This window comes from Salvelinus sp. IW2-2015, linkage group LG1, assembly GCF_002910315.2.
Source record: "Salvelinus sp. IW2-2015 linkage group LG1, ASM291031v2, whole genome shotgun sequence".
Classification (NCBI taxonomy): Eukaryota; Metazoa; Chordata; class Actinopteri; order Salmoniformes; family Salmonidae; genus Salvelinus; species Salvelinus sp. IW2-2015.
The window spans coordinates 24,584,839-24,642,391 of NC_036838.1; the positions used below are offsets into that span (position 1 = coordinate 24,584,839).

General features: G+C 44.3%; 1 protein-coding gene across 1 annotated transcript; it reads right to left on the reverse strand.

The window, feature by feature from the left end:
- Positions 1 to 37,925: 37,925 nt before the first annotated feature.
- On the reverse strand, positions 37,926 to 42,161 carry elf3 (E74-like factor 3 (ets domain transcription factor, epithelial-specific)). Its single transcript, XM_023986945.2, has 9 exons — positions 41,975 to 42,161; positions 41,414 to 41,589; positions 39,966 to 40,196; positions 39,698 to 39,784; positions 39,480 to 39,593; positions 39,214 to 39,300; positions 38,976 to 39,089; positions 38,295 to 38,496; positions 37,926 to 38,105 (listed from the first exon to the last, which is right to left on the reverse strand). The coding sequence occupies exons 2-9, from the start codon at positions 41,580 to 41,582 to the stop codon at positions 37,991 to 37,993; spliced, it is 1,119 nt and encodes a 372-aa protein (XP_023842713.1). The 5' UTR covers positions 41,583 to 41,589; positions 41,975 to 42,161; the 3' UTR covers positions 37,926 to 37,990.
- Between the last annotated feature and the right edge of the window lie 15,392 nt (positions 42,162 to 57,553).

A 57,553-nucleotide genomic window follows, 5' to 3' on the forward strand; every position in this document is an offset into this window, starting at 1 on the left:
CTATCCTATAACATTGAACATTACATCTTGGCCATGTTCTATTATAATCTCCACCCGGCACAGCCAGAAGAGGACTGGTCACCCCTCATAGCCTGGTTCCTCTCTAGGTTTCTTCCTAGGTTCTGGCCTTTCTAGGGAGTTTTTCCTAGCCACCGTGCTTCTACACCTGCATTGCTTGCTGTTTGGGGTTTAGGCTGGGTTTCTGTACAGCACTTTGAGATATCAGCTGATGTAAGAAGGGCTTTATAAATACATTTGATTTGAAATTTGATTTGAATTTCATGCACAGATTTAACCACAAAGACCAGGGAGGTTTTTCAATGCCTCTGTAACGGTCCTGACCTGTTTTATGTTGTTTTTGTATGTGTTTAGGTCAGGGCATGTGTTTTGGGTGGGCAGTCTATGTTATCTGTTTCTATGTTGGTTGTGGTTGCCTGTATGGCTCTTAATTAGAGGCAGGTGTTTTGCGTTCTCCTCTAATTAAGAGTCATATTTAGGTAGGGTGTTCTCACTGTTTGTTTGTGGGTGATTGTCTCCTGTGTCGTTGAATGTATGTACCATACGGGACTGTTTGGCTGTTCGTTTATTTTGATGTCGTCTGTTTCCTGTCCGTGAGTTTACGTTTAGTTATGTAAGTTTATGTTCAGGTTTCGTCAACGTCGTTTTCTTGTTTTGTATATTTGAAAGTGTTTTGTTTCGTGTTGCCATCGTCGTTTCAAATAAAAGATGGCTTACTTCCCGAATGCTGCATTTTGGTCAGATGATCCTTCTCTCCTCTCCTCATCTGAGGAAGAGGAGGACAACAGCCCTTACAGAATCACCCACCACGCTAACACAAGCGGCAAGGGAATGCTCCAACAAGAGCAACTTAAGGAACTTCTTGGTTTAATACCTCTTGGGAGGAGATCCTGACGGATAGAGGACCCTGGTTCTCAGCCAGCGTCGTACAGTATCGCCTCGGTCACACAAGCGGATTGGACAGAGCAGCGATAGGCTGGACACAGGCGTCTGGTAATGAGGAGGTCAGCCTGCGGCACGCGGGTTGGAGCCCGTGAGTCAGGGACCCGCCTCGCAAAGAAGGGCACCGATTGGTAGATGTGTAAAAATAATTAAAAAACAGACGCTGAATATCCCTTTTAGCATGGTGAAGTTATTAATTACACTTTGGATGGCGTATCAATACACCCAGTCACTGCAAAGATAGAGGCGTCCTTCCTAACTCAGTTTCCGGGGAGGAAGAAAACTACTCAGAGATTTCACCATGAGGCCAATGGTGATTTTTAAACAGTTACAGTTAATGGTTGTGATATGAGAAAACATAGGATGGATCAACATCATTGTAGTTACTCCACAATACTAACCTAAATGACAGAGTGAAAAGAAGGAAGCCTGTACAGAAGAAGAATATTCCAAAACATGCATCCTGTTTGCAACAAGGCGCTTAAGTAATACTGCAAAGAATGTGACAAAGTAATGGCATTTTTGTCCTGAATACAAAGTGTTATGTTTGMGGCAAATCCAACACAACACATCACTGAGTATCACTCTTCATATTTTCAAGCATGGTGGTGGCTGCATCATGTTATGGCTGTACTTGTCATCGGCAAGGACTAGGGAGTTTTTGGGGTGATAAAAAGAAACAGAATACAACTAAGCATAGAACTAAGCAAATCTTAGAGGAAAACCTGGTTCAGTCTGCTTCCCAACAGACATTGGGAGACAAATTCACCTTTCAGCAGGACAATAACCTAAAACACAAGGCTACATTTACACTGGAGTTGCTTACCAAGACAACATTGAATGTTCCCGAGTGGCCTAGTTACAGTTGTTCTAGCAATGATCAACAACCAACTTGACAGAGCTTGAAGAGACTTACCCAAAAAGACTCACAGCTGTAATCGCTGCCAAAAGTGATTCTAACATGTATTGACTCAGGGGCTTGAATACTTATCTAATCAATAGACTTTTGTATATATAGTGTATGTGGACACCCCTTCAAATTAGTGGATTCGGCTATTTCAGCCTCACAACAGGTGTACAAAATCGAGCACACAGCCATGCAATCTCCATAGACAAACATTGGCAGTAGAATGGCATTACTGAAGAGCTCAGTGACTTTCAACATGGCACTGTCATAGGATGCCACCTTGTTATTGTGAAGTGGAAACGTCTAGGAGCATTAACAGCTCAGCCGCGAAATGGTAGGCCACACAAGCTCACAGAATGGGACTGCTGAGTGCTGATGCGTGTAAAAAAGTGTCTGACCTCGGTTGAAACACTCACTACCAAGTTCCAAACTACCTCAGGAATCAACTTCAGCACAATAACTGTTCGTCGGGAGCTTCATGACATGGGTTTCCATGGCCGAGCAGCCACACAGAAGCCTAAGATCACAATGTGCAATGCCAAGCATCAGCTGCAGTGGTGTAAAGTTCGCCGCCATTGGACTCTGGAGCAGTGGAGTGATGAATCACGCTTCACCATCTGGCAGTCCGTTGGACGAATCTGGGTTTGGCGGATGCCAGGAGAACGCTACCTGCCGCAATGCATAGTGCCAACTGTAAAGTTTGGTGGAGTAGGAATAATGGTCTGGAGCTGTTTTTCATGGTTCCAGCTAAGCCCCTTAGTTCCAGTGAAGGGAAATCTTAACATGTGAGACAATTCTGTGCTTTCAACTTGTTTGGGGAAGGCCCTTTCCTATTTCAGCATTACAATGCCCCCATGCACAAAGTGAGGTCCGTACAAAAATGGTTTGTCGATTGGTGTAGAAGAGCTTGACTGGCCTGCACAGAGCCCTGCCATCAACCCCATTGAACACCTTTGGGATGAATGCCGACTGCGAGCCAGGCCTAATTGCCCAACATCAGTGCCCGACCTCACTAATTCTCGTGGCTGAATGTAAGCAAGTCTCCGCAGTAATATTCCAACATCTAGTGGAAAGCCTTCCCAGAAGAGTAGAGGCTGTTATAGCAGCAAAGGGGGGACCAACTCCATGATTTTGTAATGAGATATTTGACGAGCAGGTGTCCACATATATTAGATTATAGTTTTTTATTTATTTTTACAAATTGTAGAGTATTGTCTTCCACTTTGACATTACAGAGTACTTTGTGTAGATCGTTGACAAAAAAATGACAACGAAATCTTCAAATAGCATTTTAATGTTTTTTTATTATTGTAAAACAGTAAATAAACTTCAACTTTCAATTTCTTTCCTGTGGACCTCACTAAAACTCAAACCCTGGTTAGGGCCCTGTTGTCACGTTCTGACCATAGTTCTTGTGTGTTTTGCTTGTTTTAGTGTTGGTCAGGACGTGAGCTGGGTGGGCATTCTATGTTGTGTGTCTNGTTGTCACGTTCTGACCATAGTTCTTGTGTGTTTTGCTTGTTTTAGTGTTGGTCAGGACGTGAGCTGGGTGGGCATTCTATGTTGTGTGTCTAGTTTGTCTGTTTCTATGTTTGGCCTAATATGGTTCTCAATCAGAGGCAGGTGTTTTGTGTTGTCTCTGATTGGGAATCATATATAGGTGGCTTGTTTTGTGTTGGGGTTTGTGGGTGGTTGTTTCTTGTCTTTGTGTTTTCMCTSCACCAGATAGGGCTGTATCGGTTTGTCGTAAGTGTTTATCGTTTAATTAAACATGTTGAGCACTGGCTACGCTGCGTGTTGGTCCAATCCCTGCTACACCTCCTCTTCTTGTGAAGAGGAGGAAGGCTGCCGTTACACCTGTTTCTGACATATTGCTTACCCTTTGACTGGGCATGTAGGAGGATACATACTTGAAAGATCTTCAATATGATTGGCCTTATGGTAAAATTGTGTGTGTGACTTCTGGTAAAAGAGGTCCTATCAGGCGATTATCTACACACCATAAAAATACCTTCTGAGATATTGCTTTCATTCCTATGGCTGAATAATTAGGCATATCGTCCCGCCATGCCTTGGCCCTGAAAAAGCATCACATGCAGAACTACCTTTTACAACATGTGCCTGTTAAAATAGAAAATGTATTTGCTATCCAAATACTCACTGAAAAATGGCTGTTCTTTAGAGGACACAAGCAGATGTTGTCTGAATTATTTGAATGTTAATGCAAATAGGAGGTTATTGAAACACACACACACACACACACACTCTCTCTCTCTCTGTAAATGAATAATCACAGACACATAAAAAAAGGTACTGTCATGTCACTCAGAGTGAAATGTGTGTGTGCTTGTGTGCACGTACGTATGTGTGTACTGTGCATGTGAGTGAGGCATGTTTGTGAGCCAGTAAACTGCAGACAGCTTGGGCTTTTTTTCACGTTTGGTTTATTACAACGATGGTGTCAGCGTGTTGCTCTCTACAGAGATGAAGTAAAAGAAGCCACACCTCTGGAACCTTAATGTTCCTCGCTGGCTGCCATTTGGAGAAACTATCCAGGTCAACTACTCTGTGTGAGCTACCGACAGGTTGTGTTGTAGAACCAGGTGAGAAATGAGCCCTCGCAGAATGTACACAGGATTTGGGGACAAACATTGTCTAAAGGTTTTCTAAACCATTCAGCATGCCAATGTCAATCACTGTGTAAATGTTGAGGAAATAGCTTTGCGACAGGTATAGATAGAATGTCAGCCAAGGACTCTACTTAAATTTTAGAATCACCTTTTTGATGTATTGCCTATAAATCATTCAAAATAAAAAAGACAAAGACCAAAAGAGGATGTTATGAGTCATATGATAAACCTAAAATATTTTGTAGACTTTTATCACAGGAATAAGTTGATTAACTTACTTATTTGACATCTGAACAAAATCTACTTTGTCAGTGAAAGGCAAATCATAATGGCCAACTCAGGCCTTTTTATTGGCCATCCACTTCCACAATACTGCCATCATCAGGCCTTTTTATTGGCTATCCACTTCCACAATACTGCCAATCATCAGGCCTTTTTATTGGCCATCCACTTCCACAATACTGCCATTATCAGGCCTTTTTATTGGCCATCCACTTCCACAACATTGCCATCATCAGGCCTTTTTATTGGCCARCCACTTCCACAATACTGCCATTATCAGGCCTTTTTTTTGCCATCCACTTGAACAATACTGCCATTAGCAGGCCTTTTTATTGGCCATCCACTTAAACAGTACTGCCATTATACAGTGATCTTAGTTCAAAGGGAGATTATCATCATAATGTGCTCCTCTGTGTCTCTGCATGATAAAATAATCATATTTACAAGTCCTGGTATTTTCTTAAATCACCAGCAATGGGCTTCTTGACAGGGCTTTATTTAATCAAACCAGAAATGTGGTGAAATGGCACTGCAGAAAATGTCCTTCAAACATGTGCCCTGAAAATGCATGTTTTTTCAATGTATTTAATCATTGAATGTTTACTAGTTTACCCACAGACCTTTAGGAGTGCCTGTGACAGGTGGCACAAAATCTGTTTTGTGTGTGTTTGTGACTTACTACCCCTTCTCTTTCCTATGTACTTCTCTAGCAAATAGAGACAGATATTTGTTAAGCTAAACCTTGCCTGAAGCCTGAAAAAGTCAGGCTCAACCGCTGCAAGGTAAAATCACATTAGTGAAAATACCAACCATCTAATCACTGGTCTTTCAGATGGGCTCTTATTGTTTTCACACTAACTCCCTTTCAGACAATTTTTGTGAACTCAGTGCGGTTCACTTAATTTTTTTGTGCAGTGTGAACTCTCCAAAGGAACTCAGACCTCTCAAAACAGTCCCCGAAACATACCGAACTTACACCATCTTCAGAGGTCGCTTGAGTTCCGTTCGCTTTAATTGCACGATCCGGTTCAATTTTTTAGGGAAATGTGAACACAAAGCTCCCCAGGTTCGCTAGTCATAATTTTTTGTACAGGCCTATTGATTAGCGATTGTCAAGGATGCAGCGAAATTCCAAAATATGTGTGAAGTTCTTAGTTCAGATTATTTGTTTGCAATAACTGGCGCCGAAGAACATGGCTGACGTTTTACATTCTCCCAACCAATTGTGGTATTTTGTTCATTTTTTTGCGTTTTGTGTAACTTATTTTTTAAATTATTGTGTACATAATGTTGCTGCTACCATCGCTTATGAATGAAAATAACTTCTGGACATCAGAACAGTGATTACTCACCGTGGACTGGAAGAAACTTATTCCTTTAACGAGTCCGACAAGAAGGATATCCTGCTTTCACTGGAACAGGCCCAGGCAAGCGGGTAAACTCTCAATGCCATCTGTTCTTCTTGCTAACGTGCAATCATTGGAAAATAAAATTGATGACCTACGATTAAGATTATCCTACCAACGGGACATTAAAAACTGTAACATCTTATGTTTCACCGAGACGTGGCTGAACGACGAGACGGACAATATAGAGCTAGCAGGATTTTCCATGCACCGGCAGAACAGAGATGCTACCTCTGGTAAGACGAGGGGTGGGGATGATTGTCTATTTGTCAATAACAGCTGGTGCYTGATATCTAATATTAAAGAAGTCTCGAGGTATTTCACACCTGAGGTAGAGTACCTTATGATAAACTGTAGGCCACACTATCTACCAATATAGTTCTCATCTATATTATTCGCAGCCATTTATTTACCACCACAGAACGAAGCTGGCACTAAGACCGCTCTCAACCAACTCTATAAGATCATAAGCAAAGAAGAAAATACTCACCCAGAAGCGGCGCTCCTAGTGGCCGGGGACTTTAATGCAGGCAAACTTAAATCAGTTTTACCAAATTTTTACCATTATGTGCAACCAGAGGAAAAAAATCCTAGACCACCTTTACTCCACACACAGAGTGTAAGGAAGTCTGTGTGTAGCTGGTGTATAGGAGTCAGGCGCAGGACAGCAGATATGAGTAAATAAACGTATTTTACTCAACATATAATAAATGCAATACAAAAACAGAGCCCACGATAACAGACCTTCCTACATAGAAACAATCACTCACAAACAAACATGGGGGAACAGAGGGTTAAATAATGAATAGGTAATTGGGGGATTGAAACCAGGTGTGTAAGACAAAGACAAAACAAATGGAAAATGAAAAGTGGATCAGCGATGGCTAGAAGGCCAGTGACGTCGACCGCCGAACGCCGCCCGAACAAGGAAAGGGACCGACTTCGGCGGAAGTCGTGACACAGAGATGCATACAAAGCTCTCCCCCGCCCTCCATTTGGTAAATCTGACCATACTTCTATCCTCCTGATTCCTGCTTACAAGCAAAAACTAAAGCAGGAAGTACCAGTGACTCGCTCAATACGGAAGTGGTCAGATGACGCGGATGCTACGCTACAGGACTGTTTTGCTAGCACAGACTGGAATATGTTCCGGGATTCATCTAATGGCATTGAGGAGTACACCATCATCGGCTTCATCAATAAGTGCATCGACGACGTCGACCCCACAGTGACTGTACGTACATATCCCAACCAGAAGCCATGGATTACAGGCAAGATCCGCATTGAGCTAAAAGGCTAGAGCTGACGCTTTCAAGGAGCGGGAGACTAATCCGGACGCTTATAAGAAATCCCGCTATGTCCTCAGACAAACCATCAAACAAGCAAAACGTCAATACAGGATTAAGATTGAATCCGGCTCTGACGCTCGTCAGATGTGGCAGGGCTTGAAAATTATTACGGACTACAAAGGGAACCCCAGACGCGAGCTGCCCAGTGATGCGAACCTACCAGATGAGCTAAATGCCTTTTATGCTCGTTTCAAGGCAAGCAACACTGAAGCATGCACGAGAGCACCAGCTGTTCTGGATGACTGTGTGATAACGTTCTCAGTAGCCGATGTGAACAAAACCTTTAAACATGTCAACATTCACAAAGCTGCTGGGCCAGATGGATTACAAGGACGTGTACTCAAGGCATGCACGGACCAACTGTCAAGTGTCTTCACTGACATTTTCAACCTCTCCCTGACCGAGTCTGTTATACCTACATATTTCAAGCAGACCACCATAGTCCCTGTGCCCATGGAAGCGAAGGTAACCTGCCTAAACGATTACTGCCCCGTGGCACTCACATCGGTAGACATGAAGTGCTTTGAAAGGCTGGTCATGGCTCACATCAACAGCATGCTCCCGGACACCCTAGACCCACTCCAATTCGCATACTGCCCCAACAGATCCACAGATGACGCAATCTCAATCGCACTCCACACTGCCCTTTCTCACCTGGACAAAAAAAACCTATGTGAGAATGCTGTTCATTGACTACAGCTCAGCGTTAAACACCATAGTGCCCACGAAGCTCATCGCTAAGCTAAGGACTCTGGGACTCAACACCTCTTTCTACAACTGGATCCTGGACTTCCTGATGGGCCGCCCCCAGGTGGTAAGAGTAGGCAACAACACGTCTGCGACGCGGATCCTTAACACTGGGGCCCCTCAGGGGTGTGTACTTAGTCCCCTCCTGTATTCCCTGTTCACCCACGACTGCGTGACCAAACACGACTCCAACACCATCGTTATTTGCTGACGACACAACAGTGGTAGGCCTGATCACTGACAGCAATGAGACAGCCTATAGGGAGGAGGTCAGAGAACTGGCAGTGTGGTGCCAGGACAACAACCTCTCCCTCAATGTGAGCAAGACAAAGGAGCTGATTGTGGACTACAGGAAAAGGCGGGCCGAACAGGCCCCCATTAACATCGACGGGGCTGTAGTGGAGCTGGTCGAGAGTTTCAAGTTCCTTGGTGTCCGCATCACCAATGAACTATCATGGTCCAAACATACCAAGACAGTCATGAAGAGGGCACGACAAAACCTTTTCTCCCTCAGGAGACTAAAAAGATTTGTCARGGGTCCCCAGATCCTCAAAAGGTTCTACAGCTGATGTAGAGCATCCTGACCGGTCAGGTCAGAGCATCCTGACCGGTTGCATCACCGCCTGGTATGGCAACTGCTCGGCATCTGACCGCAAGGCACTACAAAGGGTAGTGCGATCGGCCCAGTATGTAGTGGGGCCAAGCTTCCTGCCATCCAGGACCTATATAATAGCCGGTGTCAGAGGAAAGCCCATAAAATTGTCAGAGACTCCAGTCACCAAAGTTATAGACTGTTTTCTCTGCTACCGCACGGCAACCAGTTCCGGAGCGCCAAGTCTAGGACCAAAACAGGCTCCTTAACAGATTCTACCCCCGAGCCATAAGACTGCTGAACAATTTATATAATCGCCTCCGGACAATTTACATTTCACGGTAAAGTTCTATTCGGTGCATGTGACAGATAAAGTTTGATTTGATTTTGATCTATAGGCTAAGAGAGCTTCACAACACAGGGCACAAAATCAATTCTCGCTCTTAAAGGGGCAGTAGCCTACATTGGGTTTACAATTTTCAATTGCAGTACTTCATCTGCAGTTATTCTTCTGCTATTTATTCTGTTACCAATAATATTGACATGTTAATAGTATTTTCTGATAACAATTATTATGTCTCATCTTTTAACTAAATGCAGTCTATTAGTTTCCAAAATGTAAGTAGGTATACAGTATCTAGCTGTCCGATAACACATTCTGATGTAGTGGCTTGTCGTGCACTTTGTAAAAACTCAGAGTGCATTGACTGAATGTTGGAAAAAGATCTTGGTTTCTTTCTGTACATAGCAATATGAATGTAAAGAGTACTCGGACAACAAAATAGGTCAAGTGAACTGGCAAAAGAGTTGAGCCCTGATTCAAAGGCAAGGGCAGTGTGAATACAAAGAGAACAGAGCAATTTTGGACTGAGATCAGTTATTTTAAAGAGGACTTTATGAAAACACCCTTAGATAATGCTTCTGTTGAACTTAAACTGTAATCCGCCATCCTCCCCCTCTTCCAGTGAACTCTTATCTCACCATGGAGTCTAGATTATTGTGCATTTACAATCTTGTTTGTTCATACCTGAGAGGTGTGGGTTGTGAGTTATGACATGTACTGCCTGTAACACTTTATTTCGTTTGCTGTTGTACCATGGGGTCAGTCACAAGTGTACAATGTACAGGAAGTACAAATTCTCACCATGAAACACTACAGTGAAGTGTTTCAGTAAGAAGTTATCTAACTTACCAAAAAATAGGTCTGATATTTGATGGTTAGTGATCAATATTGTTATGTTTCTTGTCATTAGTTTATGTTTCTAAGGAATGTTTCTTGTCAGCTAGTTGATCTTGAATTTAGTTAAACAAACAAAAAGGTTTTGAAACGTACACCCACGTTAGAATTGAGCAGCTGGGGGAAAAAAGCATTGTACAGAGTCACTCGTCACGCCCTGACCTTAGAGAGCTTTTTATGTCTCTATTTTGGTTTGGTCAGGGTGTGATTTGGGTGGGCATTCTATGTTCTTTTTTCTACCTTTTGTATTTCTTTGTTTTGGCCGGGTATGGTTCTCAATCAGGGACAGCTGACTATCGTTGTCTCTGATTGGGAACCATACTTAGGTAGCTTTTCCCCACTGATGCTTTGTGGGTAGTTATTTTCTGTTTAGTGTTTTCTGCACCTGACAGGACTGTTTTGGGTTTCGTTTATTCTCTTTGTTATTTTGTTCTAGTGTTCAGTTCAATAAAAGTCATGAACACTTACCACGCTGCGCTTTGGTACGATCCTTCTTCAGATGACGACACTCGTGACAGAACTACCCACCACCAACGGACCAAGCAGCGTGGCATGGAGGAGCAGAGGGTTCAGGACTCCTGGACATGGGAGGAGATATTGGACGGAAAGGGACCCTGGAGACAGGCTGGGGAATATTGCCACCCGAAAAAGGAGCTGGAGGCAGCTAAAGCTGAGAGGCGGCGATATGAGGCAAGGCAGCGCAGCTGGGGGCACACGGGGAGATTGGCGGAGTCAGGCGATAGATCTGAGCCAACTCCCCATGCTTACCGGAAGCAGCGTGGTACTGGTCAGGCACCGTGTTATGCGGTAAAGCGCACGGTGTCTCCAGTGCGCTCTCATAGCCCGGATTGCTATATGCCAGCCCCCTGTAAGTGCCATGAGAGAGTGGGCATCCAGTCAGGGCGGATTGTGGCAGCTCAGTGCGCTTGGTCTCCGGTGCGCCGTTTCGGCCCAGGGTATCCTGCGCCGGCTCTGCGTACTGTGTCTCCGGGGCACTGGGACTGCTCAGTTCGTCCTATGCCTGCGCTCCGCCTGTGCCGGGCTAAAGTGGGCATTGAGCCAAGTGGAGAGGTGCGAGTGGTAAGCACCAGATCTCCAGTGCTCCCCCACAGCCCGGTTCGACCTGTGCCTGCACTCTGGAGGGGCCGGGCTAAAGTGGGCATTCAGACTGGAGGAGTGGTGCCAAGGCTGCGCACAAGAGCTCCAGTGCTCCCTCACAGCCCGGTTCATCCGGTGCCTCCTCTACGCACCAGGCCTRCTGTAGGTCTCCCCAGCCTGGTGGGCCCTGTGGCAGCGACGCCCTCCAGTCCGGAGCCTCCAGTGTCGCCCTTCAGTCCGGAGCCTCCAGGGTCGCCCTCCAGTCCGGAGCCTCTAGCGACGCCCTCCAGTCCGGAGCCTTCCGAGTCGCCCTCCAGTCCGGAGCGTTCCGAGTTGCCCTCCAGTCCGTAGACTCCAGAGTCGCCCTCCAGTCCGGAGCCTCCAGCTACGCCCTCCAGTCCGGAGCCTCCAACGAGGATGRCCAGTCCGGGGCCCGCTACAAGGGTGCCCAGTCTGGGGTCCACAACGAGGGCGCCCAGTCCGGCGCCCGCTACGAGGGTCCCCAGTCCGGGTTCGGCGGCGAGGGTCCCCGCTCTAGAGGCGCCACCTAAGTGGGCCAAGCCAGAGGTGGAGCGGGGTCTACGTCCCTCACCAGAGCCGCCACCGCGGAGAAATGCCCACCCAGACCCTCCCCTATAGGTTCAGGTTTTGCGGCCGGAGTCCGCACCTTTGGAGGGGGTACTGTCACGCCCTGACCTTAGAGAGCTTTTTATGTCTCTATTTTGGTTTGGTCAGGGTGTGATTTGGGTGGGCATTCTATGTTTTGTATTTCTTTGTTTTGGCCGGGTATGGTTCTCAATCAGGAACAGCTGACTATCGTTGTCTCTGATTGGGAACCATACTTAGGTAGCTTTTCCCCACCGATGCTTTGTGGGTAGTTATTTTCTGTTTAGTGTTTTCTGCACCTGACAGAACTGTTTTGGGTTTCGTTTATTCTCTTTGTTATTTTGTTCTAGTGTTCAGTTCAATAAAAGTCATGAACACTTGAACACACCGATCCTTCTTCAGACGACGACACCCGTTACACACTCAAGTCACTCGATTCTAAAAGTGACTTAATTATTGTTGAGTTTGTGGACAAGTCAACATAAGTGTCTAATCGTGAGGCCATTTGCTGTTACACTGTAGGTTTGATAAAGGGTAAAAGTAAAGTTAATGTTCATCCCAGGCAAAGTACTGAGTCACAATGCAAGGTCTGATTTTGCATATCCACAAGGGAAGGGATTTTCCCTGACCTACCCCATATTCCCAGGAAACTGAGAAACAAACAGAGGCAGTGTTTTCACCACACAAAAATGTCTATTGATCTGCCTGTTCTGGTTAAACTTGGCTAAAGTACACATAACCCATACTTACGCCACTATCACTTTTGAACCCACCTGTCCAAACAACAATGGATTTATACATGGAAAACAATGTGACTATGTTGTCACCAGCATTTCCAAACACCTCTCGTACATTAGATTCATCAACGCCTCGTGTTAGAGACCCATTCGCCATGTCATGTATTCAGACACACACCAAGAGTATCGGTTTCTGTCTCCTTTCAGAATACAGGTTCGGACAATGAGAGGCTACATGTCTATTTCAAACAATCTCTGAAACGGTTTCAACACCAGTTTCAATACAGACCACAATATTTCGTCATGACACCTGGTGCCATACAGTAGAGACATCCATTAGTTATGATGTTCAAAAACGCATCTTCTGTTGAGTACAGGGTTGCGATGAAAACCCAATGTTTTTGGAGGAAATGGTGCATGTGGTGACTTTGTTGCTCTGTATTGTTGTTGCAAAACAGTCAATGGATAGATTACGTAAGACACAGATATTCATAGTGGATGACATTCAGAATTACTGTTATGATTACTTACTGTTTAAATACAGGCTTCTCATTTTGTCCGAAAAGTTAAGTGTTGAAAGAATTACCGTGGGCACCCCCATTAGTGTAACTTTTTATTTTCTGTTTGACTATTGTCCTGTTGTGTCGGTCATTTCAGTGTAAATGCCCCAAATAGTTTTTGGCCTGCCTGTCAAATGACGGGAGTCAGATCAACAGTGTTCCCACTGGGCAAAAAAACTGGTTGAATCAACATTGTTTCCCTGTCATTTCAACAAAAATAATTCAATGTGATGACGTTGAATCATAGTGGAAAACTGATGGATTTGCGAGAAGTAGTCAACGTAAGGGAATTTCGTTTTTTTTGTTCACTCAACTTTTAACCTAAATCCAATGGCATGGTAGTTTTTGGGGGATTCACTTTGAATTCACTTTAGTTGACATCTCAACCAAATGTAAATCAAAACTAGACATTAAAATGATGTCTGTGCCCAGTTCGTTGTGTGTTACTGTAAATGCTATTCTAACACCTCATTATTCAATACACTACGGTGTACCGATGCCCTATCAACTTAACTATAAAAAGAAACACCCTGTCATAAAATAACAAAGACGAACATATCAAATCAAGGAATAATATATTGTTTGTCTCTGTTTTCTCTTTCTCAGGTCTCTCTCACTGTTACCAGAGTTCACCACCCAGTCCTCTAGAGTAACCCATTCTATCCACACCTCGCAGGGTTTCACAGAAATATTCCAACCTCAAAATTCTGTCACTTTTGTAATCTCACCCTGTTCTGAGGCCGGTGGGAACCGAGGGATATTTTTATTTTTATTTAATTTAACCTTTATTTAACTAGGCAAGCCAGTTAAGAACAAATTCTTATTTACAATGACGGCCTACCAAAAGGCAAAAGGCCTCCTGCGGGGACACAGGCTGGGATTCAAAATAAAATATAATTATAGGACAAAACACACATCACGACAAGAGAGACAACACAACACTACATAAAGACAACAACATAGCAAGGCAGCAACACATGACAACACAGCATGGTAGCAACACAACATGACAACACCTTGGTAGCAACACAACATGGTAGCAGCACAAAACATGGTACAAACATGAAAGAGGAACCCTTTTCCTAGAACTCTGCTCTAATCCTGACAGACGGGTAGAATAGGCTGACAACAATGAGGGGGACAACAATAGCGTTACGACAGCGATTGTTGTGGCTGTTTCGACAGAAGAAGAGGGGTGGTCTTGGTTTACAGTGTCGGGATTCTGTTACGCAAAACCAGACAGAGGGATAACAAAGGGTAATTGAGGTAGTGTGTTTGTTTTTGTGGGTGTGGAGTGCATGTGGGTCTGAGCATCCGTGTGTGAGCATCCTGGAGGCCGGGTTCAGAGTTTAGGGTTGTTTCTGTATCTGGAGTGCCATTTCAAATCCCTTTATGCACTGTGGTATAGATGTTAGAGTGGGAGGAGGGTCTTACTCACATCCGTAGCCAATGTGAGTAAGACCTTTCAACAGATTCAAATTCAGAACAACACAGTTCTTGACGGATTACCAGGACACGTACTCAGAGCATGCGCTGACCAGCTGGCAAGRGTATTCACTGACATTTTCAACCTCTCCCTGACCGAGTCTGTAATACCTACATGCTTCAAGCAGCCCACCATAGTCTATGTGCCCAAGACCGCCAAGGTAACCTTCCTAAATGACTACCGCCCTGTAGCGCTCACAACTGTAGCCATGAAATGCTTTGAAAGGCTGATCTTGGCTCACGTCAACACCATCATCCCAGAAACTCTGGGCTTTCTAAGAAGCTATTTATGTTWATTTTTTTACCATTTTAATTGACAACAATCACAGTAAAGGCATCCGCATGCTTCCCATCTGAAACAGTTCAAAACAGTTAGTGTATATATTATGAAATTTAGTTTTAACGTATTTGTTCGTTTTGGTGTTTGGCATTTTTTCCCCCAGCTGTTTATGTACACACATTTTCTTCTTGAGGCAAGCTGAAGTTCGGTATTCAAACTCTACGCCCCTTCGTCGGTGATTGTTCAACAGTACGAATTCTTCAATTAAGTGTTTGTTGTCATTCAATGACAGATGACTAGTTTTCATGCACATTTTTCCACTTGAGAAATACTCCACCAAGCGTACTTAATTCTGACTATTTTGAGGAAGTGTACTGGCTACGGCTTTCCAAGAGGGACAAACTTTTTCAAGTGAAGATATTTTAAAGGAGTATGCTAGCACACTCGTTCGGTTCACCTAGCCGAGTTCAGCTAGGCGCCAGCCCAACCGATGTATGCGGACGGCTTTAGGTACTTAACTGTTAATTAATTGAGATAAAAACAGCTGCCTTTGACCTTTAATGCTGCCTCAATCATGATTTATTTTTGTGGGTTAGGACAGCAATTAACAACACAAAGATCAGAGGTGGAAGGAAATTCAGTGTTCCATATCATCAATTGTTGGAACATGTTCATCTGAACACAACTCACGATTCCACCCGAAATCAGCGTGTAACATACAAGTGAACACCACTCATGATTGTCCTAAAACAACAACAACCATAGCCGGTCCTGGACGTTCTGCCACCCTAGGCAAGAACAAAATCTGCTGCCCCCACAGTAGGTTTGGCCRCGGGCCAATTTTTTTCTCAGCTAAAAGTCGGAGGAATAGAACATAATAACAGCCCAGTTAATAGGCCTATGCTGCAAATTAAACACAATTTTTAACACATCAGGTTAGTAGGCTATATAATCAGTTCAATGTCAATAACACAGCCTAATATTTTCAATCTATTACATTGATAAAATCACCAATGCCCTGGACGTTCTGCCACCCTAGGCGAGACAAAAAMAATTACATCTTAGACATCCTCATGAATCTAAGCATGGCCCTTTCAAAAGTTACCTTTCCAACCAGACAGAGGCTTTACTGACACAGGAAACTGTAAGCTTCAACTGCTGGCTACTTGTCCGTTGTATAACCCAACAACAGAAGTGCTTCCCAACAACAGAAGTGCTTCCCTAAAAGCTGCCTGGATTGAAACAAACATATTCTCTCTTCAGAAAGAGAAAAGCTCAATTAATAGGGACAGAATAGCAATGGACACATTTTTTATCCCCTAGAATATTATAGGCTGCAGCTCAGCTTCAGTTTGTCATTGAGAGGAATCAATATATGCCCATATGCATTGGAGTCACGTCTTTCGCGGGCATTTCGAGTGGCAGTACCCCCAGTACCCCCGTGACAGTACCCCCCCCCCCAAAGGTGCGGACTCCGGCCGCAAAACCTGAACCTATAGGGGAGGGTCTGGGTGGGCATTTCACCGCAGTGGCGGCTCTGGTGCGGGACGTAGACCCCACTCCACCATAGTCTTGGCCCACTTAGGACCCACCAGGCTGGGGAGACCTACAGGAGGCCTGGTGCGTGGAGGAGGCACCGGATGGACCGGGTTGTGGGGGAGCACTGGAGCTCTGGTGCGCAGCCTTGGCACCACTCCTCCAGGCTGGATGACCACTTTAGCCCGGACCATCTAGTGCAGGCACAGGTTGAACCGGGCTGTGCAGGTTGAACCGMGCTGTGGGGGAGCACTGGAGATCTGGTGCATACCACTCGCACCTCTCCCCTAGGCTCAATGCCCACATTCGCCCGGTACGGGCGGAGCGCAGGCATAGGACACACTGCACCCTCCCAGCCCCCCGGAGACACAGCACGCAGAGCCGGCGCAGGATACCCTGGGCCGAAACGGCGTAACGGAGACCAAACACGCTGGGCCGGCACAATACGCCCTGGCTGGATGCCCACACTCGCATGGCACTTGCGGGGGGCTGGCCTATAGCGCTCCGGGCTATGAGCGCGTACTGGCGACACCATGCGCTTGACCGGTGCCTGACCATAACACGGTGCCTGACCAGTACTGCGCTTCTTCCGGTAAGCACGAGGAGTGGGCCCAGGTCTCCAACCTGACTCCGCCACACTCCCTGTGTCCCCCCCCCAAACATTTTTTTGTGTCTGCCTCTCGTGCCTGTCGCGCTTCCGTGCTAACTCCTCATACCGCCACCGCTCAGCTTTCGCTGCCTCCATATCTTCCTTGGGGCGGCGATATTCCCCGGCCTGTGCCCAGGGTCCCTTGCCGTCCAAAATCTCCTCCCATGTCCATGAGTCCAGAGATCGCTGCCTTTCTATACCACGCTGCTTGGTCCTTTCTTGGTGGGTGATTCTGTAACGGATTTCGTCTGGTGAAGGAGAAGAGGACTAAGGTGCAGCGTGGTAAGTGTTCATTTTAATAAACAAAATAAACTGAACACTGAATTGACAAAAATAATAAAGAGCGAAAACGAAACAGTTCTGTAAGGAATACGCACAAAACAGAAAACAACATAGAATGCCCACCCCAACTCACGCCCTGACCAAACCAAAATAAAGACAAAAAAAAGGAACTAAGGTCAGAACGTGACATCGAGCTTGTTTCTACCACAAAGCATCACCGAGTTAAGCATTATTACAGAACACTTAATATAATCTGGATATGTTTTATGTATTTATTTCAAAATATAAAGCAAACAATAGATATCCTTTTTGCCCTTTTCTTTAACAAAAGGTATTATTAAGTTTCAGATAAGACCCAAATGCAGACTGTGTTGAAGTAACAATGTTTATTACAGCAACAGGGGCAGGCAAACGACAGGTCAAGGCAGACAGGGGTCGATAATCCAGAGTAGTGGCAAAGGCACAGGACGGCAGACAGGGTCAGGGGCAGGCAGAGATCAAAACCAGAAGAGCGAGAAAAAGAGAGACTGGGGAAAAGCACGAGCTGAGACAAAACGCTGGTTGACTTGACAAACAAGACAAACTGGCAACAGACAAACAGAGAACACAGGTATAAGTACCCAGGGGATAATGGGGAAGATGGGCGACACCTGGAGGGGGGTGGAGACAAGCACAGGGACAGGTGAAACAGATCAGGGCGTGACAGGTATGTGATACCCTCACTCAATTCGAGCCCTGGTTTTAGTCAAACACACCAAGCCCTTCCCAGACACAGAGGTATTTCATCAGTGCATGCGACAGTATTGGAGCATTTGAAGAAATAGTTCCAATTATATATGTAATTCTATGATTATGCCCATACAACATTTTGGTGCACACGTGCACATATGGTCCCTTACCAGGCAGAAGGGAATTTTACTGTAACCCCTGCATCAGAGAGTTACATTGTTGCTATCACTATGAAACCTACTACCTATAGTAGGAAAACAAGTTTCTTATTAATAATATCCCACCTGTTATCACAATGGCACGACCCCATAATTGTTACAATTACAATAAAAATAACAGTTTTATATAACATATTTAACATATATATTAATATTCTTGTAGAACTGTAAAACAGAGTAAGATCATTTGAACTTTGGAAACAAGTGCTTTCATAAATGCATGGTGGGCATCGTTTCGCTGGAGCAGTGTAAAATAAGCTTAAAGTCAATGACCCAGCCTTAACGAATTTTGTTTATTTACATATCGAAGTTGATTGTCCAACATCAGTTTCAGCATTTACTGTATTTATTTAGTCTCCACCTAGAGTGGTCTCTTTCCTTTGCTGGGGTCCTGCATTGCAGACAGCGATGTTTTCTCTCGGTAGCTGTCCATAGTCCTGAAATCAAATCATCTGCGTTTGCTTGGACACCAGCCTGATCTCCAGCTCCTTCCACCTCCGTAAACTATCTAGATGGTCATGCGACTTCTCATGCGAGCTGAGGAGGTGGCACAGATTCTTCCAGTCCCTGGTTCCATCCCTGACCAGCGCAGATTTGCACTCATGTGAAAAGTGTTTGCAGCAAAAACAGAAGGTTGCATGGTTTTGCTTGGAATAGACAAGCCTTGGTCTCTCCACTCTCACCCCGTTCGCCATCCTCCTATTGTAGTGGGCCACCGAATACTTTCGTTGCCCCTCATCTCTTGGGAAATTCCCCTCCTTATCCTGATGTGGCCCAGCCTGCACTAACATATCCCGTAAAGATCCATTCGTATATTTTGGCCACTCACCGGAATCTTATGTTTTTTGTCTGGGAGTTGGATTTAGCAGCAGCACCACCACTGTCATCGGGGACAGAGAGCGACAAATCTGAGTCTGGGTCCAAGTAGGGTATTTTCTGGCATTGTTTGGTGTGGCTAGGCCTGGTTAGGCCTGGTGCGACCACCTGTTCTTGCCCAGCCAGAGAGCTGTCATCATCGGTGGAAGTGCATGGCACGGATTCCTCCGGTTTGCCCTCTTCGCTAGAATCAGCGAACGAGGGCTCGTCGTTCTCGGTGAATGAATGACCCGTCCTCGTAGGCTTGTCATTCTCCACACCTGCTGATGGACATTGCTGCACGCTGATACATTTCACCAGTGAATTTCTTTGGTTTAGAGATTTGCTTCCTGATAGTTTTTGTCTCTTACATATGGTAGCAAATGGTTTCAAATCTCTATAGATTACTTTTAGCAAAAATTATATCCACTAGTAGTAGTTAGCTAACATTAAAAGGTTAGGCTACTGCCTTAATCACTGATCGTCTTCGTCACACACAAACATTAAAAAAAATGCAATCATTTAATTGGCAGATTCATTCATTAATGTTTCACAATTGGATAATCCCATATAAACACACACGTCAACATAGCTACCAAGGATAGTGGGACTGAACTTCGGGAGAAGCGGGAATGGGGTGGGGGTGGGAACTGCAGCATCGCTATAAGCTGGTGGCTGGGGTGCCGCGGGCGGTGTAGTAGCCGATCAGAGGCGCCCGGAGGGAGGCAGCCAATTGTGAAAATGCCACCCCAAATTCAAGTGCCGCCACAGGCGGCGGCTGAATCTTGCCTAATGGGAGGGCCGGCCCTAACAACAACAAAACAAAACAGAAATGCTGTCTCATCCACTCATTGTCTTAAAGCTCCAGCGGCTGTTAGCATGTCACTCACAGAACTATTTTAAAACATCTATTATGCTCTGTGTTGCCTCATGGTGGTATCTTGTTTGTCATTGATTGTCTCATGACAACTTTTTAGCCTTTGGGCTCAACGGTCGCACGGTGCATTAACTGCATGCCAAGCAGGGCAGTATAAGGATTAAATTACACAGTCAAACATAATCCCACAGTCACTGTGTAGAGCTAAGAATCTGTTGCTTTCGTTAGAGACCAAGGGTATATTCATAAGAGCAGTGTTGGTTCTGGACACCTAATACACAATACTAACAAACCTGATGCAACTAATCAAGGGCTTGATCAATAGTTAATTCGTTGAATCAGGTGAGTTAGTACTGGGCTGGAACAAAAGCCTGCAAACCATGTGAGTTCCCAGCACCAGGACTGAGGAACAATGTGTTAAAGACAAACTCTCAGAGAGTTAAATGTAGAAATGTGATAGATGGAAAATAATGGGGAATGGTTGATACGCTCAGTCGGCTAAAGTTCATTTGGCATGCTGAATGAAAAGTAGAGAAACATATCTATTCCATGCAACATATCTCTATCTGACTTCCTCTTAACGCTACATTAGTCATGAATAGCCATCTGTGTATTACAACAATTATCAACACAAAGAGCAGAGTTGGATGGAAATCCAGTGTACCATATCATCAGTGTGCGTAACATTCCACAAAGCATTTACCGACGGTGACGTCTTTTGGACGTCTTCTTTTGGCCCTGTCCTGACCTGAAATCTTTTTTTAGTCTTTTTTGGTGCAGTCCGGACCGGCCTTGATTTCAACATCCAAGGATGTCTATTTTTAAAATCTGAACCAATCATAGATGTCTATGTTTTGTTCAGATTTGGTCCAGACCGTACTTGCCTATATTTGGCCCAAACATAGACATTTATAATTGATTAAGTTTTGGTCCAGTCCAGACTGGCCTTGATTTGTTACAAACATGTACATCCCAGATGCTGCATGTCTACGACATGTTATGTTCATACGTTCATACGTATGGTATGAATGAATTACAATTCATATTATATATTACAATTTGCAAAACGTACAATATGTTATGAATTAACAAAACTTACAATGAATTTATGAATTTGTAGCCTAGCTCACTAACGTTATCCAGGCTAGGGTTTAGGAGTTAGTTTAAAGGGTTAAGACTAGGATTAAGTTTAAGGCAAGGGTTAGCTAAAAGGTCAGCCAGGTTATTAAAGGGTTAAGGGAAGGGTTAGTTAAAAGGGTTAGGGTTAGGTGAAAGGTTAGCTAAAATGGTTAAGGTTATGGTTAGTGGACGGTTTAGCTAACATGCTAAGTAGCTAAAAAGTTAAAAAGTAAAGTAGTTAAAAATCTGGAAGTCAAAGAAATGCACACCTGGTGAGGTGAGGTGCTGGCTATTGGAGTTGAACACTTTAAAAAGAAAAGGAACTCCGCACACTCTAGGAGCTCAGATGCAATAATCTAATAACAAAGTTTTGACAGACATGCTGGCTTCATCAGTGTGTAATGGACTACTTTGAACATCATTGCTGCCAGTTTAAAAGCTTTTGAAAGCTTGATGGGTGCAATAATACATATTCTCTTGCAATCTTAGTTCCTCTTTACTATACTAAGGATGGATATAGAATCAATGACAGAAAAATGCATCTGTTCAACGTACACTGCTCAAAAAAATAAAGGGAACACTTAAACAACATTTAAGGTGGCATTTCTTTGTGGGGCCGCACAGCCCTCCATGTGCTCGCCAGAGGTAGCCTGACTGCCATTAGGTACCGAGATGAGATCCTCAGACCCTTTGTGAGACCATATGCTGACACATGCACATTTGTGGCCTGCTGGAGGTCATTTTGCAGGGCTCTGGCAGTGCTCCTCCTTGCACAAAGGCGGAGGTAGCGGTCCTGCTGCTGGGTTGTTGCCCTCCTACGGCCTCCTCCACGTCTCCTGATGTAGCGCCTCCATGCTCTGGACACTACGCTGACAGACACAGCAAACCTTCTTGCCACAGCTCGCATTGATGTGCCATCCTGGATGAGCTGCACTACCTGAGCCACTTGTGTGGGTTGTAGACTCCGTCTCATGCTACCACTAGAGTGAAAGCACCGCCAGCATTCAAAAGTGACAAAAACATCAGCCAGGAAGCATAGGAACTGAGAAGTGGTCTGTGGTCACCACCTGCAGAACCACTCCTTTATTGGGGGTGTCTTGCTAATTGCCTATAATTTCCACCTTTTGTCTATTCCATTTGCACAACAGCATGTGAAATTTATTGTCAATCAGTGTTGCTTCCTAAGTGGACAGTTTGATTTCACAGAAGTGTGATTGACTTGGAGTTACATTGTGTTGTTTAAGTGTTCCCTTTATTTTTTTGAGCAGTGTATATTCATCTTTCATTCAGCACCTAAAATGCACCTAATGTCAACGTCTGGAATAGATGTCTAAAATACATATTTTCAACGTCATTATGCTTACTGGGATTGTTAATCTAAACGCAACTCATAATTCCACCCAAATCAGTGTGTCTATGTTTAACTAAAGATGGTGGAAAAAGGAAGATAGTTCACTCAGGCCATTTACCATTGACAAATAATTGTTGGCCTCCCGAGTGGCACGGTGGTCTAAGGCACTGCATCGAGGTGCTAGAGGCGTCTTCGATCGCAGGCTGTGTCGCAACAGGCTGTGTCGTCCGGGTTAGGGGGTGGTTTGGCCGGCCGGGATGACCTTGTCCCATCGCACTCTATCAATTCCTTGTGGCGGACCGGGCGCATGCACGCAGACTGCGGTCGCCAGTTGTATAGTGTTTACTCTGACACATTGGTGCGGCTGGCATCCGGGTTAATAAGCGAGCAGTGTGTCAAGAAGCAGTGTGGCTTGGCAGGGTCGTGTTTCGGTGGATGCATGGCTCTCGACCTTCGCCTCTTCCCAGTCCGTATGGGAGTTGCAGCGATGGCATAAGACTGTAACTACCAACGGGGGAGAAAAAGGGCAAAACTTTTTTGGGGGGATTTGTCAGTTCCGGATGGGTTTGGTCGCTGGGTCTGGTCTACTCATTGAACAAGAAAAAAAGAGCGAGTTGAGTGTCTTGCTTCCTTTTTCGCCACTCACAATTGTCCTAAACAACAAAACAAAACAGAAACGCTGTATCATGTCATGCTCCTTCCATTCTACACCGTAGGCACCAGCTGTTAATCATCCTGTCATTGTCTGACGGCTCCAGGGGCTGTTTAAAGCAGCCGTTTGTTAGCAGGTCACTCACAGAACCTTTTAAAAACATCTATTATCCTCAATGTTGCCTCATGGTGGAAACTTGTTAGCCTTTTGTAGTCTATTTCCTATTATGTCTTGGATTACCTCATGGTAACTAACTCGTTTGTCTTTGTCTATGTGTCTTTAAGTGTAGCAGGTCTTTCTGGTAACTCTTTTCTATCTTTTCCAGAATTGAGCAACTCTACTGGGTGAGGCCTGCTGTTCCTTGTGCCCATATAGTTTGTGTGTCAATGGCAACCCACTGGGCACAGACTGGTTGAATCAACGTTGTTTCCACACAATTGCAATGCAATTACATTGAACCAACTTTTATCCAAAACGAGTTTCAGTTAGCACCTGTATTTAGTATATGTAGTATATTAGTATTAGTATATTTAGTACCACACCAACAGTCTCTTTGCACTGACCCTTCACACCTTAGCACAACACACTCGCTCACACACTCACTCACACACTCTCACACATTCACTCACACATTCAGTCACACGCTCTCACACATTCAGTCACACGTTCTCACACACTCAGTCACACGTTCTCACACACTCAGTCACTCACGCTCACACATTGACACACATTCACCCACACACATCCACTCTCACACATTCACTCACACATTCACACACACACTTTCACACACTCACTCACCCACTCTCGCACGCACACACACGCTCAAACGCACACACAAACACACACCATGATATATATTTATACTGTTATTATTGCACAAAGTTATTGCACAATTCAACACTTTTCTGTCCATATCTCCCCTCCCCGGCGCATGTGTAAATATCCTACTGTAAAATGTGTAAGATATGTGTAAAATTAACTTGACTTGACTTTAATTGATATGGGGCGCATCCACATTCCTGGTGTTGAAAGCATCACAGCTCCAACTGCTCAAATGGCAATTCAAAGAAATCACTCTTCATCTGCAGAAATAAGTGTAGCATTGTCACAAAATGGTGAAAAGTGTCAATCATTGGATGATCATGACTCCATTGTCATATTCTTATTCATTAGCTCTGTTTGTGGTGTATCTAACTGAACCTTTTATATGAATCAACATCCAAGCCCCCAAAGCAGTGACAGGATGACACACGGGTTGAGCTTTTCCACAGAACTATTTCACAAGGCAGCAGAGATACAGAGGAGAAATATCATCATGTTTTAACTACTTAACTTCTCTGTAAGAGTGTCTGGACCTCCCTAACTCGTCCTCCCCCTCCACCCCTCCCCCTCTAATAGATCCTGATAGCGGTGGATCAGGTGTAATATCAAAGGGGACTGCTCCCTCTCTAACAAGCATTTATTGACATGAGTTTATGGCTTCTGCCAGTAACTGGATTATATTCCAGACATCATGACTGTTGGGCGGCATTGAGCCGTGACCTAATTAATGTGTTGGTCCTGATGTTATTATCTGAATGCCAATTTTACAGCAAATAAATTAGAGGTTGGGAAATTAACTTTTAGCTAAGTGCCACATGGGTTGTATTTAGGGTTAGGGGTCAGGGTTCAATTAAGCTTTAGGAGAAACCTTGGTATATTTGAGTAGCCATGTTACTAATGACAACCATCCAACAGCGCGTCCCCTCAGCTGATTATCAAACATGTGGGTCTCGAAAGATTCTCTTCCTCAATAGTGTGCAGCGAATTCTATTAGATGAAAATCCAAAATGAGTATGACATCCTGGCATTTAAATTTGAGAAATTTCACTTAAAAAGTATAAAAAGTTCAATTTTCGCATACCCAAAATTGCCTACTAAACATACGTACCTCCCACATACCTCCCTACCTACCACTCCACACTGCCCTTTCCCACTCTTTCCCACTCTATGCCCATCCACAGGTCTCTACCCACTCAGACACACACACCCTCACTAACATACCTATTAATGACGCCACACACCTACACCCACACACCCCTCTTACACCCACACGCCACCTCTTACACCCACACACCCTCTTACACCTACGCTGTTGCTAAAATTATTGTTGATTCAATGTATTACTACCATTACGCTGCTATTCATTGACTATTGCCATTAGTATCTATCTATTTATCCTGCTACTGGTCACTATTACTCCTGTTTACATGATTACCTTCAGTATATCATCATATTATTTACATATTACTGCTACCAGTCACTTTTCAGCCCAGTTTACACTGCTTGTTTACTATTATTATTATTATTATCATTTATTTATCATGCTACCAGTCACTTTCTCCTAATCCCTGCCTACATGTACATCTCTCCATCAAATACTCCAGTCCCTGCACACTGTAAATTTGGTACTGGCACTGACCCTGTATATAGCTTACTCTCCTCTTTTTTTCTCTTTTATTATTTCTTGTGTTTAAAAAAAAAAGTTAAACTATTTTGATATTGAATACTGCATTGTTGGGAAGGGCTTGCAAGTAAAACATTCCGCTGTACTTGTGCAAGTGACAAATAAAATTTGAAACTTGAAACTTACTATTTAGAACACAAGGACAGGTATTCGAACACGGTCAATCTTTTTTTATTCCACTTTCACGTGGAACAACCCATAAGGGATTTAAACAGATAACAATCATGTGCTCATAGATGAGCTGCATAAAAAACACTCAAACTATACCGTTTTATCTCCATCTGTTCATTGAAAGACTCAATCATGGACACTCTTACTGACAGTTGTGTCTGCTTCACATGATTTATTGTTGTCTGTACCTTCTTGCCTTTGTGCTGTTGTCTGTGCCAAATAATGTTTGTACAATGTTTTGTGCTGCTACCATGTTGTGCAGCTGCCATGTTGTGTTGCTACCATGTTGTTGTCATGTGGTGTTGCTACCATAGTGTGTTGTCATTTGTTGTTGTTGTCTTAGGTCTCTCTTTATGTAGTGTTGTGGTGTCTCTCTTTTCGTGATGTGTGTTTTGTCCTATATTTGTATTTTTGCTCACACTGAGGGAGAGGTTGTTGTCCTGGCACCACACTGCCAGGTCTCCTCCCTATAGGCTGTCTCATCGTTGTCAGTGATCTGGCCTACCACTGTTGTGTCGTCAGCAGACTTAATGATGGTGCTGGAGTCGTGCTTGGCCACGCAGTCGTGGGTGAACAGGGAGTACAGGAGGGGACTAAGCATGCACCCCTGAGGGGCCCCCATGTTGAGGATCAGCGTGGTAGATGTAGTGTTGCCTACCCTTACCAACTAGGGCGGCCTGTCAGGAAGTCCAAGATCCAGTTGCAGAGGGAGGTGTTTAGTCCCAGGGTCCTTAGCTTAGTGATGAGCTTTGTCGGCACTATGGTGTTGAACGCTGAGCTGTAGTCAATGAACAGCATTCTCCTGTAGGTGTTCCTTTTGTCCAGGTGGGAATGGGTAGTGTGGAGTGCAATTGAGATTGCGTCATCTGTGGATTTGTTGGGGCATTATGCAAATTGGAGTGGGTCTAGGCTTTCCTGGATGATGGTTTTGATGTGAGCCATGACCAGCCTTTCAAAGCACTTCATGGCTACCGACATTTAGCAGTTAGTCATTTAGGCAGGTTACCTTAGTGTTCTTGGGCACAGGGACTATGGTGGTCTGCTTGAAACATATAGGTATTACAGACTCGGTCAGGGAGAGGTTAAAAATGTCGGTGAAGACACTTGCCAGTTGCACAGTGCATGCTCTGAGCACACGTCCTGGTAATCCATCTAGCCCCGCGGCCTTGTGAATGTTGACCTGTTTAAAGGTCTTGCTCACATCAGCTACGGAGAGCGTGATCACACAGTCGTCTGGAACAGCTGGTGCTCTCCTGCATGCTTCAGTGTTGCTTGCCTCAAAGCGAGCATAAAAGGCATTTGCTCATCTGGAAGGCTAGCGTCACTGAGCAGCTCATGGCTGGGTTTCCCTTTGTAGTCCGTAATAGTTTGTCAGCTCTGCCACACCCGACGAGCGTCAGATTCGGTGTAGTAGGATTCAATCTTAGTCCTGTATTGACGCTTTGCCTGTTTGATGGTTCGTCTGAAGGCATAGCAGGATTTCTTATAAGCATCCAGATTAGTGTCCCACTCCTTGAAAGCGGCAGCTGGATGTTACCTGTAATCCATGGGTTCTGGTTGGGGTATGTGCGTTCGGTCACTGTGGGGACGACGTCGTCGATGCACTTATTGATGAAGCCGGTGACTGAGGTGGTATACTTAAGCAATAAGGCACGAGGGGGTGTGGTATATGGCCAATATACCACAGCTAAGGGCTGTTCTTAGGCACATTGGCAATATACCACAAACCCCCGAGGTGCCTTATTGCTATTATAAACTGGTTACCAACGTAATTAGAGCAGTAAAAATAAATGTTTTGTCATGCCCATGATATACTGTTTGATATACCACGGCTGTCAGCCAATCAGCATTCAGGGTTTGAACCACCCAGTTTATAATCCTCAGTGCCATTGGATAAATCCTGGAACATTTTCCAGACTGTGCTAGCAAAACAGTCCTGTGGCGTAGCATCCGCGTCATCTGACCACTTCCGTATTGAGCGAGTCACTGGTCCTACATGGTTTAGTTTTTGATTGTAAGCATGAATCAGTAGGATATAATAATGGTCAGATTTGCCAAATGGAGGGCGAGGGAGAGCTTTGTATGCGTCTCTGTGTGTGGAGTATAGGTAGTCTACTAGTTGCGCTTCTGTAGGGTGCCGTCTTTCGGATGGGACGTTAAACGTGTGTCCTGACTCTCTGTGGTCACTAAAGATGGAACTTATCATAAGAGTAGGGGTGTTCTGTGTTCTGGCTAAATTACCAATCTGGCCCTCATGTCATCACGGTCACCTAATCATCCCCAGCTTACAATTGGCTCATTCATCCCCCCTCCTCACCCCTGTAACTATTCCCCAGGTCAATGCTGTAAATGAGAATGTGTTTCAGTCAAATTACCTGGAAAAATTAGGGTTAAATAAAATAAAATAAATGTGACATGCTGGTAGAAATGAGGTAAAAATGGATTTAAGTGTGCCTGCATTAATGTCCCCGGCCACTAGGAGTTCCACTTCTGGATGAGCATTTTCTTGTTTGCTTTGGCCTTATATAGCTCATTGAGTGCGGTCTTAATGCCAGCATCGGTTTGTGGTGGTAAATAGACAGCTACAAAAAATATAGATGAAAACTCTCTGGTAGATAGTGTGGTCTATAGCTTATCATGAGGTACTCTACCTCAGGCAAGCAATACCTCGAGACCTCCTTAATATTAGACATTGCGCACCGGCTGTTATTGACAAATAGACACACACCACRACCCCTCGTCTTACCAGATGTAGCTGTTCTGTCCTGCCGATGCACGGAAATCTACATGAGCTGGATGAGCATAAGGCCCTGAGTGTGTTGCACCGCTGGGGGGAGAAGAGGGAGTTCGGTGAGGGAGTTCGGTGAGGGAGTTCTGTGAGGGAGTACAGTCCGGGTGTTCCTGCAGCTCATTCATTATGACCGGAGGAGAACAAACAGACATTAGGTAAACACACAGTGGACATAATAAAAGATGAAAGGCGGGACAGAATGTGACCTTTTTATATACCGGCGCTGTCGAGTGGAACAAACTACCACAGCAACTCAAAGCCATGCCGACCATAACRRAATTTAAAAAGAATGCCAAAAGCTGGCTAATGATCGAGCAAAATAGAAAAAAACGGTTAATGTCTGTATGGAATGCTCTAGGCTATGACAATGTCGTCCTGTCCTTTGTTTTGTTTTGTGTTATATGTGTAACCCAAGTATGCCTCGTAGGCTAGGTCTACTGCGTAGTTTAGGACTACTATGTTTATGTTTGTTTATTTTTTTTAACCTTTTATTTAAGAGGACCACAATTCAAACTTCTTTGTGTCATCCCCGATCATTGTACTGTGTTTTAAATTGTAAAATAAATCTGTCTGTCTGTCCCTGTGGGCCTGGAGATGATATTACAAAAAAAAACTGATTCTAATTGTGCAATGAAATCACAAAAGGCTGATGAACATTCTGATTGTAAATGATGGCATCATAAAGGGCTGTTGAAAATTCTGATTCAAATTGATGACATCACAAAAGGCTGATGAACAATATCATTTATTGTATATATGACATCACAAAGGAATCTTTAATCCATATAGAACAATTCTAGAATAGAATTCATAGGCTGCACCTCCGTCACACGCATCATACCATTGTTATGAACGTTATCAAGCCACCCTTATCGGTGCCATAGTGGTGCCCTAAAGTCGTGATAAGCCCAGTCATTCTGGACYGAGGCTAACTACTATTAGGTCTAAATTACACAATAGTGCCTGGAAATACGATGACATTGCTAAAGTAGTCAAATATTTTGTAGGAAACAACTTTGCCAGCATTATCATGTCATCAAATTTACTTTAGACAGATGGTAATGTTGTCATTAGTTAGCAAAGTTTGTCAAAAATAGCTAGCAAAATGATGACAAAAGGTTTTCCTACTAATTATTTGCCTCTTGAATGCACTTTTGATTAAATCTTCATCYGTGCTCATTGACGATGCATTGTGTAGAATGCTCGGGCATCAGTCCAAAATGAACATTTAAAGCAATATTGTGAGGAAACATGCAACCACCCATGAATACTATAAATAAAAAAATAGCACAAGAAATGTCCACAATGCAAAGGGTTGATCTTGCAATGCTGCAATGGTGTCATCTCTGTCCCTTCTTCAGACCAGGGCTGTGTGTTGCCAAAGGGAGAGTTGTTAGGCCATAAAAACCCAGCTTCCATTAACCAAGCTTATGGTAAACAAAACACTCACAAAACCACTGGGCTGGGCCATGATGAAGTCTCTGACTATTTTTAAGGGTTATTTGTCTTATAAAAGAGAGTTTGTACTGTAGACCACATCTACAGAGTTAGAGGTTATACTGTACTCTGCGCAATGCTGACAAACCTCATTCCAACCATATCTGAATTATATTCCTGTTGAAGMTATCTGATAATGACAGGTTCACACAGTGGATCTGTGTCTGGGCCGGGTTTCTGGAGCTTGRGTTGTTGAAGTGGGCCAATTGTGGGTGATTGCAGGGTTATACAAATGTCAGTTGTAGATGGTGTCCACATAGTCAGCAAACCATTCTGACTGTGCATGTTATGGAGTGCAGCGTATAGCCATTGATGGAATCAATCTGATCAGAGCTTTGAGCTATCAGTCTCACAGTAATAGCTTTAAGCACATAAGATTACCTATGATCAGATAACCCGATCCCCAATCCAATAGATTAACCATTAGGGAAAACAATCTGACCCTGCAACAGTTGTAAGGAGCAACTTATACCTTCTCCCAGTGTCAACAACTCCATCATGGAGAGGTGTGGCCTTCCAAACCAGGGGGTTTGTCCTAGCAGAAACCATTATCTTTAAGAGAGGTAAGGGTTATGTCAAGATACTGTAGGTTTACGGTAAAGTTTGCTGATGGTGTAATAAACCTTTGACACGTTTACCAGAGGTATAGTGATTGTGGAGCAATAAGATGTGATAATGAAAAAGGTCATTTAGCAGATATACTTATCAAAAGCCATTGACATTCAATTGTATGTAGTGTTTGTGGCCCTTGCTCAGACCTTACGGGCCCCGCGAAACTGCGGTACACAACTGGGGTCAGCTGTTTGTTGACCTGCACCCGCCTGCAATTGCTATTAACCCATCTGCAACCGCCCGACTACATGTGACAACGTGAACATTTRGAGGCCTGCACCTGAACCTAACCCGCAAARATAGAAAATGCACTGTAGGCTACAGTCAGAGACGGTGGAACGATTTCTTGACAGGTGATGCAGGATTTCSAACATTTTGGTAGGCTATTTGTTAGTCAACTTGTCTATAATTAGATACACGCAGCTTCTCTTCTGTCGTTAGCCTACATGTTGCCCTAGAAATGCTCTAAAGCTTAAGCTTATGCACTAATGCCAGATAGCCTAAAAATAATGAAAGAAAAACCTCAATGTAGCCTATAGAAATAAATTGCACAAGAATGATACATTTATTAATTTTTGTATGTATTGTTTTGTCTTTATTCGACCCGCCCGCCCGCCCTTCATCCATAAAATTTTTCATGACCTTAAACCCGGCTGCCCTGGTTATGAGTCAAGCCGTGCATCACTAGCGTGCGTGTACTGTGTGTGTCGGTGTATCCTATGGAAAAAATGTATTGATTTCCCCAAAAATAAATGAGTCAATGTCCACGCCTGTCTGTTTAAGCTAAACCAGGGATGGGCAACTAAAGACCCGCGGGCTCACGGGCCCCTTTTTTATTTATTTTTRATTTTTAATTTCACCTTTATTTAACCAGGTAGACCAGTTGAGAACAAGTTCTCATTTACAACTGCGACCTGGCCAAGATAAAGCAAAGCAGTGCGTCACAAACAACAACACAGAGTTACACATGGGATGAACAAACGTACAGTCAATAACACAATTGAAAAATCTGTATACAGTGTTTGCAAATTAAGTAAGGAGGTAAGGCAATAAATAGGCCAATAGTGGCGAAATAATTGCAATTTAGCACTCTACACTGGAGTGATATATGTGCAGATGAGGATGTGCAAGTAGAAATACTGGTGTGCAAAAGAGCAGAAAAACAAAAACAAATATGMGGATGAGGTAGGTAGTTGGTTGGATGGGCTATTTACAGATGAGCTGTGTACAGATGCAGCGATCGGTAAGCTGCTCTGACAGCTGATGCATAAAGTTAGTGAGGGAGATATAAGTCTCCAACTTCAGTGATTTTTGCAATTCGTTCCAGTCATTGGCAGCAGAGAACTGGAAGGAAAGGCGGCCAAAGGGGGTGTTGACTTTGGGGATGACCAGTGAAATACACCTGCTGGAGCGTGTGCTACGGGTGGGTGTTGCTATGGTGACGAGTGAGCTGACATAAGGTGGAGCTTTACCTAGCAAAGACTTATAGATGACCTGGAGCCAGTGGGTTTGGCGARGAATATGTAGCGAGGACCAGCCAACGAGAGCATACAGGTCGCAGTGTTGGGTAGTATATGGGGCTTTGGTGACAAAACGGATGGCACTGTGATAGACTGCATTCAATTTGCTGAGTAGAGTGTTGGAGGCTATTTTGTAAATGACATCGCCAAAGTCAAGGATCGGTAGGACAGTCAGTTTTACGAGGGTATGTTTGGCAGCATGAGTGAAGGAGGCTTTGTCGCGAAATAGGAAGCCGATTCTAGATTTAACTTTGGATTGGAGATGCTTAATGTGAGTCCGGAAGGAGAGTTTGCAGTCTAGTCAGAAGGCCCTCTGATCAATAAAAAATAGTAACAATCAGTCGTGGTCTCAACTTACTGTTGCGAGGTAGAGTAGTAGAATACGTAAGGTGCAATTTTGAAATTTGGTTCTGCATCAACAGTTTTTCTCTTATGTCAGTCTCTGATAGTCACTCAATTAGSCCATGTCAGGTAGCATGTTTTAGATTGGTAAGATAGTCTAGTGGCCAGCTATCTATATTTGTAGTAATCAAGGTACAATTAGAGCCCGAGGGGCCCCCATTGATTTTGTTTGTCAGTCTCACTCAGATATCATATATTAAAAACTTCAAATATTTCTCTCCACCCTATGGCAAAATTTGTAGAATTGCAGGAAATTAGCTGTAAAAGTGCTAATTTTCCTCTCCGCCCCATGGCAAAATGTGTAGGATTGAAGCAAAATTAACTCTAAAACGCATAAATGTTCTCTCCACATAAATGTTCTAAAGGTAGCCAGTTACATTTTTTATGGAGGTATATATGGAAGTAGTTAGGTGTCCCAAAAAACATGTAAATAATTTCCTGATCTTTCTTTTAGTCTCTAGGGGTTTAATGAGTGACTATTGAAAGGCCATGGTCACTGTCTCTCTGTACACCCACATAGAGAGAGAGAGAGAGAGTGGCAATTAAAGCTACAACCCCGCCCTCGCTATATTTTTCCTGGCAGGAGACAGAAGGCTTCCAGTAAGTTACGTGCTGGAGTCACATTCTGGCAGCCCGCCAAATTCACCTGTTAGACAGGTATGTTGATCTAGCGGGGAGGTGCAGATACCCTTTGTCACCTCACTAAGGTGTGTGTATGTGTGTGTGTGTGTGTGCGTGTGTGTGTATGTGTGTGTGTGTGTGAGAGAGTGTGAAGAGGGAATGAGCTTTGAAATCCCTATAGTGTTTGTTAAAGGTGAAAGGCCTTTTAGTCTTGTGTTCTGCACTTGGAAAACCACAGCGCTTTGATTTATGCATGTTTTCAACGGTGCTTTCAACACATTACACATTACCACCCGCACTGGGCACAGACATCAATTCAACGTCTATTCCACTTTGGTTCAACTTCATTTCATTGAAATGACGTGGAAACAACGTTGATTCAACCAGTGTGTGCCCAGTGGTCAATCACAAGATGATTTTGTTGCTCTCATTAATCCTGGATGTTTCAGTGTTTTATTGTTTGGGTAATGGATGCGAATTCTTCCAGGCCTAAATGAGGCACTATCTTGATTTGTACAAGAACCTATGACCCAGTTCACCCAATGAAGAGTCGGGCATGGAATGGAATGTGGAGGTGTGTCTTCCTTAAGTGTGTGTGTGTGTGTACATGCACATGCATGCATGCGTGCATTTGTGTGTGTGTGGGAGTGAGCATCAGACTGAGGTGTAAACCATGTCGCAGCAGTGAACCCCAACTCAACCTCAATTCTCTCCTGGCAACAGTGGAACCCTTGTAAAAAGTAACACATCTATAGTCTGTTCTCTGAAACGTCACACAACACATACATGCATAGATGGGCTCAAATGGGCCCGAACTCACTCTCATCCACATGCATCACGAGTCCTTAAACATGCGCCATTCAATGAAAAGTGTGCCTTTGAACTTTGATACTTTGAACTTTGATATTTTAAGTAGAAATTGTGCACCAATATTGCATTTTAAAAGCTGGCACCGGAATTAAAACATGTCTTACCTTTTTGTAGTTAATAAATCCAATGTGAAAAGTGATAACTATAGTATCCTTAACTAGCATTAAAAAAGTTAATTCATTCTTCTCTAATTTAAAATCTCTCCCTTATTTCTGAATCAAACTTGTAACGTCAGTAGGCTACGGTAGCCTATGTTTCACAGGGGCAGGTAGCTTGCACACGCAGGTAGCCTATACATTTTCAGCTGGCAGGCAGACACTGGAATACGTTTCTGAGTGACAGAGTGAGGGCTTTGCATAGAGCTTTTTTGTTGTTGCGTTTTTTGTGGAATTATGAAAAAAAATCCAGGAACGTAAAAGAAGGCTATTAACCGGTTCCCATGCATTTAAAATAACGATTATGTTCCAGAACAGAATACATCACTTTCGTTCCCGGTTCTGATTCTGTTCCTTGAAAAATGTTATTTTCGAGTTCTGTACCCTGAACCGGTTCCAATCTCTGATGGATACTTCAATAAATCAGATTTTTTTAATATGAAAAAGTGGCAAAATCATGTATTTTGACATGTCCCTCCATGCACCCTCTATGACTTCTGGAAGATTTTAACCCACTTAACCCCAAAATGTAAAAAAAAAAAACTCAGTTAATTAAGAACAAATTATTATTTACAATGATAGCCTAGGAACAGTTGGTTAACTGCCTTGTTCAGGGGCAGAACAATAGATTTGTTTTAACTTGTCAGCTTGGGGATTCAATCTATCACCCTTTCGGTTCATAGCCCAATGCTCTAACCACTAGGCTACCTGCCAACCCACATTATTGTGAAGCCTTAGTTATTTTGTTGCTTTGACCAAGTCATTCATTATTTACTGTGATTAGTGATTCATTTACATCAGTCCCTCATTTAAGGTCAACCTTCTTAGGTGAACTGAACTCTTAATTTAATGTGGTGAAATGATTCCTTTTTACGTCCTTTTTATTTTTTTTCAAAAGAAACATTGAACATCTAATAGTCAAATCATAGTGGAAAACAGGTGAGCTGGTTCTACTCTTTTTGCCATTTCCTGGTGTTTTGTGGTGGAAAACTGAGTGGGTCGAGGATATCACGTCAGGCTAGAAATGTTTCACTACTGAATGTTTTTGTGAAGCTTGCATCTGATTGCCACTCCCTGTTGCACACAACAAGCTTCCATTTCCCCTGTCACATGGGGATTCGTGGCTGATTTATGATGAAGTCATCAAACCTGTTACGGTCAACCCTGTTACTTTATTTGGCACTTTTTTATTTAACCTCTTGAGATGGGAGAACATGTTTTTATGAAGTTGAACATGTGCTCTTTATGACAGAATGTGAAAATGAGGTGAAATCCAACGTTTTTTTGGACCAAGTTATACTTCTCAAAGGCACAGAATTGGTGGAACGGCCCTGCTATAAGACAGACAGTCTGTCACGGTTGCATGGCGTTTTTAACAACATGACAACAAGAGCTGCAAGTTCCATTCAGCTCCATTTAGTTCCATTTAACACAACGCGGTTATAACGCGGTAGAAACGTAAAGGTCATTTCCTATTGAATCCGACATATGCAGRGTTTACCGTGAAAGTAGCCTCCGCTAACACAGGAACATTGCCTTTAAATTTCAATCACGCTGTAACGCTGAATCTCCACCATATGTACTGAATAGAGCCCTTAAACCAACACACTCCAGTCGAGCCATCTCCAATCAATCCAGAATGCTGTGTGTTTGTGGGTGTGTGTGTGTGTATATATACATACATGCATACTGTACACTGTATGTGTTTGTAAGCAGCAGCCATCAGMTATGGCTGGGAATTGTCCCATCTGCCACACTACTCTACAATATGTCCTCTCAGTAAATACATTTGAATTGAGCCTGTACATGTACTGATGGATCATGTTTGAACAGCAAGCTTACTGTTGTGRTGTAGCAAATCCGAAGGGTAGTTGATGTTAAAAAGCAAACACTGACAATCAGTCATTACTGTCGCCAGGGTGATGGTAGCTCTAGGAGGAGTAGAAGCTTACTCCTGCGCCAACCAGAGACAATTGCAACTGAGAGACAGGTGCAAAGCACTGCTTCATGTTAAGTAGAAACTTGACATGGATCTGAAAACGGCAGTCGATTACATTTTGATTACACACCTAGGATGACCTCTGTGCTAAATGTCTTGTTCTGTAAGTAAATAGGCCTTGACTGAGCCAGAACGGCCCAACTTCTGTGTTTGTTGTCTTGTCTGACGATGGATGGCAGGAGTCAGACTGCCAACTGACTCGTCCTCCAGATGAGATGTTATACTGAGGTTAAACAGGTGGTTGAGACGTAAAAAAGACATGTCAAGGGAGAGAATGTAACTTTAATATATTTTAATTTACCTGATGCTATTACACCGTTTGAATTAGGAGTGCTTTTAATTTAAGTTTATGTTCAGTTGGGGTACTATGTGATTTTCTTTCAAACATAATAGTCAATTTTGTACCAAATACACAAGGACACTTACATTATTTAAAACAGTTTATTTCCGTAAAAAGGCTCTTAACTGTACAAAATAAGACAATGTGCTGTACATACATGCGTGTGAAAATATCACAAACGATACAATCTGAGATTGAATTCTCATACTCATGTCATTGAGCGATCTAGAAGGGAACAGACCAGCTGAATAACAGAACTAATAATCATAAAGAACAGGAGTTGAGTCGCTGAATTGTTTTAACCTGATGTAGGTCTCGTCTGGTGAGATACACAAATATTAATATGGCTATAAAGGACACATACTTCYTAGACAACATTCACAGTGACGTACACAACGTCGTATCACCAATAGTTTAGAATGAGTAGCCCTTCATTTTGTTCCCTCTCCCTCTTCTCTATCTTTTGTTTGTCCTCCATTTTGTCTCCTCCCTCCTTCATATCAGGTTTACAATTTAACACAAGACCTTATATACCCATAACTCCCAGAAGAGTAAAACACAACATGAGGCTCTTCTAACCATTGGCTCAATTTAGAAGTCAAAAGTTTGGCAACTAGCCATCTTCCAAATAGACATATAAAATGATAGGCTGCACAGGGATAGACTGTCACTTGTTAAATATGAATAGAAACAAAAAACAATACAAACAGATTCATATAATAGCCAGTGCTTACATTGCCAGAGTAAAAATCATAATGCCCAGGTGGTTGTCATAGTGACACACAAGGTGAGTTATTCCCGCACAATGTAAGGCGCTTACCTAAATGCCTTTATTGTTACATTTAGCAGACGCTTTTATCCAATGCATACATGCATACATTTCACATAGGGGTGATCCCGGGAATTGAACCCACGTTCCTGGCATTGCAAGCACCATTCTCTACCAACTGAGATATCCAGGACCATACAGACATACAGGACCACTATTATCTATCCCAGAGAGAATATAACTGAAAACAAATAAACAGACACACCATCCTACCTACCACTGGTAGGCCCAGAGCGATGTCCACAACAATGCCTGATTCAAAATCGAAAAATACACATAATTACTGTACAATAACTATATCGGTTCATAAAACCTACTGGAGCCAAAAACACTGGCTTAAATTTTCTGCAACACCTCCCCTGGAAGAAGAGAAGTAAGTGTCTTTATATTCTTTCAGGTACAGTAGAGCTGTCATCCAGAGACTGGGCCATCCTATCTAAAATAGGACCCAGGGGAACTGGTCTGTCCAGTTTATGCCCCCGCCACTCTTGGCCATTGGTCTCTACCTGTCCTGTCTCCTGCCTTGTATCTCACATGCCATGCAGCTCGGTCTCTTCCACCTTCCAGCCGGTGGAATTCTTCCCAAACTTATAGACCAGCCGTCTACCGTCCACTCTATCCAGGATCTCTCTCTTATAGTAGTATCTATAGGAGGGAGGGAGGCAAGAGAGCCACAGGTTATTCTTATGACCAGGCAATGGTTTATCATTGTCGACACAAAAACAAATCTAACTTTATCCTCAACTGGTTAGCTCTGTTTAGCTTGGTTGCTAGGATTAGGGTTTCCATGGCTAGTTGCCATGATGGTGCTACTATATCACCATGGTTTCCTACCTCATGGCGCGGCTGAGTTTCTCATAGGTCATGCTGCTGTTCTTCTTCTTCTGCCCCCACAGCTGCGCCACAGCCTCAGACTTGAGGAACTTGAAGACACCCTCACGGCGGTCCTCCCACTTCATCAGAGCCTGGTTCTGGTTCTGCTCTGGGTGGATCAGGATGTCCCTAATGAACTCCCACAGGTGGGTCCCACGGGGCGCTATAGGGGGAGAAGGGAGAGCTAGCGTTAGGTGTGTGTAAGACAGCGCAGGTGTGTGTGTGTGTGCTTAAGCAAGCAAGGGGGAGGTAGAGCAGGTGTGCTTGTGTTTGTGTGTGTGTGTGTGTGTGTGTGCGCATGCGTGGGTGTGTTTGTGTGTGTGTCCGTGCGAGTGTGCATGTGTGGTTATTGGTCTATGACCTAAAGGCACCTGTGATGTTTTGACTGTGGCTGTTTTCAGTACCAGATGCAAAAATGTATGCAAATCATGTGACTGATAAAACCGTGCTTCTACAGAGCACCATTGAAAACAGTTGTTGACATTGGTGTGTGTGTGTGTGTGTGTGTGTGTGTGTGTGTGTGTGTGTGTGTGTGTGTGTGTGTGTGTGTGTGTGTGTGTGTGTGTGTGTGTGTGTGTGTGTGTGTGTGTGTGTTTGTGTGTGTGTGTGTGTGTGTGTGTTAGAATGAGAAGAGCCACTCACCATGTTTGCTCTTTGTGGAGGCCTGGTAGAAGTGTTTGGGGTCTCGGCTGAGTTTGGGAGGTCTTCCTCTGCCTCTCTTCTTCATCTCTCCCCTTTCTGTCTTTATGTGCACTTCTGTCAAACACAACGGTTCCGGAGTTCAGAACACCAGACCGACTTTCAAAGAGACATGCACTTTCAAGGCTCACCCGTCTGAACATCAAGAATGTGAGGTCCACTTATGAAAAGGTGCACTCACTTGCGATTTGAGGGTAGGAGAACTCTGGGTCAGACTCACTGCTCCTGGATTCTGGAGAGCTGGGGTTCTGGAAGCTCAGCATTCCACCTGGGGGKAGGGAGAGAGGAAGGAAAACACTTTCAACATGGCCGCTCCTTCGTCCTGCCTTGATCGATACAGGCCAAACCAATCACACACTGATCGAAGTGATGTGAGAACATTTGGGGGAAGGGAGATGAGAGGAGTGATGATAAAGGAGAAGAAGAGGAAAGAGGTACACCACTCACCTGATGAGGAGCTGTGCATGCTGTCGGACTCGTATCCGTTATCGCTGAGCGGCTTCATGTTCTCAAAGTTCTTGAAGATGTGTGAGAAGTCAGTGTAGCTGGTGTCTCTCACAACTGTAACAGTAACGTCACAATGTCAGCAAATGTGTCCTTTTTAACACTTGAGGCTTTGGCGTGGTAGTAGGAAGTGGGAAGAAAAGACGAGAGGAGGTGTTTACCTTCGTTCACTTCTACTGTGCTGAGCAGAGGGAAGTCTGGGAACTCCTCCAGGAAGTTGTCCAGAAGCTTACAGGTCTCATTCAGATCTGGAACCGAAATGACAGACACATAAATACATTTAATGACTGAATCATTACTATATTGACAAATCAATTGTCTAAATTAAATTACCAAAATGTCTGTGTCTGTTCCTGGAGCCAAATCTAAGATTCCCCCTTTTATGATCATCAATAAAGTTGATTCATTTCACTTCCATCAGATCCTTACCGTATTTGGCCTTGAGTTCCACCAGGCTCTGGTAGAGCTGCGTCCCGAGGGACATTCCAAACATGTTTAACAGCTGATCTCTGGTCAGTTGGCAAAGTGTAGGTCCATCCATGGAGCAGTAGGACATGCTCAGTGTGCTGGCATCAAACTTACTGCGCTCCACGTGAAAACTGATCCACTCCAAAACYTTCTGCTTGCTCCAGTACTGAGGGTTCAGGTCATACCATTGAGCTAGAGGAGGACACAGAGGTGGAGGGGGGAGTTAGATTTGTGCACTGTGTGTGTCTGTGTATGTTTTTCTGTGTTCATGTGTGTGAGACATTCTGTCATTGTAAAATCACTTTTGAGATTAAACAATCTTTTTTTATATAGCTTTTTCTTTTGTTGTTACATSTACATTTTACATAGATGGCACTTTATTTTTTTAAACTATAGTTACATAGCAAGAATAAAGTAATTTGATATAGATWAAATCTGGATAGATAGTAATTACACACTATGTTTTCAGTCATAACTATTATAGAACATTTAAAATATAAAACCTTTGTCAATCTAACCACCCACAAGATGATAACTAACTCACGTTTTCCAAATAAATGACAACCCACCAAGAACCCAGATCCTGATCTGGACCTGTGAAAATCTGATTTTGTGGTTTCGCCAAGTCAGAATGTCTGGCTCTAGTTTATCTCTGCTGCCTAGTTTATTATCTCTGCTCTGCTGACGCTCTGTCCAGTCACCACTTATCACTCGCTATAGGCTACGGCAAATAAAATAAAGCTTGAGACGTCTGAAAGATGAAAAGACCGCATTCCTCTATTYAATACAAGTTAAACATTGTCCCGGGTTAATGATTTAACAGCCTTCTAAATGAGGTCATTGCAAAGTTCAGCCAATCCCCTGTCTGTCTGACAGTTTCGCTTAAGGATACGCAGTATGTTTGATGTGTGCTTCGACTGAGTGTCTGCCAACAAGCTCAGCCAATAGGTCTATCCAGGGTGAGACAATGGGAAATATCCACMGACTTCACCAGCCGACACAACGACTAAAACCAAACAACCGCCAAAACTCATGACTGAATAAAGATCCTCTAAGAAAACATTACACACATCCATACTGTGGTTTCCCAGGTGATCAACACACAATGACATATCAGGGACTAAAGTATCCCACATGCTGATAACGAAGCAGAGACAGTTACACATCCTCCTCTTCTGTCATTATTCAGTTTGTGTCTATAGTTTCTTCCTTAGACATCGTAGTTACATAATCTTCTGGGTGCTCTCAGTTATTATGAAGAGGCTTTGTTATAAGACGCCTATAGGGTCCAGGTGACCGCAGATGAAAATTAGTTGTTAGCTAAATCTGGTGAAATGCTTCTTTTTTTTTTATACATTGTCCATGTCAAAAAAACAAACAAAAAAAAAAGTATTAATTACTGTTCTCACCCAGTATATTGGCACTGCATGAGGAAAGGTCTGAGAGGTGCAGCAGGTCTCCTACGGCGGGCAGAGACACAGTGGTGAGGCTGGGCTGCAGCGGCTCTGGGCTCCCAGTCTGGTACATGGTCATGTTAGCGTTGGTCAGGATCATACACAGCTCACTGGCAGACGACATGGGCTATCTACAACCAGGAGACAGTCCAGTTAGTATGACATTAGAATGCTGTTTATGGACGTAGATTCATAAACAAATATGTACATGTCTTCTCTAACTAGGAGACAATTGAGTGAGCCATTCGGTGCGTATACAAGGATGATCAACATTTGGATATTGATGTGTTAGTGGAACATGCCTTATTATATTCATTGATTTGAAGTGGGTCACTGTGGTTGTACTTTGCATGTGTGCGAAATATTTGTCTGTGTATGAATATATACCAGTGTATGTTTCCTTTCCTCCGCTGTGCATGAATATACGCAAAACATATGCTGTCAAGATGCTTGTGACCCCCGACCAAAACACCCACCCCATTACTCCCCAAAGAGCACCTCSATCTCCACACGTACCTGATTCTGAGGCGACCCGACAGGTAGCGATGAACAGGTAGCGATGATAATACTCCACAGTTTGATTTAGAGTCCGGTGTTTGTGATTCACTCCGAGAGCTTGTCAGTACACGGTTAATCTTAAGTCTATTTCTTCTCTCTCTCTCTCCCTTTAGCTCTCTCTCTATAGAGTAAAATATGTACCTGTTGCTAGATTTACCTGTGTTWGGCTTTATAGCCAAGTAAGACAGGTGGGAGGGGCCAGGTCAGGGTAAACTGGGGGGGAATTCCATGGTACCATTAAGCCATGGCATGGGTCACACCCCCCTCTCTTCTCTCCCCTCCCTCTTCCTCTCTTCCAGAGAACAGTGAAAACAAAACAAACCTGCCCTCCCGCTATGCCACCCCCAGACACACTCACACACTCCACGTAGTGCCTCCCGCCTCCCTCGCTCCTTCTCTCCATGAGGAAGCTCAAGAGCGTTGGCGGGTGTGTAGAATGGCAAGACAAAGACAGAAGGAAGGGGTGGAATGGAGGGGCAGTTGATGGGTAGAGAGAGTGAGGCTGGAATGGAATTAATGGGACGGTGTCAAACACATAAAACATATCGAAACCACGTGTATGACTCTGTTCCATTCATSCCATTCCAGTCATTTCAATAAGCCCGCCTTCCTATAGTTCCTACCACCAGCKTCCACTGGGGTACAGGTACAGCATTCAAATTAATATATTTTCATACATTCAGTTCATATCATATTTTCCGTCACTTTATTTGGCAGTGACAATGCACAACAAGAACATAAGTCTCAAGAGTATTGAGAAATGATGCGTCGCACCAGATTTAGCTACTTTCCCGACATTGATACCTGCCACACACGCACTCACTTACACATGAGTGCACACACTCGCACGCACGCACACATGAGTGCACACACTCGCACGCACGCACGCACACACGCACATGCACACACATCACCACCTCTGAGGTTTATTTCTGAGGAATTAAGACATTTGTTCCAACATTTGCTGTTGACCTTAGCTCAGTGGACTGGTTCAGCCACAGCTCCACACATGTTTACCCAACGCAAGGAACTGACACTGCAAGTCATTCACTTGATATGGTTACCATGACGCAGGTTCAGTGGCCATTTTAAATAAGATATTCCAGAGAAATTGTCTGGCTTACTAAAACAAACACAACATGAACTTTTCTGATTGGCTTTGTTTGCAGAGTCATAGTGGGACTTGTTAGGTGGTGGCAGAGATGTTGCCTTAAGAAATTCGTCCTGGATCKTTTGTTTGAACTTCCCTAGTCAGCTGCAACAAAAGACTGATGCCAGAGAAGAGGTAGAAGGAGCGGGGCCCTAGTCAGACTCAGATGGCTTGCATACCATCCATCTATTCCGAGTATATTACTCGCTAATGTTCAGTCCCTGGACAATAAAGTAGACAAGCTCAGGTCGAGGATCTCCTTCCAGAGAGACATCAGGGACTGTAACATACTCTGTTTTACAGAATCATGGCTCTCTCCGGATATATTGTCCCCGTRCATTCAGCCAGTGGGGTTCTCCGTCCATCTCGTAGACAGGAAGAAAGAACTGTCTGGTAAAAAGAAAGGAGGATGGGTTTGTTTCATGATTAATAACTCATGGTGTGATTGTGGTAACGTACAGGAAATCAAGTCCTTTTGTTCTCCCGATCTGGAAAACCTCACCATCAAATTCTGATTGCATTAACTCCAAAGATAATTGTCTTTGGTCATCGTCACTGCCATGTACAGTACCAGTCAAAAGTTTGGAAACACCTACTCATTCAAGAGGTTTTTCTTTATTTTTGCTATTTTCTACTATTTTCAGCTTTTTACTCTTGGCTGTCATGCCTGCTCCCGCTTTCGAGGGTGCCAGGCTGCTCAGCACTGTGCACTCCTACCACTGTGCACTCCTACCACTATATCATTACGCACACCTGTTTCCCTCGTCACGTGCATCAGCGATTCATTGAACTTACCTGGACTCATTCACCTGCTCTCATTACCTCCCCTATATATGTCTGTTCTCCAGCTCTGTTCCCCGCTTCAGCATTATTGTCGTCATGTCGTTTTTGTTCCCCTTGTTCTGACGCTGTTCCTTTCCTGTTCCATGTCCGTTCATAAMTAAATGTTCACTCTCCGTACCTGCTTCTCTACTCCAGCGTRGGTTCTTACACTTGGCATTCTCTCAACCAGCTTTATGATGTAGTCAACTGCAATGCATTTCAATTAACAGGTGTACCTTGTTAAAAGTAAATTGATGGAATTTCTTTCCTTCTTAATGCGTTTGAGCCAATCATTTGGGTTGTGACAAGGTATGGGTTGTATACAATAGATAGCGCTATTTGGTAAAAGACCAAATCCATATTATGGCAGGAACAGCTCAAAGAGAAGCAAAGATAAACTACAGTCCATCATTACTTTAAAAAATGTTTTACAAATAAAGAAAAATCATTGAATGAGTAGGTGTGTCCACATTTTTGACTGTATATTCCCCCCCATTCCGACACCGCAACGGCCCTCAAGTAACTTCCTTGGACTATGTGCAACCTGGAAACTGCATATCTGGAGGCCTCATTTATTGTAACTGGGGACTTTATTAAAGGAAATCTGAGGAAAATGTTACTGAAATRCTATCAACACATCTCCTGTACTGCACATGCAACATCATTGCTACTCTCCCTTCCGGGATGGCTACAAGGCTCTCCCCAACCCTCCCTTCAGCAAATCAGATCCCACCCCACCCCACCTATAGGCAGAAATTTAAATCAGGAAACTCCAGTGGTAAGGACTGTTCAGTGTTGGTATGACCAATCGGAATCTGTGCTTCAAGATTGTTTTAATCACTAGGACTAGGAAATGTTCTTGATTGCTTCTGAGAAAAGTATCGATGTATACACTGACTCGGTGACTGGGTTCATCAGGAAGTGCATAGAGGATGTTGTTCCCACTGTGACGYTTAGAACTRATCCAWACCAAAAACTGTTCATAGATGGCAGCAGTCGCACAAAASTGAAAGCACAAACCACCGCATTTACCCCATGGCAAGGTGACTGGGAACATGGATGTGTACAAACAGACCTGCTATGACCTCTGTAAGGCAATAKAAGAGGAAAAATTACAGTATAAGGACAAAGTGGAGTCTCAATTCAATGGCACAGACACAAGACGTATGTAGCAGGGACTCTGACAGTCACAGATTATAAAGAGCTAAACACCTTTGCTCGCTTCGAGGGGCCCGCCGATGTGGGCCCCCATCGCRTACGAGGACTGTGTGCTCTCGTTCTTCGTGGCAGATGTGAGTAAGTKATTTAAGTGTGTTAAGAACCATATCACCTCCACCTTGACCAACACCCTTGACCCACAACGATTCATATATCGCACCAACAGATCCAAGGACGATGCAATCGCCATTGCACTGCACACTGCCCTATCCCACCTAGACAAGATAAATACCAATGTAAGACTGCTGTTCATCAGTCTTGTACACCATAGTGCCCTCCAAGCTCAGGGCCCTGGGTCTGAACCCCTCCCTGTGCAACTGGGTCCTGGACTTCCTGATTGGCTGACCCCAAGTGGTGAAGGTAGGCAACAACACCTCTGCCACGCTGATCCTCAACATGGGGGCCCCACAGGGGTGCTTGCTTAGCTCCCTCCTGTATTCTTCACCCATGACTTCGGGGCCACACACTTTTCAAACTCAATCATCGAGTTTGCTGATGACACAACAGTGCTAGGCCTGATTACCAACAATTATGAGACAGCCTATAGGGAGGAGGTGAGAGCCATGGTGGAATGGTGCCAGGAAAATACCCTCTCCCTCAACAAAACAAAGGAGCTGATCATGGACTACAGGAGARAGCAGAGAGAGCATGCCCCCATCCACATCCACATATTGAGAGCATGGTGCGGTCAGCCTAACGCATCACCCGTGMGCACACTGCATGCACTCCAGGACATTTATAGCACCCGATGTCACAGGAAGGCCAAGAAGTTCATCAAGGACCTCATCCACGGCCTTCACCCCTATACCATCTAAAAGGCGGAGAAAGTACAGGTGCATCAAAGCTGGAACCGGTAGACTGAGAAACAGCTTCTATATCCAGGCCATCAGACTGTTAAARAGTCACCACAAGCCTTAGTCCCTGTTCTAGCTGGCAACCACCCGGTACTCTACCCTGCACCTTAGAGACTGCTTCCCTATGTACATAGAGCCCTGCTCATTGAGCACTGGTCACTTTAATGATGTTTACATACTGTTTTACACACTTTATGTACAGTTTATACTGTATTCTAGTCATGGCTCATCCTAGCCCTCACCCTCCGATCCAACAGGTCCCAGATGTGCTCAATGGGATTGCGATCCGGGCTCTTCGCTGGCCATGGCAGAAAACTGACATTCCTGTCTTGCAGGAAATCATGCACAGAACGAGCAGTATGGCTGGTGGCATTGTCATGCTGGAGGGTCATGTCAGGATGAGCCTGCAGGAAGGGTACCACATGAGGAAGGAGGATGTCTTCCCTGTAATGTACAGCGTTGAGATTGCCTGCAATGACAACAAGCTCAGTCCGATGATGCTGTGACACACCGRCCCAGGCCATGACGGACCCTCCGCCTCCAAATCGATCCTGSTCCAGAYTACAGGCCTCGGGATATCGCTCATTCCTTCGACGATAAAAGCGAATCCGACCATCACCCCTGGTGAGACAAAARTGCGACTCGTCGGTGAAGAGCACTTTTTGCCGGTCCTGTCTGGTCCAGRGACGGTGGGTTTGTGCTCATAGGCGATGTTGTTGCCGGTGATGTCTGGTGTGGACCTGCCTTACAACAGGCCTACAAGCCCTCAGTCCAGCCTCTCTCAGCCTATTCCTGACAATAACTCAGGCAGTTGTTGTTGCCATCCTGTACTTGTCCCGCAGGTGTGATGTTCAGATGTACCGATCCTGTGCAGGTGTTGTTACACGTGGTCTGCCACTGCGAGGACGATCAGCTGTCCTTCCCNTATATATATATATATATATATATATATATATATATATATATACTGTATGCATATATACCGAACAAAAATATAAACTCAACATGCAACAATTTCAAAGTTTTTACGGAGTTACAGTTCATATAAGGAAATCAGTCAAATGAAATAAATAAATTAGGCCCTAATCTATGGGTTTCACATGACTGGGAATACAGATATGCATCTTTTGGTCACATATACCCTAAGAAATAAGATAGGGGCGTGGGTCATAAAATCAGTCAGTATCTGGTGTGACCACCATTTGCCTCATGCAGTGCGACACATCTCCTTCACATAGAGTTGATCAAGGTGTTGATTGTGGCCTGTGGAATGTTGTCCCACTCTTCTTCAATGGCTGTGCGAAGTTGTTGGATATTGGCGGGACTGGAACATGCTGTCATACACGTCAATCCAGAGCATCCCAAACATGCTCAGTGGGTGACATGACATGTCTGGTGAGTATGCAGGCGATAGAAGACCTGGGACATTTTCAGCTCCTTGGAATTGTGTACAGATCCTTGCGACAGGGGCCATGCATTATCATGCTGAAACATGAAGTGATGGCATCGGATGAATGGCACGACAATAGGATTCAGGATCTTGTCATGGTATCTCTGTGCATTCAAATTGCCAGCGATAAAATGCAATTATGTTCATTGTCCGTAGCTTATGCCTGCCCATACCATAACCCCATCACCACCATGGGGCACTCTGTTTACAACGTTGACATCAGCAAACCGCTCGCCTTCATGACGCCATACACATGGTCTGCGGTTGTGGGACCGGTTGGACGTACTGCTAAATTCTCTAAAATGATTTTGGAGGTGGCTTATGATCTAGAAATGAACACTAAATTCTCTGGCAACAGCTCTGGTGGACAATATGTCACGCCTGCTCCCGCTCTCCCTCTCTGGCGCTCGAGGGCGCCAGGCTGCCCTTCATTAAGCACTCCTGTCACCATAATTACGCACAGCAGCACTCATTGGACTCACCTGGACTCCTTCCCTTTGTTGATTGCTCTGTCTATAACTGTCTGCTTCCCCGTGTTTTCCTTGTGTCTGCATTGATGTCGTTATGTGTTCTTGTCCAGACGCTGTCGTGTCCGGTCCGTTCCATGTCCGTTGATAATTAAATGTTCACTCTCTGTACCTTCTTCTCGTCTCTACCAGTGTCGATCCTTACAGAATGCAGACACCACTAAAATAAGCATTAGGGAGTTTTGGTTGCTGACGTCGGGTCCGGGTGCTGCCGCCGAGGGAACTGGGGGTGCCTCAGCTAGCTTGTCGGGCTTCTACGCCTTAGCTGGCTTGAGAGGTCGTCTTGCCTCGGTGGGCTCGGCAGGCGCCCACCTCACGTCATGCTTCAACCGGCCCATCAGGCTCCCACGCCTCAGCCGGCTTGCCAGACTCCCACGCCTCAGCCAGTTCGTCGGACTCCCACGTCTCTGCCGGTTCGTTGGGCTTCTATGCCCCAGCCGGCTTGTCCAACGCCCATGTCTCGGCCGGCCCGTCAGGCTCGCCCAGGTGGGATGCCGGGTGGCACCCGGGGGTACTGTCACGCCTGCTCCCGCTCTCCCTCTCTGGCGCTCGAGGGTGCCAGGCTGCCCTTCATTACGCACACCTGTCACCATCATTACGTGCAGCAACGCTCATTGGACTCACCTGGACTCCTTCCCTTTGTTGATTTTCCTGTCTATAACTGTCTGCTTCCCCGTGTTTTCCTTGTGTCTGCATTAATGTCGTTGTGTGTTCTTGTCCAGACGCTGTCGTGTCCTGTTCCGTTCCATGTCCGTTGATAATTAAATGTTCACTTCCTGTACCTGCTTCTCGTCTCTACCAGCATCAATCCTTACACATTCCTGCAGTCAGCATGCCAATTGCACGCTCCCTTAAAACTTGAGACATCTGTTGCATTCTATTGTGTGACAAAACTGCACATATTAGAGTGGCTTTTTATTGTCCCCAGCACAAGGTGCACCTGTGTAATGATCATGCTGTTTAATCAGCATCTTGATATGCCAAACTTGTCAGGTGGTTGGATTATCTTGGCAAAGGAGAAATGCTCACTAACAGGGATGTAAACAAATTTGTGCACAAAATTTGAGAGAAATAAGCTTTTTGTGTGTATGGAACAGTTCTGGGATCCTTTATTTCAGCTCATGAAACACGAGACCAACACTTTCCATGTTGCATTTATATTTTTGTTCAGTATATATTTATATTCCGCTCTCTGACATTGCTATATCTGATATTTCTTAATTRTTTTCTTTTTCTAGATTATGTGTATTGTTTATAAAAATATATATATTGCTTTTATTTTATTTATAATCCTATACGCTTTTCTGGTTATACACATGTTGGGTGCAGCATATTGATAACAGTCTAACTGGAACCTACTGAGYCGTGGAACTAAGGGTGAGAGGCACCAGCTGGCAACTAGTCAATGTGTCATTAGATGAAACTGCGTCTGGCTCAAAGAGAGCTGCACCGAAACCTGGACACAGAGCAGAGGCAGTCGTTTGATTGTAGACTGAATGGGCAATTAGACAATAAACCACCCCTCAAATATACCTAATCCTTCTATTGTGTGCTGCAGAGCCTGGAGCCGTGTGGCTTTGGTGTGCGGTTTTTAGTGTCAAGTCGATGGGGGACAGTGGGTTGTTGTGACTCACTGTCACCTCTTAGTGACTGATAAAGGTCAATACACTATACTGTAGGATTCTTCGGTGCAAAGACCGAGGCCTGAGTATCTTCATATCATTCAAAGGGTGATAATGGTTTGAGTTCTACTTCTATCTTACAGTGTAACAGGTTAATGCATGAAATCTCTTGTGCGTCATTTCTTTTGCATGGGAAAAGGGAGAGGGTTCTTAAAGTACTCAAGTTTTGTATTTGAGTGAGGTAAGGCGTTGACTGTAGAGGTCAAAGGTTATCCTTGCCTTACTGAGAAAACAGATAAGTAGCATTATAAATAGCATTTCCCGTCACAGTATTGGCATGTTGTCAGTATACAGTGGCGTTAATAGTTTTATCAGAGGTTATAGTGTCGATGTATAGCAGGGGTGGGCAATCATTTCGGCTCGCGGGCCACATCAAGATTTCAAAATCCAGCAGAGGGCCGCACAGATTTTTTGGGGGGCCGATTTGTTTGTCAAAACCAATTTGCGGGCCAGAAAAAGAGCAGATATTTGAAAATGTATAGGTCCATTATAATTGCTACATACTTTATATCTAGTTTTAAACGTTCAAGAATGACCTGGTGTTTTTTTGTAACGTGAAATAGTAATGCCCCCCCCAGGCACAAATTGAATGGGCCGCTCTATATGGTTATTGCCTGATGTGTGTAAACAGTTATGCAGGTGAGGCGTTATGTCATAACAGCTTTGAKGTTGTGACCTCCTGAGTGATCTCTGCTGATTACCTCTACCTGTAAAGAAGGTAATAATTTCCCCCAAATTTCACAACGCTAACTGTCCCCTTCCTTTCCATGTTAAAAGAGAAAACAGCGGTTAGGCAGGAATGCTGCCTGACAAAGGCCATGCAGCCGAAACACGTCAGAGTTTTAAAACTTTATTTCCATTGAACATGKCATACAAATAAAGGCATTTTAATGAATTWTATGAAGAGTGCCTTGGTCCTCCTTTCTTTTTGATGACCAATTTACCACTTTTACCAAAGAYCCCCTTCTGTCTACCACAATCTACTATTGTGTACCTTAGCAGCACTTCCCTTCCTCCTTTTTCTACATAGGCAGGAATGCTGTTGGACTGGTTGGRGTTGAGACACTGGCTTTTGTGTCCTTTGGGCACACTGGCGTGACGTCAACAGGAACAATTCCATTACTTGTTTGTCAGTCTCTCCTTCTTTCTTGCCCTTGACATTACTCACACCTACTGTCACTGCTCGAAAGACTGGGTTGCCATGCTTTCCCTTAGAAGAGGGATGAAGAGTGAGAAAGGAAAGGAAGATAATTGCAAAGGAAGATCATTAAGAGTGTGCAGATAGACAGGTCTACACATGCATGTAGGGGTGCGCTGCTGCTTTAGACACATCCTGTGTGTGTCATATCTTTGAGTGTGTGTGTGTATTTGTAGTAGTTGTAGCAGTAGCAGTAGTAGTAGCAGCAGCAGTAGTAGTAGTAGTAGTAGTAGTAGTAGTAGACCAATGAAGAGAGACCATAATTTCCCCCTTATAATTACTGAAACAGCATTTCCTTTCAAAATGTAACTACAATTCAGGTTAAACAGTGATTGTGAGATCTGTGTTAGGGAGCTTTGGTTTGTTGGTGGTTTGCCAACGGCCGTTAGAAAACCCCAGTTACACATTCACTAACCCTGGTACACAGGCCAATGAGTCACTGAGGAATCTCAGCATTGAGGGGGTCTGGAGGGATGAGAGAGAGAGAGAGAGAGAGAGAGAGAACCAACTAGGGTCACCCAGCCACATAATAATACACACAGGCCCAAACAACCTGAGACCACAGCAGGAAAGGGTGGCCACAGCACTCAAGGGAGTGATTGAAAAAGCTTCTTCTACATTCCCCAACGTACAAGTGGTTATCGTCTCCCTGCTAATACAAAAATACTTCCATCCTGCTACAATACAGTGGGTAAATGCAAGTATTTCCCGTGACTGTGCCTCAAAACTGTGCCTTTACCTGGCCCACCACTACACCCCTGACTTGAACAGCCTTTACGACCAGGTTCACCTATACAAGACAGCCCCCCAACTCCCACAAAAAGAGCCTCCACATGAAAGTCACACATACACACAGGCAATGAGCAGGCAAACAGGCCCAACCCCCACTCTTACACTAGCCCAAGCCAATMACATAKATCAGATGCTCAGCAGGCTCTGCTCACACTTGCTGTTCTGAGGCCAAACCACACAACTAATAACATTGGACACTTTATGGAACACAAAGCCTTCCCTATCTCATCCTGGAATATCCAAGGCCGGAGGTGATCTGCCATTGGCCTAACAAGCAGGAACCTGGACTTTACCAAAGAAATTAGAAATGCAGACATTGTCATCCTACAAAATACATTGTACGGTATAGAGGATAAGGACCCACTGGTTGCCCTCTAGGTTACAGAGAGCTGGTAGTCCCATCCACTAAACTACCAGGTGTGAAACAGGGAAGAGACTCAAGGGGAAGGCTAATTTGGTATAGAGCAGACCTAACTCACTCTGTTTAAATTGATCAAAACAGGAACATTTTACATTTGGCTAGAACTTCAAAAGGAAATGATCTCAACAGAGAAAAATGTCCTCCTGTGTGCTATCTATATCCCCCCACTAGAATCCCCATACTTTAATGAAGACAGCTTCTCCATCCTAGAGGGGGAGATCAATAATTTCCAGGACCATGGACATGTACTAGTCTGTGGTGACTTAAATGCCAGAAATGGACAAGAACCTGACACCCTCAGCACACGTGGGCACAAGCACCTACCTGAAGGTGACAGCATTCCCTCCCCCATATRCCKCCCCAGACACAACTACGACAACATAACCAACAAAAACGGGRCACAACTCTTACAGCTCTTGCGTATCGTGGGAATCTACATAGTCAATAGTAGGCTTCGTGGGGACGCCTACAGTAGGTACACCTATGGTAGGTACACCTTTAGCTCATCTCTTTGCAGTAGTACTGTAGACTACTTTATCAAATCAAATCAAATGTTATTTGTCACATGCGCCGTATACAACAGTTGTAGACCTTAGAGTGAAATGCTTACTAACAGGCCCTTAACCAACAATGCAGTTTTAAGATTTTTTGGGGAAATATAACAAATAACTAAGGAGCAACAATAAAATAACAGTAGCGAGGCTATATACAGGGGGATCTGCTACAGAGTCAATGAGTGGTGGTACCGGTTAGTCGAGGTGTTTTAGGTAATATGTACATCCAAGATGGCGTAGCAGTCGGACGTGTGTTTGTCTTGTCCCGTGTAAATAGTCCTCGTATTTTTCGTATACATTTCGTATATATTTTAATTTCACTTTCCATCTAGGAACTGAATATACATTCCTACATTCCGCCTCACCCAATGTGGTACGGACCTGCTATTTTTTATACTTTAGAACCGTAACCCCAATCAGAAGCTAGCCAGATAACTAGCTACTAGCTAGTAGTCAGTTAGCCAATGCTGCGGTCTTCACCCTTAACTCGGACACAGCCAGCTTCAGCTCGGGCCAATACCTGCCAGTCTGCAAGCGCGATATCAACCCAGAGCATATAGGACTGCTTTTTCTCTATGGGGTGGAGAAAATGCAAATAGTCCAGGTAACCATTTGATTAACTGTTCAAGAGTCTTATGGCTTGGGGGTAGAAGCTGTTAAGAAGCCTTTTTTTGACCCAGAATTGGCTCTCCGGTACCGCTTGCGTGCGGTAGCAGAGAGAATCAAATCAAATCAAATTTTATTTGTCACATACACATGGTTTAGCAGATGTTAATGCGAGTGTAGCGAAATGCTTGTGCTTCTAGTTCCGACAATGCAGTAATAACCAACAAGTAATCTAACCTAACAATTCCACAACTACTACCTTATACACACAAGTGTGAAGGGATAAAGAATATGTACATAAAGATATATGAATGAGTGATGGTACAGAACGGCATAGGCAAGATGCAGTAGATGGTATAGTGTACAGTCTATACATATGAGATGAGTCTGTAGGGTATGTAAACATAAAGTGGCATAGTTTAAAGTGGCTAGTGATACATGTATTACATAAAGATGGAAGATGCAGTAGATTATATAGAGTACAGTATATACATATACATATGAGATGAGTAATGTAGGGTATGTAAACATTATATTAAGTGGCATTGTTTAAAGTGGCTAGTGATACATTTTTACATAATTTCCATCAATTCCCATTATTAAAGTGGCTGGAGTTGAGTCAGTATGTTGGCAGCGGCCACTAAATGTTACTGGTGGCTGTTTAACAGTCTGATAGCCTTGAGATAGAAGTTGTTTTTCAGTCTCTCGGTCCCTGCTTTGATGCACCTGTACTGACTTCGCCTTCTGGATGATAGCGGGGTGAACAGGCAGTGGCTCGGGTGGTTGTTGTCCTTGATGATCTTTATGGCCTCCTGTGACATCGGGTGGTGTAGGTGTCCTGGAGGGCAGGTAGTTTGCCCCCGGTGTGCGTTGTGCAGACCTCACTACCCTCTGGAGAGCCTTACGGTTGTGGGCGGAGCAGTTGCCGTACCAGGCGGTGATACAGCCCGACAGGATGCTCTCGATTGTGCATCTGTAGAAGTTTTGTGAGTGCTTTTGGTGACAAGCCGAATTTCTTCAGCCCTGAGGTTGAAGAGGCACTGCTGCGCCTTCTTCACAATGCTGTCTGTGTGGTGGACCAATTCAGTTTGTCCGTGATGTGTACACCGAGGAACTTAAAACTTTCCACCTTCTCCACTACTGTCCCGTCGATGTGGATAGGGGGGTGCTCCCTCTGCTGTTTCCTGAAGTCCACAATCATCTCCTTTGTTTTGTTGACGTTGAGTGTGAGGTTATTTTCCTGACACACACACTCCGAGGGCCCTCACCTCCTCCTGTAGGCCTTCTCGTCGTTGTTGGTAATCAAGCCTACCACTGTAGTGTCGTCCGCAAACTTGATGATTGAGTTGGAGGCGTGCATGGCCATGCAGTCGTGGGTGAACAGGGAGTACAGGAGAGGGCTCAGAACGCACCCTTGTGGGGCCCCAGTGTTGAGGATCAGTGGGGTGGAGATGTTGTTACCTACCCTCACCTACCCTCACCCACCTACCTTACCTACCTTGTTACCTACCTCAGAACAGTCTATGATTAGGGGTGGCTGGAGTCCTTGGCAATCTCCTGGGCCTTCCTCTGACACCGCCTAGTAAAGAGGTCCTGGATGGCAGGAAGCTTTGCCCCAGTGATGTACTGGCCGTACGTAATACCCTCTGTAGTGCTTTGCGGTCGGAGGCTGAGCAGTTGCCATACTAGGCGGTGATGGCAACCAGTCAGGATGCCCTCGATGTTGCAGATGTAGAACTTTTTCAGGATCTGAGGACCCATGCCAAATCTTTTCAGTCTCCTGAGGGGGATAGGCATTGTCGTGCCTCTTCACGACTGTCTGGTGTGTTTGGAACATGATCGTTTGTTGGTGATGTGGACACCAAGGACTTGAAGCTCTCAACCTGCTCCACTACAGCCCCATCAATGAGAACTGGGAACATGATCGGTCCTCCTTTTTCTGTAATCCACAATCATCTCCTTTGTCTTGATCACGTTGAGGGAGAGGTTGTTGTCCTGACACCACAAGAGGACTCTGACCTCTTCCCTATAGGCTGTCTCATTGTTGTCTGTGATCAGGCCTACCACTGTTGTGTCGTCTGCAAACTTAATGATGGTGCTGGAGTTGTGCTTGGCCATGCAGTCATTGGTGAACAGGGATTACAGGAGGGGACTAAGCACGCACCCCGAGGGGCCCCTGTGTTGAGGATCAGCGTGGCACTGGGGGTGACCCGTCAGGAAGTCCAGGATCCAGTTGCAGAGGGAGGGTGTTTAGTCCCAGGTTCCGTCAACTTAGTGATGAGCTTTGAGAGCACTATGGTGTTGAACGCTGAGCTGTAGTCAATGAATAGCATTCTCATATAGGTGTTCCTTTTGTCCAGGTGGGAAAGGGCAGTGTGGAGTGCAATAGAGATTGCATCATCTGTGGATCTGTTGGGGCGGTATGCAAATTGGAGTGGGTCTAGGGTTTCTGGGATAATGGAGTTGATGTGAGCCATGACCAGCCTTTCAAAGCATTTCATGGCTACAGACGTGAGTGCTACGGGTTGGTTGTCATTTAGGCAGGTTATCTTGGTGTTCTTGGGCACAGGGACAATGGTGGTCTGTTTTAAACATGTTGGTATTACAGACTTGATCAGGGACAGGTTGAAAATGTACAGTGAAAACACTTGCCAGTTGGTCAGTGCATCCTCGGAGTACACGTCCTGGTAATCCATCCGTCTGCGGCCTTGTAAATGTTGATCTGTTTAAAGGTCTTACTCACACCGGTTACGGAGAGTTTGATCACACAGTCGTCCGGAACAGGTGATGCTCTCATGCATGCTTCTGGGTTGCTTGCCTCAAAAGCGAGAATAGAAGTTATTTAGCTCGTCTGTTAGGCTCGTGTCACTGGGCAGCTCTTGGCTGTGCTTCCATAATCTGTAATAGTTTGCAAGCCTTGCCACATTCGACGAGCGTCTGAGCTGGTGTAGTATGATTCAATCTTAGTCCTGTATTGACGCTTTGCCTGTTTGAAAGTTCGTCGGAGGGCATAGCGGGATTTCTTATAAGCGTCCAGGTTAGCAGTCCCGCTCCATGAAAGTGGCAGCTCTACCCTTTATCTTAGTGCGGATGCTGCCTGTAATCTATGACTTCTGGTTTGGGTATGTACGTATGGTCGCTGTGGGAACAATTTCATCGATGCACTTATTGATGACGCCAGTGACTGATTTGGTGTACTGTTTCTCCTCAATGCCATTCGAAGAATCCCGAACATATTCCAGCCTGTGCTGGGAAAACTAAGTACTGTAGCTTAGCATATGCGTCCTCTGATCACTTCCTTATTGAGCAAGTCACTGGTACTTCCTGGTTTAGTTTTAGTTTTTAAGCAGGAATCAGGAGGATAGGGGTATGGTCAGATTTGCCAAATGGAGGGCGAGGGGAGCATTGTTAGTGTTTCTTTGTTTGGAGTAAAGGTGGTCTAGAGTTTTTTTCCTTCTGGTTGCACATTTAACATGATGGTAGAAATAGGGTAAAATGGATATAAGTTTCCCTGCATTAAAGTCCCCAGCCACTAGGAGCGTTGCCTCTGGATGAGCATTTTCTTGTTTGCTTATGGACCCATACAGATCGTTGAGTGCCGTTTAGTGCCAGCATCGGTTTGTGCTGGTAAATACACAGCTATGAAAAATATAGATGAAAACTCTCTTGGTAAATAGTGTGGTCTACAGCTTATCATGAGATACTCTACCTCAGGCGAGCAAAACCTTGGACTTCCTTAATATTAGATTTGTGGCACCAGCTATTATTTCAAATAAGACACAGACTGCACCCATTGTCTTACTGGAGGCAGCTGTTCTATCTTGCCGATGGACCGAAAACCGGCAGCTGTATATTATCCATGTCGTCCTTCAGCACGACTCGGTGAAACATGATATATTACAGTTTTTAATGTCCTGTTGTAGGATATCCTTGATCGGAGCGCATCCATTTTGTATCCAATGATTGCATGTTGGCTAATAGGACTGATGGTAGAGGGGGTTTACACACTCGCCTACGAATTCTCAGAAGGCAACCTGACCTCTGCCCCTTTTTTCTCTGTCTTTTCTTCACACAAATGATGGGGATTTGGGCCCATTCCGAGAGCAGTATATCCTTCGCTTCTGACTCGTTAATAAGAAATCTTTGTCCAGTTAGATTTGAGTAATCGCTGTTCTGATGTACAGAGTTATTTTCGATCATAAGTGATGGTAGCAGCGACATTATGTAAAAAATAAGTTAAAAAATAAGTTAGCAAAGCAAACA